The sequence below is a fragment of the Ailuropoda melanoleuca genome, chromosome 4 (assembly GCF_002007445.2).
Source record: "Ailuropoda melanoleuca isolate Jingjing chromosome 4, ASM200744v2, whole genome shotgun sequence".
In the NCBI taxonomy this organism is placed as follows: domain Eukaryota; kingdom Metazoa; phylum Chordata; class Mammalia; order Carnivora; family Ursidae; genus Ailuropoda; species Ailuropoda melanoleuca.
In genome coordinates this window covers 51,997,807-52,059,550 of record NC_048221.1, presented here as the reverse complement: position 1 = coordinate 52,059,550, position 61,744 = coordinate 51,997,807, and the positions used below count along the sequence as shown (strand labels likewise).

The following is a 61,744-nucleotide window of genomic DNA, read 5'->3' as shown; positions in this document are numbered from 1 at the left end:
GTAGTACTCCCCAGTTGATGGTACAAATTCAATGCAATTCCATCAAATTTCCCACTAGCTTCTTAGCATGAATTGAGGAATTGACCGTAACATTTATATGGAAATGCAAGGGACCCAAACAAGCTTTTGAAAAAGAAGAATAAATTTGGAGGACTCACACATCCCAATTTAAAAACTTACTAGAAAGCTACATTATTCAACACTGTGGTACAGGCGTAGAGATAGAGAGATTAATGAAATAGATTTGAGATTCCAGAAATAAATGCTCACATTGTGGTCAATTAATTTTTGTGTTTTTATCCCTGTTTTATTGATGTATAACTGACAAAAGTGTAAGGTATTTATTTTTTTTTATTTTTAAAGATTTTTATTTATTTATTTATTTGACAGAGACAGAGACAGCCAGAGAGAGAGGGAACACAAGCAGGGGGAGTGGGAGAGGAAGAAGCAGGCTCATAGTGGAGGAGCCTGATGTGGGGCTCGATCCCGTAACGCCACGATCACACCCTGAGCCGAAGGCAAACGCCCAACTGCTGTGCCACCCAGGCGCCCCAAAAGTGTAAGGTATTTAAAGTGTACATGATGGTACTTTGATATACGTATACATTGTGAAAGGATTTCCATCATCTATTTAATTAACACATCTATCACCTCACATGTTTAACTTTTCTGTGTGTGAGAACATTTTAGTTCTATTCTGTTAGGAAATATCAGGTATATAGTACACTATTATCAACTATAATCACAATGTTTTACATTACATCCCCAGACCTTATTCATCTTTTAGCTGAAAGTTTGTACCCTTTTACCAACCTCTCCCTATCTCCCCCATCCATCCTCCTCACTGCAATCACAACCATCATCTCTACTCTTTGTTTCTATGAGTTTGACTTTCTTTTTCTTTCTTTCTTCTTTCTTTTCTTTCTTTCTTTCTTTCTTTCTTTCTTTCTTTCTTTCTTTCTTTCTTTCTTTTTCTTCTTCTTTCTTTCTTGATTTCACATATAAGTGATAACACGCAGTATTTGTCTTTTTCTGTCTGGTTTATTTCACTTAGCATAATGCCTTCAAGGTCCATCCATGTTGTTACAAGTGGCAAAATGTCCTTCTTTCTCTTTCTCAGGGCTGAATAATATTCCATTGTATATCTATACACCACATCTTCTGTATCCATTTCTCTGTTGATTGACACTTAAGATGTTTTAATAACTTGGCTATAGTAAATAATGCTGCAATTAACATGGCAGTGGAGATAACACATAAAAAAATATTTTATTTATTTGAGAGAGAGCAGAGTGAGAGAGAGCGAGAACACACCAGCCGGGTGGGGGAGGGAGGGAGCAGAGGGAGAGGCAGAAGCAGGCTCCCTGCTAAGCAGAAAGCCTGATGCAAGGCTTGATCCCAGGACCCTGGGACCATGACCCAAGCCAAAGGCAGACACTTAACTGACTGAGCCACCCAGACACCCTAGAAGATAACACTTTGGGATTCTCTCCTCTCCCTCTGCCCCACACCCCACCACGCTCTCTTCCTCTAAGAATAAATAAATAAATAATTTTTAAAAACGTGGTCTATACAGGGGCGCCTGGGTGGCACAGCGGTTAAGCGTCTGCCTTCGGCTCAGGGCGTGATCGTGGCGTTGTGGGATCGAGCCCCACATCAGGCTCCTCTGCTATGAGCCTGCTTCTTCCTCTCCCACTCCCCCTGCTAGTGTTCCCTCTCTTGCTGGCTGTCTCTATCTCTGTTGAATAAATAAATAAAATCTTTAAAAAAAAATGTGGTCTATACATTACAATGCACTATTTTAAAAAAACGGATACATGCTACAACATAGATGAACTTTGAAAACTTGATGCTAAGTGAAAGAAGTCAGATACAAAAGACCACATATTGTATGATTCCATTTATATGAAATGTCCAGAGAGACAGATCCATAGACAGAAAGCAGACTAATGGTTGCCAGGAGCTGTGAGGAGCGGTGGGTAGAGAATGACTGCAAATAGGCAGAAGCTTTCTTTTTTGGGGTGATGCAAATGTTCTAAACTTAGATTGGATACAAATCACTGACCTGTAGAATTTAAATAGGTGAGTTTTGTGATGTGTATATTTAATCTCCATTTTTAGAAGTAGTGAGAAATACCAAAGCTAGGCAAAGGGATCCAAGAAATTCTTCAAGAAATTCTTCAAGAAAGCCAGAACAAAGAAAACAGAAAAAATACTCAAAATTACAATTTATGAAAAATTTCCTGAAATAAAAATGATGTGAAACTACATATTCAAAGAACATATCACAACCCTGCGTAAATCAGTGCCAAATAACCAACATCAAGACATATTGTAATAAAAGTACTGATCTTAAAAAGAAAGAAAAAATTGGGGCGCCTGGGTGGCTCAGTCAGTTAAGCAACTGCCTTCGGCTCAGGTCATGATCCCAGGGTCCTGGGATTGAGCCCTGCATCAGGCTGCCTGCTTGTCAGGAAGCCTGCTTCTCCCTCTCCCACTCCCCCTTCTTGTGTTCCCTCTCTCGCTCTCTGTCAAATAAATAAATAAAATCTTAAAAAAAAAATCTGCCTTCAGCTAGGGTCGTGATCTCAGGGTTCTGGGATGGAGCCCAGTGTCGGGCTCCCTTGCTCAGTGGGGAGTCTGCTTCTGCCTCTCCCTCTGCCGCTCCCCCAACTTGGGCCCTCTCTCTCTCAAATAAATAAAATTTAAAAAAAAAAAAAAAAGAAAAAGAAAAAAGAAAAAAGAAAAAATCATCTGGCCATACTGGCAAAAAAGAGCACATGGAGGGGTGCTTGGGTGGCTTGGTTGGTTGGGTGTCTGCTTTTGGCTCAGGTCATGGTCCTGGGGTCCTGGGATGGAGCCCCGCATCAGGGTCCCTGCTCAGCAGGGAGTCTACTTCTCTCTCTCTGTGCCCTCCCCCCTACTTGTGTGCTCTCTCTCCCTCTCTTTAAAGTAAATAAAATCTTAAAAAAAAAAAAAAGAACACATGATTTACGAGAGAAAGATTAGTTTGTCATCAGGCTTCTGGACAGCAGCAGTGCTTTATGCCAGAAGCAATGGAATGACACATTAAAGAAAATGGCAGCCAAGGATTCTATATCCAGCAAAACTGGCCAAGTATAAAGAACAGAGAGAAATTGTTATCAACATGCAAAAACTCAGGAAATGTTCTTCCTATAAGCCCTAAGGAATCTTCTAGAGGGTGAACTTCAGATAACTATAATTACTAGAGAGTGAGGAAAAAGACAAGTAGTGACCATTAAATATCAGTTTGTGTGTAGAGCTAAGCCTCAGTGAGGACTGAAGGAGATTATTATTTATAATGGCGGATGCTCTGACAATGAAGATAAAGAACAACCCTTTAAATAAAGGTGAGGAGAGTATATGCAAAAATAATGTTTAACTCTATTTAGTAATCATAATCGGAGGTGGGGTATTACTATTCTTATCCTGAGATTGTTGTATGTGTAAAGTGGGGTTAAGCAAATGACTAATTATGGAACATTCTAATTCCATACCCCCTGTATCCTTGAGAACGAAAATTTTCAGTGTGGAAGAAAAGAGATGCAAATGTAATATAGAAGAGGATAAGTAAAAACCCTGTAGTCCTGAATTTGAATTAGAAATAGCAGTCTGAACTCATGAAGTATTTTATCTTCATGTGTGCACTTGCTTTATCCCACTCTGCTCACTGAAAAGGTGGAGAAATAACCAATAAACATCCTTAGTGAGAAGACTGTACTCTTGAAATACCATTTCCCACTGAAAGAAAGGAATCAGGGCTTCTTGGAGAAGTGGCCGATTCCAAGTCTGGGTTTCGGAAAGGTCTGAGATGAACCTGGAACAGCTCAATGGACTAGATGGCTAGGAAATCATCAGTGACTAGTAGGTTCATGTGGAAAGGACTCAGGAGCCATTTGAAGAGGCCAAAATGGGACAATCTGAGCTTTGACAAGAATTAAAACCACATTGGGTTGAAATCCAGCTAATATGTTCACATCTAGGAGTTCATTAAGTGATATTAGAGTAAAACGGATATGAAACCAACTGAGCACTTTCTGAGTACGTCAGAGATGTCCTCATTATCTTGAAATGTGAATAAGGACTCAGGCACCTACCCAATCCTTCCAGTCTGCCTGTGCCGCTGTGTAAGTAAGGAACAGCTGAGGGGAAGCGTCTCCTCATGCTATTTTTCCATCTAATGTATGAAAACAACACGATGGACTTAGAATAGCATCACTGTACCACTGCTGGTGAATGAATGGATCTCTGAGCACTGAGAATAATGGGGACCAACAGAAAAAAAGAGTGAAGACCAGATGTGATGTGATGAGAGAACACATTACCACCCACAGTCTTGACAAGAGGATCAGACTTCGGTCTGATCCAGTCTCTGGAACGAGCTGGGAATTTGAAGGATCTACAGAAGGCACAGCAGTGCATTGAACTGAACCCCCGAGTACGCAGTCGGCAACAGACCGTGGGAGACGCTACAGGTCCAGTGATCTGGATGCTTCACAGATATATGATAACAAAAATCAAAGGAAGGAAGGAAAAGCAACCAAAACTTAAAATACAGAACACAAACGTTTAAATGGGTAAGACTCAACCATGGTATCTACGAACGCACACTTGGATGCTGAAACCAAAATGAAGCACAAGGAGTGATTACTATAAAAGTGGGGGTGGGGGTCACTTTTGGAGGAAGAGCGGGGATGGACACGGCAGGGGCCTCTGAGACAGCTGGAAAAGTTCTAGTTCTTGACCTGAATGGTACTTACAAGGGTTCACAGTAAAATAATTCCTTAAACTATACATTTGTTTTGTGTTTTCATCTGTATCTATGTTTTATTTTTACCAAAAGATTTTTAGAAATAGAGAAAATAAGGTAAAAAAGGATTTAAGATGCCTGTGTTTAAGAGTTTTTGAATTTAAGTAATCCCTCCACCCAACGTGGGGCTCACACTCAACCCCAAGATCAAGGGTCACATGCTCTACCGAAGGAGCCAGCCAGGTGCCCCAAGATGCCTGTGTTTTTTGAGAAAGGGAATGCTAGTATATTAAAAACCTTTATCAAGGCATGATGCCTCAGTTCCTTTTCATAAGATTAAAAATTCCTCATGAAGATGAATATATTCTCAGTTGAAAATAGGTGCACCTGGGTGGCTCAGTTGGTTAAGCATCTGCCTTTGGCTCAGGTCATGATCCCAGGGTCTTGCTCGGCAGGGAGCCTGCTTCTCCCTCTCCTCCCTGCTCATGCTCTCTCTGTTTCTCTCTCTCAGATGAATAAAAAAATCTTTAAAAAAATTTTTTTAAATTAAAAGAAAATAACTTGGGTCACTCAATCAATCAAAAAATAGCTGCATGGTTTATGTATTAATAATGAACCACCACAGACCTTGGTCACCCGAGCTGGGCATCTAGCTACAGCCTGTCTGCCCTCACTGTAACAAAAGAAGATGGTTGAAATGATTTCTAAGGTTTTTTTCTAGTTCTGTGATTCTGATGATTATTTTCATATTATTAATACTTAATATGCACTTTTCTGCATTTCAGCATACTGTAATTTATTTAAACGCATGCTATGAAACACTTTTCTGAAGCAACTATACCCATCATGATATCCACAGGTCTTCCCTTTACCATTGCTTTTCTCTGGAACTATAGGCATCAACAAGGAATTGGTTAAATAAAGTATGGTGCAGGGTGCCTGGCTGGCTCAGTCAGAAGAACACGTGACTCTTGATCTCAGGGTTGTGAGTTCAAACCCCATGTTGGGTGTAGAGATTACTTAAAAAAAAAAAAAGTGTGGTGCAACCAAACTATGGATTCCTATGCAGGAAGGATAAGCTGGACCTATAGTCTTAATACTGTAGATAAATTTCCAAGATGAGAGAAATACACACATTTCAAAACAGTACTGTTATCACAACACTAGGATTTAAACGATTATGTGGAAATATTCATTTACCTTACTATTCGTTTTCTCAGGGAACATGGTGAGTGGAAAAATGTGATGGAGGAACAGGGAACATTACCTTTTTCTTCCCTTTTTTTGCATTTTCTCAAAATTATTTTAAAATTGAAGAATCATACAGTGCGTGTAGTAAAATGTCCAGCTCGATGAATTTTTGCAAACTGAATACTTAATACAACTAACCCTTTGATAATGAATCAGAGCAGCTCCAGGCCACAGAAACTCCCTCCTGCCCTCTCCTAGCCAGTACCCGTCCCGCTCCCACCTAGGGTGACCACTATCCTTATTTCTAACTGCTGTTAATTTTTTATGAGCAAGATTACTTCTACGATATAAAACATCAAAAGAAAACAGCATCCAAGGATATCACATATTTATCCAACAGCATAATAACCTGTTCTAGAAACACAGAAATAAATGTGGGTCTCCAACTGCAAGAAGCTCATAGACTAATGACTGATGAAATATCAGAGCCCTAGTAGAAACACGATTCCATTTCTGCCGGTGCAAGGGAATGCTCAAGGAAGCAAAGGAAGGCTTCACAGAAAAGTAGGATGAGAGTAGGAGCGGTGTGTTGACAGTTGCAAACAGAAGAGAAACTTCGCAAGTGAGCGCAAATGAAAACTAGCTCTTTAAGACACCAGTTTATGGGGCGGTCTGGTTACTGGTTAATCCCACTTGGTTTGGCTTCTGAAGCCATCAATCAGAATGACATCACTGAGGTTCAGGTTACTGGGGAGGCGTACGCTTGCTAGCCAGGTAATGAGGAAAAGGAAGTCTTGGGAAACCACCCCTGGTTGCCCAGGACAGGAAAGCCATGCAGCGTCCAGAAGCTGGAAAGCCTTTAATTAAATTCAACCACTGTAAGAAATACATCTACAGTTTCAGCGTGCCCCAATGCTGCCCCCTCTGCGGCCAGGTCATGGGCTCAATGAAGCTGGAGGAAGCACCCGTTAGCATCTCCAATCCGTTTACCAACGGGCATCAAGAAAAATGTTCATTCCTCCTCAGACCAACTCAAGGGACGTTTCTTAGGTACAGTGTTTTTTGAGTGTTATATTAAGTGATTCTGTAAACTTTTCCTTCCGTGTTGTAGTCACTAAAATTTTTTCTTTAAAGATTTATTTGAGAGAGAGAGTGCGTGTGGGGGGTGGGGTGGGGGGGTGCGCAGTCCAAGGAGATCCCGTGAGCCTGAGATCATGACCTGAGCCGAAACCAAGANGGGGGGGGGGGGTGGAGGGGCAGAGGGACAAGAAAAGGAAGAGAGAATTTCCAGCAGACTCCCCATGGAACACAGAGCCTGTTGCAGGGGGCAGGTCGGGGGACAACGCAGTCCAAGGAGATCCCGTGAGCCTGAGATCATGACCTGAGCCGAAACCAAGAGTTGAACACTTAGCCAATCAAGCTATCCAGGTGCCCTAAAAACTTTTTTTTTTTTTTTTAGATTTTTTAAGAATGAGGAGCTCCTTCAACGACTGACCTCCAAGCGCGCCCCTCTGCTGGGCAGCCAGGAGTTAAGCTGACTTTATTATGCTCCAGCAGGGCTGGCCTTCCAGCACACTACCTTCAGTAATGGGGGGGGGGGCTAGAAAATCCAGGTGGGGGGCCAAGGGTGTATCTTCTACCTCGAATGTACTCTTGGCTCATCCAGTTTTGAAACAATGCTTCCAGGGTGCCTGGATGGCTCAGTCGTTAAGCGTCTGCCTTTGGCTCAGGTCGTGATCCCGGGGTCCTGGGATGGAGCCCCACATCGGACTCCCTGCTCGGTGGGAAGCCTGGTCCCACTCCCCCTGCTTGTGTTCCCTCTCTCGCTGCCTGTCAAATAAATCAATAAATTCTTAAAAAAAGAAAAGAAAAGAGAAAAAACAGTGCTACCACTCACCTGGCCACTGATGGCAAGTTCCGGCACCAGCCAAGATCACTCTCCTGCTTTAAATACCGACTCTTCGTTTCTTTCAGGGAGTACGATGGAAGGTCCGATCTTCATGTCGGAATAACCAACACAAATGGTGAGTGCATGGTCACTGCCTTTTTTTTTTTAAAGCTGCAAAACTCCCCAAAATACCTAGTTAGGGGAGAGTGGTATTTCTAGAGAAGAAGTGATGACAACATTTAACTAGGGAATTCCTCTTCTCCCTGGGTTCTCCTACTGCACTATGAGGTGTGTGACGCTACCCTCCAAGAAGAGAAATACCTGACTTCACACCAGCTTAGTACTGACAATACTAAATATTTGAAAGCTCTTTGTTGTTCTGTCAGCCAAGAGTTTCGCAAGCCTGTTTTGTTGGTTTTTTTAAGAGAGGAAGAAACAGATGCAGAGGTTGAAGTGCCCATCATTTCTTCTTGTGTTGGAAGTGGAACCTGGGCCCAGCTACTGGGTCCTCACACTCCAGGATCTCCAGGGTCCAGGAAGGGGTCTCAGGGACAAATCAGGGGATAGAGCCCCTGAGCATGTGGTGGGGCCCACTGTTGTTCACTTTAAAAGCGTGGGTACACTTAAACAAAGCAGTTCCTTTGGCCAGAGTTAGCGTTGAGGGCACAGCCTGGAAGCGCTGAAACCAGAACATCTGGTCTGCAGGCAAAGGGCCTGGCACCCCAGCCACAGGGAGGTCTGGGCCTGGGGATGGCGAGCGAGGCCAGGCAGGGGAGGCTGTGATCACAGGCCTCACAGGTGAAGTCTGAATGTAGCCTTTCTGTACCTGCTCCAGGCAGGAGAAACCGACCCGTGAACAGAAATCCAGGACTGGACTCCCGTTTACTCACATGAGCCGTCAAACTTACAACCCATTGTCTCAGTGGAAATTTAGTGCTGATTTAAGGAAACTAGATAGACCCCAATTGTACATAGAAAACTTGAACAAGATTATTTGGAGATGATTGTCTGGCTCTACTGTTGTCTCCGTGTGCTGGGGGCAACTTCCCGGAGCTGAAGAGCAGGTGGGGCAAGAACTCGGTTTCCCTGAAAGGAATGATGTGCTGAGGGCAGGAGAGGCAGGGGCTCCAACGCCCCGATCACGCCCCATCCTCCCTGACTCTAGGGCAGGCTCTAGAGTGATATTGTGATATTCCCATGATCGGTGGGCGACTGCCTCCCCAGCTTGATCCTGGAGGGGATTCCCGTGGTCTCCTGCTCTCGGACAGTCAGCAGAGAGTGCGATCTGGCTAACTTCCCGTAGTGACCGTGGTGGCTGTTGCCGTTTCCTGCTGACCTCTTCCCCCAGAGGTGCTTCCCTTTGGCCTCCGCGTGACTCCAGTTTCGGTTGCAGGAATCGTGTATAATTACACCACGTGTGGCGTGCAGCGAGATGAAGCAGGGTGGGAGCAGAGCGTGAGTATCCCGTTACTGCAGCCTGGCATGTTTGGACTGATGGATCAGTGGGACAAGTACCTGGAAGACTTCTCCGCCACGGAGGCCTGGCTGCCGGAGAGGTACGGGGTGGCGGGGACCACCGGCTGCCTGGCCCTCGTTCCCCACGCAGGCATGGCCGCAGCTCAGGGGGCTCTTGAGCTGTGCTGAGTCCATGCTGAGCCTGCACTGAGGTAGCAGTACCTGCAGCAAAGCTTCAGCAGGGGTTGAACGGCTTTGGGTTTCCTGCAGAGCTGAGCCGGCCTACGTTTACACAACAGGATCACCGGATCTTAAGAACCCGAAGGACAACTTAGTACTCCAGTTATCTGATCAGACATTTTTACACACTTAACATTTAATTTGTATAGCAAAAGCCATATTATAGCCCCTTAGAATTAAAAAAAAATGTTTAAAATGTAAAAATACCTAAAACTTTTTTTTTTGATTTAGTGATTTTTGAAATTTATTTCTCAATTTCTTGTTCCCTCAACACTTTGGATATATAGCACACTTGTGGACCTAATTGTTTTGAGGCTTCCCTTAAAATAAGTGTGGACATAGAAATGGAACTCCATTCCTAAAATGTTAGTTCCCCAAGCTGGCAGTTTTGTACAACTTAAGTCAGCACTCTGAACATCTATCTAGGTGAGTCCGCTCGTGCCTTACTTAAGTTGCAAGCAGAAATAGCCCGAGCTGCTGAACGTCCCTCAGAACTGCACTCTGGGAGCTCAGTCGTCCAGGGGGCCAGCAGACCCAGCGTGCAGGGAGCCCCATTTCAACCCTGCAAGGCCCTCAGCAGCTGCACGGCCTGTGCCTGAGCCGCTTTTAAAGCCCAGCCTTCCCCTCTCAACGTCCTTGTTTTGTAAGGTATGAAGAAGACCATCACAACTGCTACAGCTACACCCTCACATTCATTAACTGCGTTCTGACCACAGAAGGCAAGGAGCAACTGGGCAAAGGTGAGTTCACAGAGAAGTATGTGGTTCCAAGGACGAGGAAGGCCTCCAAGTACATCACGCTCTACCGGGCGATAGAGGAACGTGGCTTCTACGTGACCGACTGCCCTGATGAAGAGACGAACCCTCCTGAAGGGAGTGGTTCGTGCTGAGGGCGCTAAGAGCACACAGACGGCACCGTTAGCTGGTATGAAGGATTTCTACGTGTGTTCATCTGCGGGTATAACAATGTGTTATGGCTTTCTTTTTAGCACATTTCTACTTACTGCAGTATAAATGTTTACGAAATTAATAAAAATTGCCCTGGGTTTTAAAAATTGTATGCATTACAACGAAATTATTCTTGTAATGGTTAGGTGTTGAAACCGAGGTTCCATGTTACAGCATAAAGTCGCAGCATCTTTTATTTGTAGAACAATGAAAGTTATTCCTATAATTAAAGCTGAACAAATTCACTTCTCCATGTGAACCCAGAAAGGGGATTTGTAGAAAGGTGAGCAAGACACAATTGATGAAGTAAATTCTCCTGATTGTTTTTATTTAAAAAGCACATGGCAATCTTTTGACAGTAATAGCAAGGAAACAAGCAAGGGTTTCTGAATCTAAGTTAGGAAATAGGCTCCACTTCTCAATTAGCCTTTCTGAACCTATATGCAAAGTGGAGGGCAAATTCCTCAAGTCCTCTGTTTCCCTCTCATATTACTTGACCTGACATGAGGAGACTGGGGTGTTGCGTTGACCAAGGCAAACTACATCCCCTGTCTACTGCATTTATTTTTTAAACTTTATTTATTTAAAATAATCTCTACACCCAACATGGGGCTCGAACTCACAACCCTGAGATCAAGAGTCGCATGTGCTTCTGACTGAGCCAACTGGGTGCCCCTTCCTATCTACTTTAAATGCAGAATTCAGGAAAGAAACAATGAAAGGTCAACTTCTTTCTTTAATACCTTCAGGGGGAGGAAGGGGACAACTGGGATGAGTAATTATGAAGAAATGAGGTGATTTTTAACAATCACATCAGAATTTGTATACCCAAAAGATCACTGAGCTTTAAATAGACAAGGAGCAAAACATTTCAGCATTCCTCTCTGGAAACTGCTTCCAGACTTCACTTTGTTTTTGACCAAATGTGATATACTACCACACCTAATCTTATTCCCCAGCTAGGGCACCAAATAAATGATCCCTCATTTCCAAAAACCAAATCCATCTTCAAGGAACCAATAATTTACTCATAATAAAGATATTTAGAAAACTTGTTATAGATCCCTCCAAAAAGGCATTTGGGTAATGTTTCAGCACTTGGTAATTTCAGTGGGGAAAAAAACGCACAGCACACCATTTGCATCTATAACTTCAGGTACTTTTAAGAAAAACAAAACTTCTCACCCAGAATATGACACCACTTTAAACAGAATCATGACTACTACTCTGTGGTGTTCGGGAAGTCATAAAGACTGCACTGGGTAAAGATGGAAAAAGTGTTGAGTTTGGGAAATATTCCAATTTGTCCCTATTCTCTTAGCACACTATTTTAGGACTCTACTTCTCTGGTCTAATTGTTTACCAATTACTGATAATCAGAGCAGATGCATTTAATGAGAGCATTAAGGATTCCACACCTGCATAAACTTCTTAATCTTTCTCCCCTTTTAATTCTTAAGACCATCTTGTGAGGTAGGTCCTAACAATATGCCTATTTTACAGATGAAAAGGGAAACTGAAGAAATGACTTGCCCAAAGTCACACAGAGGGAAAACCAGAGATCAGACCTAGGTTTGCCTGCAAAGTCTGTGCACTTACCTCCCTGGGCCACCCAGCAACCTGAAGGCAACCTGGTACCTGGGATGTGCGGCAACTGGGTCACCGATTTGCCATCATTAGAGAAGATAAAGGAGAAATAAAGATTTTGCTTTCATTGACATTCAAATATGGAAAGGAAATAAACATGTCCTAAAACAATTCGGATAATGGTTAATGCTAGGGGCGCCTGGGTGGTACAGTCATTAAGCATCTGCCTTCGGCTCAGGGCGTGATCCCAGCGTTCTGGGATTGAGCCCGACATCAGACTTCTCCACTAAGAGCCTGCTTCTTCCTTTCCCACTCCCTGTGCTTGTGTTCCCTCTCTCGCTGGCTGTCTGTCAAATAAATAAATAAAATCTTAAAAAAAAAAAGAACGGTTAATGCTAGAAATACCAAGTTCATGCTTTCTCTTAGTGCTTCTCCCCTTAATTTTCAAACAAGGCTTTCATGGTCCCCAGCCCGTTCAGGGGCTGCTCTGCCACCTGGGGGTGACCACAGCAGCAGGCAGCCTATTTCTTCTTTCACTTCAGGACGCCACAATTCCCTCTCCTAAAAATCACAGTATGACCCTACAAGCTTCACCCAATAGATGGCAATGTCGCTCAGTTTTGCAGAATTAATAACTGAGACTCCTTCCATTAGGTTTCTTTTATCACACCAGCTAAACGCTAACTGAAGGACCAGGAGACTCAGCATTGGCACCAACTCCGCTTCCCAGAAGAGTTCTCCCTGGAACCCCCCACAATGCGCCTCATCTCATCCCCGACTGCTGCCCTGCCACACAGCTAGTCCTCACCAACACCTACGCAACGACCGACCGCTGGGTTCCTTCTCACAGCAAGGTCGTAAAGTTTGCCTTAGTGTCACTGATTCGAAAGTCTAAAATGATCCACCCAAAGGCATCTTCCCAAAGCCTTTAGAGACTTCATGAATTACCCCCATCACCAGGAAAACCCAATAAATATGATTTAAAACATGCGCGCGCGCATGCACGCGTACACACACACACACACACACACACACAATGGCCGTATCTGGCTCCCTTTGCACAGGAGGTGCTTACTACAACTCTCCCCATCTCCAGAACTATCTTCACTACTTTACCTCAAACTATTTTTCTGTTACTTCCTTCTCCACTGTGTCACCTACCAGGGCATAAAAATTGGCTGTGCATTTCCTAGAGAAAGCAATTATGGCACTGCTTACACTTTTGGTTTCTCTGAAAGGGAATGTGCCAGACCCTTTCATTGGTCATTTCATTTAGTTTGCAAAACACTCAGCAGGTAGTAATTATCCCCATGTCACAGGTGAGCAAACTAGGGTTCAGAGGCAAGAGTTCCAAGATCACCACCATCTCCCTAGTGTAGACTAGGAATTTGGACTCAGGTTTTTCTGATTCCACTTTTTTTACTCTATCAGAATGTGCCATTTGAAAGTTAGGAAGAAGAGGGGCATCTGACTCTTGATTTGGCTCAGGTCCTGATCTCAGGGTTGTGGGACTAAGCCCCGTGTCAGGCTCTGTGCTCAGCAGGGAGTCTGCTTGAGATTCTCTCTCAACCGCGACTTTCTCTAAAATAATCTTTATTATTTTTTTTTAAGATTTTATTTGACAGAGAGAGACAGCCAGTGAGAGAGGGAACAAAGGCAGGGGGAGTGGGAGAGGAAGAAGCAGGCTCCCAGTGGAGAAGCGTGATGTGGGACTCGATCCCAGGACTCCGGAATCACGCCCTGAGCCGAAGGCAGATGCTTAACAGCTGAGCCACCCAGGCGCCCCTCAAAAATAATCTTAAAAAAATAAAATAAAAGGAAGAATATCTACCTGTGTAATATTTCTGAAAATGTAAAGATTCTAAAAAATCTTAAATGCTTGCAAACTTTCACTTAAAAAAAAATAGTGAGGGGCGCCTGGGTGGCTCAGCCGTTAAGCGTCTGCCTTTGGCTCAGGTCATGATCCCAGCGTCCTGGGATGGAGCCCCACATCAGACTCCCTGGCTCAGCGGGAAGCTTGCTTCTCCCTCGCTCCCCTTGCTTGTGTTCCCTCTGTCACTGGCTCTCTGTCAAATAAATAAAATCTTTAAAAAAATAGTGAATTACTTTGAAATAAAAAATACTACCTTTAGTTTAAGTTTCACAGATGTGTGTTCATATTATGTATTCCTAAGGCATCCCTGCATTGCACAAAATGGCAGAAAGACGAATTTCAGCTTACATATAAAAAAGCAAAGATTTATGATAAATTGAGGGACTTATTTATATTTTTTAAAGATTTTTTTATTTTAGAGAGAGACACACACAGTGACAGCAAGAGTGAGGGGAAAGGCAGAGGCAGAGAAACTTAAGCAGACTCCCTGCTAAGCACAGAGCCCAACATGGGGCTTGACCCACCACCCATGAGATCACAACCTGAGCTGAAATCAAGAGTTGGACAATTAACCAACTGAGCCACCCAGGTACCCCAAATTGAGGGGTTTAAATATCTCTCAATTTTAGAAATGGACCTCCATTAGTTTTAAGGAAGTTAACATTCATGGTTTAATTACTGGAGTTTGTAAACAGTTTTTAAAAATTCAATTCAGTTGGTACAATCATAAATGGAAAGTGGGTGGTGGGAGAAGTCACCTTATTTCTTTTTAACCCATGTACTCCCTGACAAGGGGAAAACTAAGTTAAAAATCACATTCAGGTAAATAGTAACTTAAAAAACAACGAAAATGCTTTAACGATAAGGGGGAAAAAAAGACAAAATTTTATTCCACAAGTAACAGTGACTTTTCAGACTTGTAGACTATGTTCAAAAAGGAAGAGAAATCTAACCAACTCCTCCCTGGTAAACCTGCCTAAATCCATGCCCCATTCATGTTGGTTTAATCCCTGCCAAGCATAATGTTATGAATGAATTACTTTCTGGAACGGCATCTCCTTACAGGAGAACTTAGGACAGTAGAGGCACAGATGTCGCTATTCCCCCTCAGTTCAGGAATGAGGTCAGAAAATATCAGCCTTTAAAATGGAAGCTAAGAGAATCAACAAAAAATAATCAACTACACAGATAACTGCTTTAACAAATGGTAGGTATGGTAGTTCTTACGACAGGAGTGCTTTCGGACCCCAAAATGAATCTGAGTGGCTGGAAGGGACTGAAAGTCATGTGTGCTGTATTTCTGATTTCACATGTTTTTCTAGGCTGGTGTCACTTTAGCTGTGGAGATCTTGTAAAGGCATGAAACCCAGGACCGAGAGCTCTTGGGTCACATCCTCCACTTGCACTTTGTGGCGGTGGGGTGTGGTGCCCACCTCTCTGAGACGCGAACCTTCGTCCTAGGGAGGGTCCCACCATTTGAACTCAAAAGTCTGTTGTGGGAGAAGAACACAAGTGTCTGCCCCACCTTAACCCCCACTATCTCAATATTTGCTCTAACAATTTTGCAAAAAAATGGTATACAATATTGGCTATCAAAAAACAAAACAAAAAAACCAGTGAGTCTGCAGCAAAATCACTCAAGTCGTGTCTGGACCACACAGCATGTGCTGGTTTTAGCTGATTGCACAACGCCTGCGCTGTTTTGATGTGTGGTGTATGGTCACAACATTTCCCCCACTTCATTAAGTAAAAATGTCTCCTATGGAAGTGGAAAAGCCCACGAAGAAAGTAGGTGAGTTTTAAAGGCCTAGGAAATTCCCTTTCTTAGAAAAAAAAAAAGAGACATAACGTATAGAGAAAGGTGATCATATAAAAGATAGAATCTTGGCCAAACATGTGTTCCCCCCTTATCTGTATATGGTTTTTTGCAAAAAGCGTTGGTTCCACAAAGTTTCGTGGTGTTCTTGAATGTGGCATGCTTTCATAAAGCCAGTGAAATTCTCGTACGGAGGGTGTGCGGTCGGTCAGCGCAATGCCCGAGCACATGCTGCTACACTGGGCAGCTCAGGGCCTTGGGAGAGCTGGAAAGTGATGGAGCAGAGGAGGATTTGGTGAAGAATTCGTTTTAAAGCAAGCCTGGAAGGTTCAAGATTTGAGAACCATGTAAACACACTCTGAAGAGAGCAGCTGAAGCAACTTCTGTTCTCAGTGAGGCGGCAGCAACTCCCCCAGCGACGCCCAGCCACTCCTGAATGTGGTTTTATCACAGAGCAAATTTCCAATCTTGCCGAACCTGAGCTTTTTAAAAAAAACACATACCATCTGTTACATTTATTCAGAAAGTAAGAAAAAAGTTCCACGAATCCTGCTTTTAGCTGGTAACTGTGAGGCTTTGCTGGTACATGATTCCAGAACCCCAGGGCCCTCAGGTAATGCTGAAGAGCACACGGCCTGCTACATGACGTTCAGACTGTATGTGAAGAAAAATCGCTCCTATAAGGCTTGTCTAAAGACGATGCTTTTGGACATCCTTCCAGAGCTTTCAGTTAGAAATAATACCTGTGCAGTCTTGTGGCTTTTCTACATCTTTCCTGTAGCCGTTACAGGAAAGGAGTCCCCACAACCTTGAAGGCACATCAGCTGATGCTAAGATGTGACGTGGGGTGCTCACAGGAGGATGGTACTTTGATGAAGGATTCACAGAAGAGTTTTTACCATAAAGGCACATGAAATATCACCACCAATTTCTGCTGACTTTCAGCGTTTTGAGAAAGTGATGCTTCAAAGCCAAGTCTTTTACTTTGCTAAGCAGCCTGCAGAAAGCAAAGCCGGTAATACAAATGTTGAACTATTAGCATCACTAATGAAGAGCAAAAGGACTTACTACTAAAAGCTCTTTCAAACTGATGGTCATTACTGGTCTGAGGCAGGGGCAAAAGAGGACGAGCTTACAATGCAGACCGTGCACATAAGATGATTCTGTTGCGAGAGAGCAGGATCATGCCATGAACACAAGCACCTCGTGCACACACACAGCTACAAGCAGAATTGTGGGCTGCCGGAACTCCAGGACCACGCGTCCAAGGAATGCACAAAGATACCCGTCTTAGTCATCTCGCAGCGTCCAACTCTTACCGTCCACTTGTGGGGTATGTAGTGCCAAGGAGAAGACTGTCTGCCAGCGTCTTGAATTTGGACACTGGATCAATCTGACGTGTTTCCCTGACAGGCTTCCCCTCTGCGCATCTACCCCTCCACCCCTGCCACCCCACAAACCTTCACTGGTATGTAACCAATTTCAAAAAAGGCTCGGTTTATTGTGTTTTACACTAATTGCATTCATTATGTACCTCCATACATTATTTCACAGCATTTTTAAATTTTATAACAAGTTCACTGAAGCAAGATGCAATTTTTTCTAATACTGTACAATACTGCTGTGTACTATACACAAACATGTCCATCAGTGAGTTCACTGAGAGTTAAAGATTAGGTTTTAAAGCCTTTATGACACAGAAATCCTTGACAAATATTAAACAGATTTTTAAGCATTTGAGTAGTTGGTTCAAGTTCTTAGATAAGGTGAGACACATTATTTGTTCAATTTAACATAATGGGACATATGGGTTTACAATTCCCAAATTTCCTCTTCAGCACTCTCAGAAAGAGACTGGAGGTGAGTAACAAGAGATGCGTGCATACACAGTGTTTGGGAAACTGTACTGGGATATAAACGTAAACTACTGTCATTCTCAGGTAAAATCAGAGAGTAACAGAATTCCCGTTGCTGCAAGAGTCCTCGTGGGACTTATCTAGTCTGACCTGCTTACTGAATGGGGGAGGACACAAGCCCACAGACGAGCAGCTCAGCACCAGTTGGGAGTCAGTGACTGACCCAAGGACAGAATGTGAAGGCCAGGATGGGGCTCTTTTTTCTCCCCTCCGTAATTTTATCTTGTAAAATGCTAACCGCTTTTTGGTGCTGGGACTGTTATGCCCTTTAAAACTTCTCAATAATCGGGCGGTTATAATAAGAGGGCTCTACCTCACACTGAACTTGGCTTACTGCAGGAGACTCACGGTATGTGTTGGTAAATCAGAATTCTGAGGTTGGATTGTTAAAGTTCGTCTTGGTCACTCCTCTCTCGTGAAGAAACCCAACGGCTCAGAATCACCTCCTGTAACCAATGAAAATAAAAAGGTGACTAAAAATTTCAAAGACGGGAATGAAAGAACATGCTAGGCGTGTGAGAGCACAGCAACATTTCACAAAGAACTGCCTATATAATGATGACACCTGTTCCTATTCCTTGTCATGAAACACCTGGGGGAAAGGTGAAGGCAGCAGTGCACAACTTCCATGCAAATACTATCTACCATAATCACACCAAAATCTTAAAAGCTGAACTTGCCTTGGGAGTGGTATCCCACTAGCACATTTCGGGAACAGGGTGCCAGTATGAAAGCTAGCATTTCACATTAGAACCAGCTCCGAGGTGGCGCTGGTATATCTGGGCCAGTGCTGAGGAGGGGAAGTGGGTCTGGGCTGGCCCTCGACGAACAGCTAACCTAGCGGGCACGAGCAGGACCAACTGCACGGATGAGGCGTGGGGCCCGGGGAGGCTGCCTGGCGAGGCTGCAGGGGCCACAGTAGTGCAAACCAGGAGGAAGGGTGCAAGGTTAGAGACAAAGAAAATCAACCACGTGCTGGATGTGGGGGAGGAGTCACAGGGCAAGGGGCAGAAACAGTAACTAATATTGGGTGACAGGATGGCAGCCCTGCCAGAGAAACACCTGCCAGGACTCAGAAGCCAGAACCCCAGAAGCCAGACAAGAAGACCGAGGTGGGGGAGTGAGTCAGCAGCACCACTTTGGTTTCTGGGAATGAGATCTGGGAGAGGCCTGGCCAGGAGGTCCCAGGACGCCTGAGAGAGCAGTGTCAGCTGAGTGGTGGGGATGGAAGCCAGATGACATGGCAGATAAAGCAGCAGCAGGAATTACAGGGGAGTGAGAGTGGGCTCAGCAGGGAGAGGGCCTGACGGGGCTTCCTGTTATCAAGGCAAGATGGTTTTCATTTCTTTCCTTGGGAGCACATGTTCCAGAGGACACAATATGGTGGACAGAATCTTTGGGATGCCATGAGTTTGTCACTGAGATGACCTACCTGAACTTTAATTCGTTTCATACATTCTGGTGACTCCATCTCTTTGTCAGTCATGGTAGAGGGTTTAATCAAATAGCACAGCATCAATTCCTATTGAGAAATGAAGAAAATTTCCACATCCCACACAATAATAATATAAATGTGGGTGCAGGAAATGCAGGTAGTCTCCATTTCCTCCCACTGTGTATTCTTGGAAACTCACAAAGCACATTGGTTTCCTCCTAGGAACGTGACTGGGCCCAAGATCTAGATTAAGGACCTGCCATTTAGTCATTGTTGACATGGCAAGAAAATGCAAATAAAGCAAACATATGGATTATAAACACAGCATTTAAAATATTAAATATATGCTACAAGTTCCATAAAATGGGTATAAAAATACTAGAAACATTCCCTATTTCTAAAAGACAGAGCTACTTTTTATAGGCCACGCATAAGCAACTTAACCTGTACTCATGGCAGTTGCCACCTGGCTTCTAATGGACCCTCTGGCGCCCCCCTCCCACTGTCCCTCCAGCAGCACTGAGGCAGAGTCGGGGAGGGGTCACAATCCGTGTTCAGTTAGCAAACTGTTCAATAACAGAGAACACACAAAGCTTTCATCCTTAGTAGTCCTGGTGTAAGATGAAATTTCCCTCCTATCCTGATGGCAGAACGCAGCGAACACAAGCCAGGCAGTCAGACGACTCTGGGTTTGAACCCCAATTCTGCATATAAGCTGCATGATCTTGGGTTTGTCACTCGCCATCTCTGACTCTGATTCCTCACCCTTAGGGATGAGGATAACAACAGGGTGGTGAGAAAACATGAACACTGCTTAGCCATAAATATTAATATCCTTCCTCTCTCCTCAAGAGATCTGCTAGCTCTGAAAAGAAATTTATCCATGTTTTGACTCCCTTGTGAATGTGTGTGAATTTTGAGCATGTGCTGATGGCACCCCTGGGAAGGAAGGCAAGGCCCACCTACATCAATCACTACAGGAAACTCTGAAGCTCAGTTCTTGGAGCTCAGCACCAGTGGGTGATGGCAGGGAATGTGAGAGGACGTCAGCTTTTAGCTCCGTCTCTGAGAACCTCACTGGAAGTGTGAAGTTCCTACAGATGACTTTTATGATTCCACTACATTTAAGAAAAAAAAAAAAAACCAACTAACCATATAAGTGACACGTGAATGCCTAAGTTGATGTTACCTTGGAGACGTTAACTGAAACTCTGCTCAAGGCAGCCAGTGACCTCCAACTGAAAGGTCTGCGAAGAGAGCCCTCAAAATGGTCATCGACTAATTCGACAATGACGGAGTAACTGGAAGACACATAGAGGGCATCGTGAAAATAAAAGGCATGAAATCAACCTCCTTAAAAAGAATAATGCTTGTTCTACCAAGAACAAAGATACAGAAAATAAAACATACATCGTCTAATCCTAAATGCTCCTGAAACATTATTAGGCAAAGTATTAATGAAAAACACTTACTTTACATTACAAACTTTAGGCTCATCTCAACACTGACTAGGAGAGAACGGAAATATTTCTTCCAAAAAGAAAACCATGAATTCACTCAACTGTTTAGATACTAACACTCACTGATATTAAGATGAACAATTATTGCATAGATTAACTCAATGCGTAACACTACAACACATTTATCATAACCTATTTATTATTTTACATATAGTGCAACAATGTTAGTGTATACGGCACAGATTTAGAGCATCTATTCCTAATAGGTCGAGAGAAACATGATTGTAATAGTTTCTGTGACACTGAAAATTACACTGGAGGTCAGAAATTTCCTCCTGTCGCTTTAAGCCATAAACTTATTTAAAAATCACTCCAAACCTTGCATGGTAAAATGGAGGGCCTTTTCGATACAACACTGCAAAGAAAAAGAAAGAAAATGTATAACCACTTGAAATCATAATCTTATTACTGACATTTTCTCTTCTCCAAAGAGACATAAAAACCTAATTATCTGTATATGGGTAATCTGCAATATGCCCTGTGGTCTATTTTTAAAACCCAAATTGTTTCTTCCCCTGGAACAAAATGCCATTAGTAAAGCAAATCTGTGGCCAGGATCCTAACAATTTTATCTCACCCTCCCCCCATAAATGAAATCCAAATTCAAATACAAGTGATTTTGGTCTTGCCTCTTATCTTACACTCTTCCAGAGGGAGAGTGTGAAATTATGTCAAACATGTGAAGTACACATAATGTGGACCAACACTTTGTTATTAATTTCAAACCAAAGTAATTCAGTGTCTGAGCTACTCCAGCCAGGTATAAGCTGCCTTGAGTCTTGGTGCTGGAGATGAGTAAGGATCATCACTATTTTTAAGAAATTCAGTCGGGTGGGGAAAGCAGTCACATAACCACGCAGGCCATTTGGAGATCAGTCTGCCCTACTAATTCAATCTGTGAAGGTCAAAAGCCAGTGCCCACAAGAGCCTGGGGCAAGGGCTCTGCCGCTCGGACTCTGCAACTGCATAGGGAACCCTTCAGAGGCACAACGTCTGTGGCAGGGAGTGGCTGCTTATCAAACTCTTTCCCTTTCTTTCCAGGCACATGGCTAGATGATGTCTCTTAGTCTCCCAAGCAGACAGGCTGGCCCATAAAACCCCGCCATGTACCGAGTCTGCACTTATTCCTCTTTGAAGATGACCTTGAAAGCCATGTGGTGAAGACCAGAAAGCCACAAGGAAGAAGGCTGGGCTCCTGAAGCACCTTTGGGAGTTGATCTGCTCACCATTCAGAGATACCAGTTTTCAGATTTCACACGAAAAATTAACTTCTGTTGTTAAGCCTCTGAGATTTGGGGTTTATATGTAACTACAGCTGTAAGAATTACCTTTACTAATACACAATTACATCTGTAAGCTTGTGGCTGTCCCCAGTGCAAAATCAATGCAGAAAAGCTTTTTATCCTTTGAAGAACTGATAGAATTTTCCTTTTTGGCCATACCAGTACTGTAGCTCTAGGCTCAGCAAGCTCAGAAAAACCTGATAGCATGAGTAGTACCCTTGTAGGCCCATGGACAATAAAGCACCCCCTCACCTGGACTACATTTTCTAGGGTCATGTTTCCTTTTTATTATACTTCCTATTTAAATTATATTTAAAGGATTTGGCAAGTCAGCTCAAATTCACTGCATAAGGGCACAAATTTAAATAAATACGCCAACATACAATCCTCAACTTTTTGAGATGTGGTGTAGTGGAAGGAAACCACCTACTGGAATGAACTTGAATTCAGGAGTTTTGTTTCCTGCCCGGTTTCTGCCACTCATGGCTGTGTGACTTCAAGCAAGTTACTAACATCCCTGAGCCTCATTTTCCAAAATTACAAAATGAAGAACAAGGGGAAATTGAGATCTTTTCTAGCACTTCAATACCATTATTTATGATCAGGCAAACATCTGTGATGTGCATCTGGAACACTGGAACATTACACAGCTGGAAAGCAGCTTCCAACCACAAGTCGGGTCATTTCAGATGACTGATGATAGCGGTATAGCTCAGAAGTTAAAAGCATGAACATAGAATCAGACCCAAGTTCAAGTCAAGACCACATGAAGATGTCTTGTGTTTCAATCTCCTTATACTGAAATCTGGGGGTAGTAATTGAAGATAGAGGTGTTGGCACAGTGGATGGCATAAGGTGAGGGTCCAGAATGTTACCTAGGATAGTAATCCTAATGATGACAGTGTATTCAGAGTTAAAGATAAAATCGTTTTACAAAATGCCTCTCAAGCAGAAAGATGAAAACTTCTGAAGTCTTAAGAAATCCCAGGTATTCAAAAATAAAGTCTGAAAGAATGGGGTAAAGAAGAGAAAGCTCCTTCTTATAAATGAAAGCCAGACAATGGCATGTGGAAGGAATGACAGAATTAGAAAAGGATTAGGGCAATAATTAATTTGGGCAACTGTCATAATTATTGGAGACACAGATATGCTCAGTCTCATCCTACATATTACTTGTTAATTACAAAAGGAAATATGCAATTTTACAACAGACATCTGAAATGGTCACTTTAGCCAAGTAATCAAACTTAGTATCATCAACAGTGGGACAGCCTGACGTTAAGTACCTCCTGATGGGGCATAATACACACAACACCTATGCACACAAAAGAATGTGCACGAGGGAACAACTACACATATCTAGAATGTGGAATATCCTCTAGGACTCTTCAAAAATTCAGTATCATGAAAAACAAACAAGGTAGAGAAACTGTTACAGATAAAAAAAAGCTAAACAGGCTGTGGTGGGGTGAATGGAGCCCCCAAAAGATACATCCATGTCCCAATCCCTGGAATCATTGAGGATGGCCTCTTTTGGAAAAGGCTCTTAGCAGAGACTGGAGTGATGTAACCATAATGCAAGGGATACCCGGTGCCACTAGCAGCTGAAGAGGCAAGAGATTGATGTCCCCTACCGCCCAGCAGACTTCCGGCCTCCAGAGCTGTGAAGAGCGGTGAGAGAATGAATTTCTGTTGTTTTAAACCCTCCAGTTTGTGGTAATTTCTTATGGCAGCCCTAGCAAAATAAAAGAGAAACATACAACACCAGATAGGATACATGCATTGTGACTAGAGCCTGTATTAAAACAACAACAACAAAATCCCCATAGCTGCAGAAGACATTGTGGGGACAAGAGGGAAATTTCAATTTTCTGGTATTTTGACGATACTGAAAGTTCTGACTTCTCTCAGGTATGGCATGGTATTATAGTTATGGAGGAGAATGTCTCTATTTTTATGAGTTGCATGCAGCAATACTATGCATTGTGTGTGCAGATGTGGAAAATCTTAACAAAAATATTTAAAAAGTTTGACTAGAAAAATAAGCCAAGAGAGTGGTTTAGGAAAGAACCAAGACGTGGGAAGAAGGCACAGCTCTTTACGATGAGTACAGGGGAGCTGTTTCGATGCCTCTCCCTGGAGGCAGAACCAGTTACCAGCCTCTGAGCTGGGCGCCGTGAATAGGGAGGGCTCCTTCGGGCTCTGGGAACCCTGTACTCCGCTGGCTTCTAATGGCTCCCATCACTCCACTTGTCTTGCGACTTCTAATTCGCAGGCTGCTGTGAAATTACATGACCAAACTGAGTCAATGCAAATCCAAAACTGGAGTGTGTGGGAAGGCGGCTTAGGAGTAACTGGATCTTAGGTCACATCAACCAGTAGCAGCACATGTCAGAAAAAAATATACACCTAGAGTTGGTTTTCAGCTTTCTGGCTGGTGACAGCAGTTTGGTGTGGTGGAAGTACACAGACCTTGGACCCAGACAGAGCAAACCTCCATATTTACTTGCTGTGGGACCCTCGACAACTTCCCTGACCTTTCTAAACCATAATTTCCTCAGCGTCTTATAAAAGGAGGCGAATGCCGTATGTCTCACAGGAGTATTAAGACCAAATAAGATGAGGGAAGAAAAGCACCAAGGCAAGGCGCCAGGTCACAGTAAGAGCCAGAGGCTGGGGGAGCTTTTGGGTGGGGAATGTAAGGAAAGGCTCCCACTTGGTTTCTAATCTGGTTTTCACCAGTGGGTGATCAAGGTCAAGTAGTTCGGCAGTTGCACTCAATTTGAGATCCATATCATTGCAGTTGCACTCAATTTGAGATCCATATCATTTTTTCCGAGTACTGCTCCTGGAATGAAAAGTGATTCATAAGATTTATTCAAGGGAAGAGTTTCCCTGATAAGATGTGAATTTCATAATGGCCCTTTGTCATGGGTCATTACCTCTATAAGCAGAAACAATGGTTAAGAGGGGATGCCCTGGGCTTAACCTGTGTTGACAGTTCTAGGGTATGTGTGATTAGATCACCGACCCTCAAAATTAAAATAATATTATTGTTAAAAAGCAGCAAGCACCAAGCAGCTGTGCCCAGAGAAGAGGAAAAGTTTAGGAAGCTGATCCTCTTTTTTTTTTTTTTTTTTAAAGATTTTATTTTTAAGTAATCTCTGCACCCACCATGGGGTTTCAACTTACAACCCTGAGATCAAGAGTTGCATGCTCCACAGACTAAGCCAGCCAGGCGCCCCAGGAAGCTGTTCCTCTTATCCCAGGCTAGCACTGCTTGTGAACCCCTGCTAAAGCAGGAAATATGAAGACACCCCTCATGTTGCTGCTGGGCCAGAGACCTAATCTCACATTAATTATACAAGCAGCTAGAAGTACATGATACGACCCAGCTGTGGCAAAGACCTCCAGAGAGTTGGGAAAGAACAGTTGTTTTATTTCTTAAAAAAAACAAAACAAAACAAAACAAAACAACCTGTCTGTCCTTTCAACCATCCCTATAAGGAGGTTTATCTTAAAGAAGACTCTTCATCCACAAATGTGGCTTAGCACTGAAAATACATGAGATGAGGTATGCTTAGAAGGCACTCAACAAAGGCCCCTTTCCCCTGCAATTTTTAATTCATTTTTTGTAAAGAAGACGGTGTTATCCATGTTATATGACGAGCAAAAGGATACTCAGAGAGATGAAGTAACTTGCCTGAGGTCACCCAGCAAAGAGGTAGAGCTGGCTGGGAACCCAAAGAGCTCTCTTCACTAGCTCCACGCCACCTCTGAAAGTATCCCTGCAGCCTTGCTGACTGGAAAATTCTTTTTTTTTTTTTTTTAAAGATTTTATTTATTTATTCAACAGAGATAGAGACAGCCAATGAGAGAGGGAACACAGGCAGGGGGAGTGGGAGAGGAAGAAGCAGGCTCATAGCAGAGGAGCCTGATGTGGGGGCTCGATCCCACAACGCCGGGATCACGCCCTGAGCCGAAGGCAGACGCCCAACCGCTGTGCCACCCAGGCGCCCCTGACTGGAAAATTCTAACTCAAGTTTCACCCATACAACGAGAAAGCTGAAGACCTGCCAACCGTTTGCACCAAACGGCTATTCTTACAGGAGTATGAAAAGAAGAACAGGGTGGGAAGCCAATGAAGGAAAATGAAACAGGCACATAACTTACTTAAACATTGTGAACTGTGGCCAACACAATTATGTGGAAACCTAGCAAACTAATCTCAAGCTAATCCTGATTGTTTGTGTGCTAACCCTGAGTTAGCATACCTGTCCCTGAAATGCAGGCATGGAAAAAACAAAAGAAACCATTTATCTCAGAGGGATAGGAAATCCTTAACCTTTATTTTGGACTGCTGACACCCTTCCCATTTGAGAATTTAATGAAGGTGTGGACTCCTGACCCAGAGAAACACACCAATCTACAAACACAGTATTTTATGCTGGGGTCTCCTGAAGACTCTCCTATGATTTCAGGTTAAGCACAATCTTAGAGCAAAGATTTAAAAGATTGAATTGGCTTTGTGTATTAAAAAAAAGGCTCAAAACACATGAAACAAGCATATGACACAGTTCACAAGACCTCAAGGGCCATGACTTCTCAAATATCTTGACATTTTTGTTTGAGCCTCACAATTCTGAAAACATCCAGGAAGCACCCTCACTTAGCAGATGTGGACAATGAGTCTGAGGGACTTAGCAGTGACATGGAGTGCTGAGAGGGACCCCAGGATCTACGTCCACTCATCCGGGCCTGTGGCTTTGAGAGCTGCTTACATGACAATTCCAAATTTATATCTGAAGGCTCTCCTGTGCTCTAGAATCATCTCTCTTCATAATATCTCCACTGGACTTACTTAATATGTCCAAAATACAGGTATGCAGGTGTTATCCCTGATTCCTCTTAAATGAAATTTCAACATCCATTCTGTCTTCAGAGCTAGTTGGGCTCAGCTTTCCTAACTAAGTCTGTCTGCTTCATTTTTGTCCCTGGCCCACCCTGCAGTCTATTAGTAACAGAGCAGACAGAGGGTCCTGTTCGTTTTAAGTCACTTCTTTGTTCAAAATCTCCCAAGACTTCCAATCACCAGAACAACAAGCAGGCCCTACATGCTCTGCATCAGGCTGACTTGCAGACATCACCTCATGTCACTCTCCCCCTGGGATCTCCAAGTTCTAAACACACTATCTTAATGCTGTTCCTGAGACTTCCCTGCCTCAGAGTCTTTGTACTTGCTGTTCACTTTGTGCCTACTTTGTTCTTCACTCTTCCCTGGGATCTCTAAGTTCTAGACATCCTGTCTTTATGTTGTTCCTGAGACTGACTGAGTTCATCCCTGCCTCAGGGCCTTTGCGTTTGCTGTTCACTTTGTGCCTACCATGTTCTTCCCCAGATTCCCAAGTGACCTGTTCCCTCGCTGTGGTCACATTTTTGTTTGTGGTCACATCTTTTCAGAATCTTTTCCTAACTAACTTTCTTTACTCCCTATCCCTTTTTCCTGTTTTTTCTTAGTATTTAATAGTCCCTGAAATTACATTATATATTTACTTATTTGCTGATTCATCTCCCCAGCCAGAAACACAAGCAGCTCCATCAAGGCAGCTTTGTGTTTGTGTCATTCACCTCTGTATTCCTGGCACCTAAGATGACCTGGCCCACAGGAGTCTCTCAGTAATTCTCTGTTGAATGAAGTGCCCATCTGGTCCAGAATCCTTACTTATTAAGATAAGAACAGGCAGTTTCTAAGAGCCTGGGCTCCAGAATTCAAAGTCCAGCTCTGTTAAGTTGCTGGCTCTGGAAACTATTAGGGGCAAATGACCCATTCTCTCACAATTGCAATCTCCCCATCAGAAAAAGATTAGAATAATAAGAGTATCCATTGTATAGAATTGCTTTAGGAATTAAATGAGATAATGAATTTTAAAATGCTTGACACATAGTAAGTGCTCAACAAAGGATGGCTGGGATTATTACAATTGTATGATTATTCTCATTTGCCAGATGAGGCAATTGAGGCGTAGAGGGTAAGGGACTGCCCTATATCACACAATCACATGGCTAATGAGAGGAGGGGAGTGGGGGCTGTAAACTCTTTTCTCAGATTACAAAGGAGAGGAGAGGAAAATTTGAATACCTGGGGCTATAGGCTTCTATCTCCAGGCTTTCCCCTTAGACTTCCTTTTCACTCCTGGACAAACCCTCCACCCCAACCCAAATAATCTAAGCCAAAATGAAGACATTATCTTAGAAAAAAATCAGCAACAGCACACATTACCAATTCAGTTTTCACCCTGGGATCTGCTGCAAACGCTGGTGTGAGAACCAGCATTCTACCGAGTCAAGAATTACTTACGTAAATCTGTTCCATACTTAAGTCCCACTTTGGGCACCCAGCCCTTGCTCCGGAAGTAATGGTATGCCATGTACGTAGTCCTGAATGTGGGCTGAACTACAGTGAAAGCTTTCCAGAGCTTCATGACTGTTAAAGGCTCCTAATGTTGGTGAAAGGAAAAAAGGGCATTATTATGTATGTATTCGCTCATCATTCAGCCAGTGAACTGACATCTATACCAGGTGTGGAGCTGAAGGAGTAAACACACACAGCGCCCGTGACAGAGGGACTTAACAGAGGATCTAGGCCTGTACTGTCCAGTGTGGTAGCACCAGACATGGGCCAGAAGGGAGATGTGCCTCAAGTAGAAAATACACACTGAATTTCAAAAGACTTGATAAGAAAACAAGACTGGTATGTTAAGTTAAAGAAACTCTGTAAATAATATGACTTTTTGTCTTTTAAACCCTTTCACCTGGCTATCAGAAAATTTAAAATGATGCACGTGGCTCCTGTCTGAGGCTTATATTCACTTCTATTAGAAAGTGCTGCTCTGGGAAAGGCTGCCCTGCAACAGCAACGTCTGAGATGAGGAGGAAGTAGCCAAGTGGAAGGGAACGGTGTGGGGCGGGGGGAACCTAGGGCTGCACAAGAACATTCCGGGCACAGGAACAAGCATGTGCCGGGTGCTCGAGTGTGACAAGTCCGCCAGAGCCGGAAGGCAGCATGTTCCAAACACTTCACAGACCCAAGCGAGTAGCTACTGTGTCAGGCCACATTCAGAAAAACCAAAACATAACTTTGTGAAAGCTTAAAAAAAAGGATGCCCCATTTAGTCTTTGAAACTAGAGAATTTATCTCACGGCACAAATGAATTCTCCAACTGCTTCAAAGAGAATTTTGTTTCTAAAGGAGGATATGAAGAGATGGAGAATGGCTTGGTTCAGAGAACGTTCAATTCTCTGGTTGGTTGAGGGCTCAGTCAATGAGACTTCCTCAGTTTGTCTCAGCCTGAGATTTTAAATCCATAAATATGAGCTAGAGTTTTTTTCTTCCTTTCTTCTTCTTCTTTTTAAAAAATTGTTCCTAAGGTAGAAACTCCATACATGTGTGGCCTTTAAATCCCAAAGCAAGGAAACACTCAGCCCCCCTGTAATAAGCAACAGTTTTGTAGGGAAGGCTGAACTTCCAACATGGAGAGCTCATCATGTTCCAGAGGCTGAGGATTCTACATAGCAGTGGAATATTCTCGTGAATTTCAGCTAAGGCCCAGGAGAGGAGGCAAGGTGGGCTAAGAATGGCCACCATTTGGGAGAATGAGTCACCCATCAGCCAACAGCTATTTTCAAACCAATGGAATACTCTTGAAAAGAATTTATATAATTAGAATTCGATGAATGATAAAATTATGTACTCCCAAGAACAGAACAAAATATGCTTTCTCTGTTCTATTTATTGTTCTGCTTACCTTTCTCTTTTTAATTCATTTGAATTATTTTAAATAGGTATTATATTCACATGGTCCAAATTCACAAAGCATAAAAACGTACAGTGAAGTCTCCCTTTCTACGTGTGTGCCCAGCCCCCCAAGGCCTCTACCAGAAGGTAAGCAATGGTATCAGCTTCTCGTGGGCCTTTCTTCTAAGGGAGGCAAGCTACAGTACAGAATCACAGGCTTTGGAGAAATCTTCACATAGCTTCAAGTATTAATTCTAACCAGACTAGCCGTGTGACCTCTGGTGAGTTAACCTACTTCCTCTGAACGTGTTACCTTATCTGTAGAATTCTTACCAGGCAGAGGCAAGGATTGGAAGTACCACCTGTAAGGTACCCAACATACAGCCTTTAACGAAGTAGGCACTGAACACTGGCAGTTTTAATTTTTAGTACTGTTTGGACACCTATTTCCTGATCATTATCTAAGATATTGCTCTTCTCCTAGTCTCTGGAAATGAAATTCAATCTGAAAGAGTCAAAGCTGGCTTCTGCCTTAATAATCCCAATTCAGGGGGTGCCTGGGTTGCTGAGTTGGTGAAGCATGTCACTCTTGATTTTGGCTCAGGTCATGATCTCAGGGTGGTGAGATCAAACCCCACATCAGGCTCCACACTCAGCATGGAGTCTGCTTGGGATTCTCTCTCTCCTTTCCCTCTCCCCTACCACCCCCGCCCCCGGCTCGCGCGTGCTCTCAAATAAATAAATACATACTTACATACAATTTTACCTCCCCTCCAAAAAAAAAGTAAGAAAAAAATCCCAATTCAGGGCCCAAAGCCTAAACTTAGAGAAAAAATTCAATTCCAATTTTGTTCAGTGAAAGCAGGTGCATTTGTATTACAGCAATACGAAAATTACTACAGCCTACTTTTAACACAAGGAAAATTGTAAGTGGATTTTATTTAAATATAACATCTTACCTTCTCATAGTAAATACTCAGACATCCCAGAGCATAGGCCAGGAAAAACGCCTAAGAACAGAGCAAGCAGGAAATGTTCATTAGAAACTGTCCCACATTCTTGAGAAATTATTTTACAGATTGATTTCTCTTTGCCTTAAGTACAAATTAATGTCCTTAAATCATCTTCAAAATGGTCACATATTTTTAATATAAATGGTTCATGCAAATTTCAAGGATTAAAAAAAATCTAAGAAAATATGAGTCATAAATTGATTAAAAATTAGTAAAAAACAACCATTTGTATATTTTCCATGTATTTTTTCCTTTAAAAAAACCACATAGCTAAACTGAAAAATGATGTAAATAGCTGTAATAATAGAAACCTTTCCTCATCAGATTTTCCTCTGTAAAATTAAATAACCATATTAAACTGAGAAAAAAAAATTTACAGAAAGAAATATATAGAAATTTGTGAAAAGTGGGCAGTGTAGATTTGGCTTGCATAACAAAACATGAGTTTCTCAGTCACCCTTGCTGTAATGTGATTTCCTATTAAGTAATCCCTATCTTTCCATGAACTTCAATTGTACAGTAACATGTTTTACTTGGATGGGGAGGCAGGAGGAAAAGCAAAGAAACTCAGCTGTAGTTGAGTAAAATCACACTTACATGGAAATAAAAATAGCCTTTAAAAAAAAAAGATTTTATTTATTTATTTGACAGAGAGAGAGAGAGACAAGGTACAAGCAGGGGGAGCGGCAGGCAGAGGGAAGAGGCTCCTTAGCAGGGAGCCTGATGCAGGGCTTGATGCCAGGACCCTGGGGCCACAACCTGAGCCAAAGGCAGATGCTTAACTGATGGACCCACCCAAGAGCCCCAACAGCTTTTTTTTAAGTTTACTTATTTATTTATTTTAGTAATCTCTACACTCAACACGGGGTTCCATCTCTCAACCCCGAAAACAAGAGTCACATACTTTACACCAACTAAGCCAGCCAGGCGCCCCAATTGCTTTCTGATAAAAAGACAACGCCAAACACTGCTACCACCAAACAGGCCCTGCTTTTCACTCTACTTGTAGAGGGGGTAGGATCTACGTTTACACCTGAACAGACTTATATGCAAGATTGGTATGCCACAGTGACTAAACGGTCGCTATCAGTAAAACCGGGGTACTTTCTTTAGAAATAGGAGGACGGAAGATTATAACCAAACGAAAACCATTCTGCTGCTGCCGTCACGTGGCACAGATGAGGCCCCTCTTATGTAGTGTGGCAACAGAGATGCGGTCCCCCACCCCGAGCCTGCATATTTCCATTCAACAGCATGGTGCCGAGGACCAGCGCTTACATACCTTGCTTCCTCACTGCCCCAGCACACAGGAACAAACCAGAAGAGGATTTAAGAAAGCATAGGCTATGGAAGTGTAGGGGGTTTCAAGAAGCGACGAGGTTCGTTGCGGAAACACCTGTGATCCCCAGGAATTGCCTGAATCCACCCACTGTCATTTTCTCCTGGCTAACTGATGGCAAGTCTCTTTACAGCAGTGGTTCTCAAAAGTGTGGTCTGGGAATCCTGGAGTCCTGGAGACCCTCTCCTTTCAGGAGGTCTCCAGGTCAAAACTACTTCATGATAGTAACACATTATTTGTGTTGTTCCTGCTCATTCTCTCCAGAAGCTCCAACACATGTGGTATCACAACAGACTGAATACAGAAGCAGATGTGGGCATCCAGCTGACTTCTATAAAGCCAGACCTTAAGGTGACTGGCATAAGTGAAAAACCGCCATTCTTCTCACTGAATTTGTTCTGTTTTGAAAGAATATAGTTATTTTTCATAACGTTTTATTTATGTTAACGTATAATGGATTTATCATTATCTTAAAATGAATTAAAGAGCAAATATTTAAATTTTTGTTTTAATTTACAATTTGGTAAACAGCGACAGATATAATCCACATAAAGATGTTCTTGGGGTCTTCGAGAATTTTTAAAATAGTAAAGTGGCTTGAGAACTACCACTTTAGTTTCACTCACATCTAAACCCAGAGCTTCTCTGAAGATGCAGGTGACCCCACTTCTCTGGGTCCCAGACACCTCTCCCTGCCGGAACTTCTCAAAGGCCTTTTTGCTCCGTGCATTCTCCACAGCAGCCATCTTTTTCCCATGTGAAGCTCACGCGGCTCCCATGACTAAAACCCTCCAGATGGCTTTATGGCACTTTGCTTCCCTGCCTCCAGTCCCTGTGAGATCTGACCACACTCTTTCTGGCCATGTTGGCTCCATGTCTGTCCCTGGACACACTAAGTGCGTTCCCGCTTTCAGCTTTGTAAGTGCTACTCCAGTATCTGGCACATTCTGCCCCAGACTCAAACGTCACTTCTTGGAGAGGTCTTCCCCTCCACCCTCGTTAAGCAACCCCCATCCTGATGATCTTCAGAACACTTTTGTCTGAAAACATCTTTCTTACATGCGTCTCTCCAACTCGAATGTAAACTCTGTGAGAGCAGAAACTCTGCCTGCTGTTCCCCTGGCCTGGAATGGGGTCTAGCACATGGCGTTTGCTCAGCGCTTGTGCTGAGAATCGACCCTGAGTTTAGGACAAAGCCAAAGTCACCAAGAGCAGGTCTCTGCAGGCCTGGCTCTCCAGCTCCTTTCTCCTCACATGGATGCTATATGCCTCACGGTCCCTCTCGGCTACTGGTGACAGACTTCCCAGGTGTCCTACAATCTTACTTTGACCTTTTGTCTTCCTGTGGCACACTACTAACACAAAGCACCAGTGTTTCTCAGATGCACACAGATGGTGGCCAGAAGGTGCCATGGAGGAGATGAACTTGGGTCCTCAAAGTGCTTCCCCTTTAGACTTCTCCCAGCCGTCACTTCTTGGTTGAGAATGGGGCGACAGGAGGATGAACTCTGGGATGTGGCAGAGCTGGGCTGAAATCTTCATTAACAGCTAGGCCCTTGGAAGTGTCACTTAAGCTCTCCTACCTCATCTACAAAACAGGGATGAAAAGGCCTCATTAAAGATTTAATGAGATTAAGTCTCATAAAAAATTTAAAGGCTATGCAAAGTACCTAACTGCTCAATACATTTTAGTTTCCTCTCCTTTTAAAAAACCATTTAGATACTGTAGCCTGGAAAAGTTCAAGCAACAGACTCCTGCTTGTTGTCTCTCAGAATTTAAGTTCTTCAGAAACTTTCCATTATCAGTAAACAAATGTTTCTCTAAGAACTGATGAAACCAATGCCTCATTAATATTTACTGGCCTAAAATAAATGGCTTTTATGAATGTACACAAACTGCTCACAAGCACTTATTACAGATGGAGTGGATCTTAATTCAACCGAGCTGGCTTTACTTAGAATTAAATCATCAGAAGACTGGGGAAGTCTGGGGAGGTAGGTGATTATGTCCCTTGAGATCTCATTACTAAGTTTTTACTATAAAAGCAAAGTGGAGGGAAGAGTTTAATGACGGTTTTAATGTCATCACTAAATCTAGTTAGGTCCCAAAGCATTCTAATGGAAAAACAGTTCTCAGTAACAGATCTCTAAGAGACAGATCTTTAAGTCAGCTGTGGTATTATCATTCCCAAGCCCCAGAGAGAACGGCTCTGAGTCACCACAGAAGGGCTGCCCGTGCTCCTGACGGACATTTATGGAAACACATTATAAACTGTACAAGTGGTGTACCATACACGGGTGATTCATTCAGAGGAAATCTGCCAAAACAGCCCTGAGAGGCAGAGCTAGGTTTAATTACACACTCTCTGAAAACTGCGACACCTCTCTGGAATGTCCTCAGGAACCGAGGAGCTTCCAAGAATGCAGAGCAACCTTTACTCTTGTCTTTCTTCAGGGAGTGTCTGGGAGAGAGAAGCAGACAGCGACACCTGACACCTTTTTTTGTCGGTAAAAAGCACTCATGGAACACAACTGGTCACCTACTGAACAGTGAGGCTGACACCTAATGCTCTCTGCCTATGGCTGCCGCCTCCCAGAGCTGAGATACTGGCCGGCTCCTCCTGGCCTCAGCCCTCCAGCCCTCCAGCCCACCCTCCTACTGACGCCAGTTGCAGTACCTGCCCTTCCCTGACATAGCCGCCCGCGGTGCGCCAGTGCCGCCAGGTAGATACTTGTAGATGTGCCCTCCACGATCTAGCCCTCCTGTGTTGCCATGCAGGGCTGAGCTGCAGGAAAGAGCCTATGTTGTCCAGTGTCCAACTGGCAATCCCCTATTTATCTTTTAACATCCACAGATACAACCGACTCTGTGAAGTCTTCCCAGCTAGCTCACGTCCCTTTGGACCCCACCAGTTTCTGTGCAAATTCCACAGGTTGTATGCATCCATTTAACAAATAATTATTAAGCACCTAATAGATGTCAGACACTGGGTACAAGGATACTAGAGGTGCAACACTGGCACGATCCACAGACCACATGGAATGTAATTATTTCTGGGCTATCTAGACCAGAGCCATATTCTGTTTATTTCTGTATTGTTAGTACTTAGCCCAGTGCCTGGCACAGAGTAAGAACTCAGTGAACATTTTTGCAAAATATTGATTACAAAAGAAAAGGTTCCAACTAACTACTTAATAGCTTCTACAAGTAATTTAATAATGATGATAACAAAAAGAACAGGCACTAACACTTACTGTTTCCTATGCATCAGGCACTGTGCTGAGCCCATTACATGGGATAGTTAATTCCCAGAACATCTTATGAACAAGGTGTTGTGTAACCCTCACTATACAGAGAAGAAATTAAGGCCAGAGAGCTCAAGCACCTAGAGAAGGGGTATCTACAGTGTTGTCCAGCAGCACTTCCTATGATGACGATGGTCTACACCTGTGCTGTCCAATACGGTCACCACTATCCACCTGCGGCTGCTGAGTGTTTGAAATTTAGCTGGTACAACTGAGAAACAGAATCCTGAATTTTGCTCAATTTTAGTTAGTTTAAATTAAATAGTCACACGTGGCTACTGGCTGCTGTCTTTGACAACAGACTCAGCTATCTCATTTGTAAAACTAGGAGATGTAGTAAATAATTCCAAACATCCTTTCCTGGTCCCACAGTCTGTTCTTTGTACGTTTGGCCTCACTGCAAGGAAGGAAGTACAGACAAGGAAATCCAGAGAACACGGAGACACAACTACTACTCTGTGGACTCGCCCATGAAGTCACCAATGTGGCTGCACTCAACAGGCACTTCCTGAGACCCACACCTACACCAGGAACCGTGCTAGATACTGCAGGGGCTATCCACAACAAGCAGGAGCGTTCCTGGACAGGAGGCACACGACACTGAGGAAGGAGCGCGATTCTCCAGGGAAGAAAGGACATTTCTGTGTACAGTTGTACAGTATAAACAGAAGCAAAGAAGGAGGGACTGAAAGCATGAACACAGGATACAGGAACTCTAAATCAGAGGGAAAATTTATGATGCAGTTTTTAGAAAGTCACTTTTAGCTAACTTTTAGGAATGTAGCTATTATATTAAAAGAACATGTATTAGTAATTCTGCAGAAGGAAATACCTAGAATCCATTTATGTAATTAGCAGCCATGACATGACTTGAAGCACGCATCATAGCTTACTAAAAGCTGGTGAAACTTCACGAATGTACTAAAAACCACGAACTGTATACTTTAAATGGGTGAATAGTATGGTATATAAACTGTATCTCATGATATAGGAAGGCCCCCTGAAATCTTAGGCTTTGATGAAATGAAGGCTAAGGAGTGAAATTTAGGCAGGCCTACTTTGGAAGCTGCCTATGGTCATTTCAATACCGATTTGTAATGTTCAGTTACTGCATACTCAGTTACTGAATCACATACAGAACTGCACTTACACGTGGACCGCACTACAGGTTGCCCGGGCCCTGAGAGCAAGAGCTGAAAAGGTAACATGCAGGAAACATACCTCTTCTAGGCTAAGTTGCAAATACTCCAAGATCCTATATGGATTTCTCCTGCATACTAATCTCTTTTTTGGTGCCAACTGAAAAGAAATAAAATACATACAGGAGAAATGGAAACACTACATATTACATAGAGCAGATTGCATTTTAAAACATTTTTCTTACAAATTTCACAAATTCACATTTATTGGATTAATACTGTTAAAAATACATTTTTTTATTATTAGGTGGAAAAAGAAGTTTTAGGTTTTTACTATTAACATTTTGATTTATTTCCTTTCTATGTTCCCCATGAATTTTTCCCACAGTTGTGATCCTTTTGTGGGTTGAATTTACGTATTTCTTTCACCTCGCAAGTGTGGGCTTAGCTTCTTTATCAGGTTTCATAAACCCCATTCCAAAGGCTAGATAAGATTTCTTCAAGCAGCTGTTTCACAAACTACTTGGCCATTGGATTTGCTCATTTTTAGCTAGTACAGGTAATTCTAGGGCAACTGTCTGACGGCATCCCTCAGTGGAGCGGCTCTTGATCTTCCCAGTGCTTCTCCTGTGCGGACTGACCTCAGTACCCGGGACTGCCTGCACTACAGCGACACTCAACGCTATGTGTAATTACCACAGCACTGCTTTTTCTCCCACCCAAGGGAAAGAATATTATTACACATGCTTTAATTTACACATTTTTTTAAAGTTAAGTTATTCACAAACTTTGAGGTTTTCGTAGAAATAGCCCTCATAGCTACCAAGTCACCAGGGCTGGGACCCAGTGCCCGTTGGTTCCCCCAGAGCGTCTCAACACCTCTCAAACACCCTGGGCACTTAATACGGGCATACTACCAGTTCTCAGTAAGGGACATCCTGGTTAGCCCACATCTGCTATGGGCCAGAAACAGATGGCTTTGGAGGAAGTGAGTGATTTTCTTCTTCAGTTGATCCTTGAACAACACAGGGGTTAGGGGTGCTGACTTCTTGCCAAAGAAAATCTGTGTATAATTCTGACTCCCCCAAAACTTAACTCCTAGTAGCCTACTATTCACTGGAAGCCTTACCAACAACATAAACAGCTGATTATCGCATAGTCTATATAAGTATTAGATGCTATACTCTTACAATAACGTAAACTAGAGAAAAAATGTTATTAAGAAAATGCTATGGCAGAGAAAACACACTTACAGTATTGTACTGTATTTATCCAAAAAAAAAAAAAAAAAACCCAAACAAAAACCCCCCCCAAAAAACCTGAACACCAATCTGTGTATAAGTGGATCTGTGCAGTCTGAATCCCTGTTGTTCAAGGGTCGGCTATACTTACCTCTTCACTTGGGGCACATTCCTTCTCACTCACATCATACACATCTTCCTCCACCAGCACGTACTCATCACCAGGCCCCCTCTCTCTGGCACAGAGGAGACCCGCTTGCTGGCTCCTGGCCCCAGGCTGAGTGTCAGGCAGGGGGAGGAGAACATCTGCTTTGCCACAAGGAACTCGGGACAGGGGGCGGTGCTGGAGGGTGGCAACCTCTACCACAGGTTCATCCAAGCCGTTTGGAGGGAGTGGCTCAGGCCCAGCACCCTCCTGCAGGCGGTCTGATGGCTTGCTGGGACCCTCCGTGTCAAATGACTTTCCTGCGTCTCCATTCATCACAGAAAGTTCCTCTCTATCTGCGGCACTTTCCATTTTGGAAACCGTTTCAGAGTTCAGCTCATCATGCCATTGAACTTCTTCATTCCTTCTTACACCAGGATGCTCAAGTGGTTTTGTGTAATCCCGGAGGATTCTCTGCACTGTACCCTCCTCCTGCCCCTGTCTTCGCATGAGCTCTGCGGCCCATTCTACACTATGCTGATACCTGCAAGATGGAAATCCTGTCAGTAACACTTGAATTTCAACACTCAAAACACAACAGAGCATGCAGAAAAGATGGGGCGGTAGTATGCCAAAGGGTTTATAGCAGTTTTTCTCAGCAGTGGGCTATAGGTCAATGTTTTCTTTATACTTTGTGTTTTCTGTTCTTCAATAAGCGTGTGTTACTTTTGTCTTTATTATTAGAGCTTCATTTAATTTTCTTATTTTGAAAAAAAAACTTGACCCCAGTTTGACAAAGCATGAATATTTATGTAATTTAAAACTGGCAGACCAAATGATTGAAGTAAGTACAAAGAGAATATGGCCATCTTCTGTCAGGATTTCTTTTACATTAGTCTCAATTTTGGATATCACAACATTTTCAGAAAAATATCCTGCTTGTAGTATACACAGCCTTTGCTCTGTATTGGAATGCAAAACGAGAATTTCAATAAATATTTTTCACGGTACCTACTAAGGTCTCCACTGTATATGGCAAGAAAGGATTACGTGCTGTACATATGGCCAAGCATCCTAGCAGAAGGGCCCTTTTTCTCATAATAATTTTTGAAGTACAGTTTGATGAGGAATATCTGCTTCGTTCTTCAAATGTAAAGGCAACCCCTGAACACTTCCCAAGTTACAAAAAAGTCACAGGTAAGACAACGGGGTTCTGCCCCAGTGAGACGTCATGGCCTGATGACGCCGCTGGGATGCGTCCATGCGGGTCAGGATGCCATATGGAAATTTCATCAGCGGGAGAGCTAAAGGCAATGCAAAACTCAAGTACTTTTTGCATCTACCTACAACTGCTGGACTGGAAAGCACCTAAGATGGCACAGAGGTAATTTTACTCATCACTTTGAGTATTTTGCTGTGTGTGGATGACTGAATACGTCATAGTTTATCAACTGTAACACCTCACACGTTATCGAAAAAGAAAGCTGGCCTCTGCTATATTTAAGATTTGTGGCTGCTTAACCCTGATTCCTCAGAAGACTCTTCAAGCTGTCCACATCCCGTCTATCCTATATAGGGATGAGTACGCCTTCCTAAATATTGGGAACTGTATCTTAGATTTTTTAAAAATTTTTATTTATTTATTTTAAAGATTTTATTTATTTGAGAGAGGGAGAGAGAGATAGCGAGACAGAGAGCATGAACAGGGGGCAGAGGGAGAAGCAGGCTCCTCACTGAGCAGGGAGCCTGATATGGGGCTTGATCCCAGGACCCTGGGATCATGACCTGAGCTGAAGGCAGACGCTTAACAGACTGAGCCACCCAGGTGCCCCTGTATCTTGGATTTAAAGAGTAAAACCTGCCAAGGCTACTCTCACACCTAAGAAGCAGGGTAGACACCATGACTGTAAGCATGAACATCAGCCTGACTCTTTGACTTGTAACTACATGACAAGGACAGTTACTTAACTTCTTTGTGCCTGTTCCTCCACCCGTAAGTTGGGGTAATGGCACTACTACTGCACAAAGGGGTTATGTATTACTTTTAATAATCAGAATAAAAAATGTAGCTGCTCATACAATGGCAGGGTGTCTTCTCTGGCCACTGTTGCATACGGTTGAAAGAACTTTTGTTTGAGAGATCTAAAAAGAATCTTTGCTCTTCACACCACCTACAGCACTGGCTTTATAGGCTTCATGCTACGAATCTCCTTTATTTGAACACAAATTTTTGTGTCAATATATGTTTCTGGGGAAGGGATCCCCAACTTTCATCAAATTCTTTCACTCAAAATATGTGAAAGAACCACTGAATGAAAGGTTCAACAATTGCCCCTTTGAGCAAAAGACCTGGAACTGAGAGAGAGAAAGAGCACACACACGCCACTGCTCTGCTCTCTGCAATAGGGTGGTCAAGGCAGACAGGAATTCAAACTTTCATTCCATCGTGTTCTTGTACTAGCTACATGACCCCCATGAGGCTCAGTTCCTCATCTGTAAACCAGGAGTAACTGTACTGACATCATGGAGCTGTTGCAAGGATACAAGGAGACAAGAGGTGGACAATGCTCGGCACACAGTAAGTACTCTGTAAACATTTATTACTATAGGATTGTGGGCTTTTTAGGGGGAGACTTAGAAATAAAATCATTTTGTCTCATACATACTACATAACAAAATATAAATAACATTTTTAATGAATGGAAGTGTACACCTTAATTAACTGCTCTCTGAGAGCAAGGGCAGTCATGTGGGGACAAGCGCGGCACCAGATCTGGGTTCTGGAGTTGGCTCTTTCGTGTGACTCTGAGCTAAGCCACTTAGCATCCCTACACCTTTTTGCTCTTCTGCAAAAGGCCAGAATCACACCTGCATTCCTGCCTCATAATGACCTCAGATGTTCATTTTATGGAGCTCAAATGAGACAGTGGCCACAGAAGCATGTGGAAAAAAGCCTCTGAGCAAGACTGGTGATGAAAACAGCCAGATACACAAGTGACTAGACATATGGCATATGAGTCACAGAGCAGGTGTCCTCTCATTGGCTAACAATGCGTTAAAAAGCCAAGTCCTGCTGCGATTAACCCCAGACACTGCTGGAGAAGCAGCAGGAAGAGAAAAGTGAAAAGTAAAAGTCAGGAAACATAAGGGAGAGAGTGGCAGGGGAAAAGGTGGCAGCTATGATTAGAAGCAGCAATGAGACTGGTGAAAAGCAGACCCATCTTAGCACCACCAGACTACAGAACGGTGTAGCATCTGAATACGCCTCTGCTTCTTCTGTCTCTATGCCCTCGAACACCCCTCTCCCCACCTACTGATTAACACCTACCTATCATTGGAAGCTCACAGCAAAGCAGTTTTGAGTCAGTCTGCTTAGGTCCAAGTACTGCCCTTATGCAAGTTACGTAACCTCCTCTGGCTGTGTTTCCTCACCTGTCAGATAATAACAGGCGCCACCTCTAGGGGTGATGTGAGGGCTTTAGGATAGTCCACAAATGTGTTATCCGCACAGGACCTTGTCCATGGAATATGCCCAAGAAACGCCAGCATGTGCAACCACGTTATTGTTCTCACTATGTGTCAGTTCCTTGGAGGCTCTGGAGCTGAACTGGCTCGTCTGATATAATGAGATGGAAATGACTATGCCTACCTCAAAGGCTTCTTGAGAAGATGAACTGAGATGGTCAGGTAAAGCATCCGGACTGGTAACTGGCACTGTTGGAGCAACCAGTACCTGTTAGCTATGACGGTGATCGCAGTAACATCTCCCTATAATATTTACTACAGAAGAGTGCAATTGTTTGTTTACTTCTCTTCCTCTCCCACTAGCCTGTAAATCCCTCGAGAACAGGGACAAAATCCTGTCCCCCTGTTGTATCTGCAGCACCTACCCAACGCCTGATGCACAGACACCTGCAGGAAATGCTGGCTGAATACAGGACTACAAATGAGGGGAGAGCAGCCCCCCCTCACGGCTGGCCATTCAGGGACACAACCTATATACTTCAGTCCCCTAGGGCATCATCCAAGGGTCCGGACGCTCACATCCAGAGAGGATTACATAGAAGGTTCTCTTCACCCAAGGACAACTGTTGTTGGAAAACAGCCAATCAGAGTGAGTTCCCTTGAGAAAGGGATCAGAGTTTCAGAGGGAATAGTAAAGAAACAATTATAACAAGAACTTAAGCTGGAAAATTAATCTAAAAATATAAAAATGAGCCCATTTCTTTTATTTTTTATTATGTTAGTCACCATACAGTACATCCCTAGTTTTTGATGTAAAGTTCCATGATTCATTAGTTGTGTATAACACCCAGCACCATGCAATACATGCCCTCCTTAATACCCATCACCAGCCTATCCCATTCTCCCACCCCCTCCCCTCTGAAGCCCTCAGTTTGTTTCCCAGAGTCCATAGTCTCTCATGGTTCTTTTAATATAACAATTTAGATTGGTTTTTTTTTTTTTAAAGATTTTATTTATTTATTTTTTTAAGATTTTATCTCGACAGAGATAGAGACAGCCAGCGAGAGAGGGAACACAAGCAGGGGGAGTGGGAGAGGAAGAAGCAGGCTCATAGTAGAGGAGCCTGATGTGGGGCTCGATCCCATAACGCCGGGATCACACCCTGAGCTGAAGGCAGACACTTAACTGCTGTGCCACCCAGGCGTCCCAACAATTTAGATTATTTTAATTATCATGGCCAAATAATCAAGTACTGATGGGGGGCATAATTTTCTGACAGAACTGTCAGATGTGGTTAAGTCCTAACCCCTGGCACCTGTGAATGTGAACTTCTCTGGAAACAGGGTCTTTGCAGACGTAACCAAGTTAAGAAGAAGTCATACTGACTGGTTTCCTTATAGAAAGAGGAGGGAAATTTGGACAGAGACACAGACATACACAAGGGAGACCTCCATGTGATAATGGAGGGAGGGCCTAGAGAGGTGCATCTATAAGCCAAGGAATGCCAAAGATTGCTGGCTACCACCAGAGGCTCAGACCAGGCAATGCAAGATGGACGGATCCTCCCCCGGAGCCTTCTAAGCGAGCACAGCACTGCTGACACCTTGATTTTGGACTTCCGGTCTCCGAAGTATGAGACTAAATCTCTGCTCTTTTAAGCTACAGTAGCCTGAGGGAACTAATACAAGGATCGATAAAATGCTTGCAGTGTTATTACTGTAGAACTTACAAAGGGATAACCTCAGGCAGGTGACAATCTCCCCCATCCAGAACCTCACGTACTCAAACTGGCTTGACACCATGTCATACCCACTGCCAGCCCGATCAGGATGCAGTTCTGAGGGGCAGGCTTCTGCTCTGTTTCCGAGTCCCAGTGCTGACTGCAGCTTTACTGCAGCTACTCCTGCGATGGGGGCTCTGCCAGGTTCTCAGCAGGCCCCTCCCACAGACCAGAACCTACCCCCAAACCCAGCCTGTAGGTATAGCCGGAGCAGCCACTGAGATCTCCCTGGTGTCACTGCCCCCAGACACTCCTCTGGCCATGGGGTTACCGAGCACGTAACTGAATAGCAGCTGATTCTGCCAGTATGTGCTAGAAGCAAGATGAAAAACCATCAGGGGCTTCAATACTTTTAGAATGTGTACAGAAGAGCTGCACCTTGGGCTGCCCCTCAGGGCATCCTGCTCTCCGGGAACTAACAGTCTAACTCCAGGTGTATGATGGATGGCACAGCGAGGGGCACCAAGGCAGACCGTCTGGGAGCCCAAAGAACAACCCCAACCAAGGGAGGGTGGTGGTGATGAGAAAACCTCCAGGAGAGTGACATGTAAGCTGATCATGGGATGGGCAGTGACAGCCAGGCAGTGTGCGTGCTTGGGGGGTCAGGGAGGAAAGTTCCAGGAAATAGGAAAAGCATGAAGAAAAGCCAGAGGAAGGAACTGTGATAGTGTGAGAAGATGAGGAAGAGCCTCTGTGGAAGCCTTTCTTTCAGCCTGCAAGTGTAGAAAGAGGAAAGAGACAGGGCAGGAGGCCAGTTATAGACCTAAGTGTAAACATCTTAGCACTTAAAGACATACACATTAGAGGGTAACTGTTCACATTTTGGAAGGAATTCAAGTGGCAAAAGGTTTGACCTAGGATTATTTTAAAAAAAATAAACTTATTTGCATTGCAAATACGATTTGATCCACATTAAGTTCAGACGTAATTTTCAAGGACACATCTACTACCCTCCCCCCCGCCCAAAAAAGCATGACCTATCACATTGGAAACGGTTATCTACAAACAGATCTGATTTAAGCCACAATTCTGGCCAAGGCCACCATGACTTACTTTTTTGACGTGATTATAGGCATGTCTGTCTTCATATCTGTAACAACAAAAAAGTTCTGTTCAGACAAATTTTCCTTAAGGGAAAAAAACCACTGAAAATCCAGAAAAGACAAAGAGAATTTCAAGAATCACAAAACCACACATCTAGAAGGCTGACTAATCCTGCCCAACCAGCAATGGGGTGCTTTATATGCCGTCATTACCTGAACCCACCCCCTGAATCCATCGGAAAGCGATGCTGACGGATCACAGTGCTCTTGCTGTGCCCAGATGTGACCCTGAAATCCTTCTCAACTCAACACTGCAGCTCGGCAGCAATGGTATGCAAGAGGAAACCCATCTGCAACCTCTGAACTTTTGGATGAGAATATCGATGCTCTGAAGTTTTGCACTTTACCCCTACTTTCCCGAGCTCCATAAGGCATCTTCAGTCAAAGCGCCCCACATGTACCTACAGAAAGGGTTGCTGAAATGAATCTCGTGGTAGTGTTGGTTCTGGGTGTGGACCTGGGAGTTCTGGGCTCTAGTTCTACCCGTGGGCATCTGGCTGGTTGAGCCTTTCTACCTACAATGTTATTTATTGATCACCTGATGCTATGGGTTTTAGTCCTCATCTGCCCTCACTCTGCCTTTGGGCAAGTTATTTTTCCTTACCCAAACTCAGCCTTCTCTCCAGAGCATTAGAGGCTTGGAACAGATGATCATCAGCTTTAAAAACCCTAGGAGTTCACAGACTCCTACCTCCTTAGGAATTTGTCAAGTTTTACTGACAGCCATCCATGTGCCAAGCACTAGAGATGCATAAGTAATAAAGCAAATCCCCTCTTCTTGAGATACTCACAGTCTAATTGGGGAGAAAACCAGAAATGATTGATTGTAACCCAAGGTGATATATGATCAAATAAAGGATTATAAAAGGAGTAGCTCACTTTGCCTGAAAGGCTTAGTGAAAAACACCAAGGAGGAGGAGGAGTAACTGAGCTGGGCTCTGAAGAATGAATAAGAGTTCACCAGGCAGACCAGGGGGGAAACAGGCAGGGGAAGCCATGCAGAGGCTGAGAGAGAGAGTAAATGCACAGCAGGTTCGTGGAATGGCAAGCAGCCCAAGGTGGTTCTAGGCCAACAATTAGAAGACGGTGCATAGAGAGGCTGGAAGATGAGGCTGAAGCCAGAATTTGAAGAACCTCCTAAAATGGACATTTGAGATTTACTTCTTTAGAGCAGTCCACAAGCTTAATTTCTGTTTCCTTGGCATAAATTCCTTTCCCTCAAATTTCTATTACTGTCTAAAATCTAGTTACTACACAGATCAAGAAAAGATTCTCAATTGTTAAGATCATTATACTATTTGAAAACTTTTGTTTCTGGACAAATATCAGTAACTGCTGAAGCTGGAACGGTGGGGGTCATTATGCTATTTTTTCCCTACTTTTCCCTCTCTTTTTTTGAAACACTCATTATGAAAAAATTTTCAGACATACAAAAGAGAATAGTATAATAAATTCCCATGTTGCCACCCCTCGGCTTTAACAATTAATTCATGGCCAATCTTGCTTCATTTGTTCTTCTGTTCATTTCCCCCATCCCCAGATTATTTTGAAAAAGATCCCTCACATTCTATCATAGCATCTCTAAGTAGCTCATTATGTATTTCTATATAATGACTTAAAAAAAGGAAAACATAAAAATGACTTTTTTTTTTTTTTAAAGATTTTTATTTATTTGACAGAGATAGAGACAGCCAGCGAGAGAGGGAACACAAGCAGGGGGAGTGGGAGAGGAAGAAGCAGGCTCATAGCGGAGGAGCCTGATGTGGGGCTCGATCCCATAACGCCGGGATCACGCCCTGAGCCGAAGGCAGACGCTTAACCGCTGTGCCACCCAGGCGCCCCAAAAATGACTTGTTAAAAAAAGGTGGGGGGAGCCTGGCTGGCTCAGTTGGTAGAGCACGTGAATTCTTAACCTTGGGGCTGTGAGTTCTAGTCCCACGTTGGGCATAGAGCTTACTTAAAACCAAAAAACCAAAAAAAAAAGAAAAAATTGCAATACCATTATTACTTTTAAAAATTAATGTTAATTCCTTAGCCTCATCCAAAATCCATGGGTTGCCTCAATTTTTAAAGTTGGATTCAAAATCCACAAGGCCCATACATTACAACTGACTGAAACATCTGAAGTTGATTCTAATATATGTTACCCCACCATGATTTTCTTCCCTGTAATTCACTTACTGAGCAATGGGTCTTCTGCCCTATACAGCTTCCCCCTGGTCTGGCCTCAGATGATCACATCCCTACTGTGCTGTAAACATGGTGCTCATCAAAGGAGCATGCCAGTGCTGTCCTCGAACTGCTCGCGGATGGTCCAAGAAGGGCCTGCACCAACCTTTAAGCAACCGTCTCACTCAGCACACTGCTTAGTTCAGCTCACCTTGTTTTCACAGCCAGATTTTCACAGAAAGAGAAGCCGTAGGTAAACAGCTAAATAACATGGGATCTATTTCCATTCTGGTACAAAGGACTTATCTTGTGATACTTCAGTACTTTGAGCAGCACGGGCTTAATACATTCTTTGACCCTGTTTCCTGTAAATTGGTGGAACTAGAGGCTTGATCAGATTCAGGCTCAATATTTTGGGCAGCCTACTTCATGGGTGGTGCCGTGTGTTTCCCTTAAAAGACAAAAAATGTGTTGTCTGTTTGTACGTCATCAACACCATTGGTGATCAATGCTTTACTAGAGGATGCAAAACAGTGATATCCTAACCCTATTATTCCTTGTTTATTAGTGGGAATCTTCTATATAGAGAAACCCCTCACTACTCAGTGACCCTGAGAACCAGTTCATGTTTACTAGTTTCCAAAATGGTGAATCCTCCACAGGTGAATTTCTTCTGGCATGTATCAGTACGCACCAGCATAAATTAAAAGATTCAAGCATTTTTGGTGATATTATTACCACTGACTGAATTTTAAAACAAATTGTAGTATTAGTCTTTTTGTTTTTTTTTTTTTTTTTAGAGAGAGAGAGAGGGAGAGATCGATCTTAAGCAGGCTCCATGCTCAGCACGGAGCCTGACGTGGGGCTCCATCCCAGGACCCTGAGATCATGACCTGAACCGAAATCAAGAGTTGGATGCTTAACTGACTGAGCCACCCAGGCACCTCTAGTATTATTCTCACTGATGCTCAAATGTTTCCCTCTTTGGTCTGGGAAGCCTCTTTTGAAACAAGCCTAGCAGTTTTTGATAAGCTTCCTTGCTTTCTGGTATAGATGTTTCATGTGAAAATCCTGGCTCTCAACCAAACCAACATAATTAATCATTTGCTTTTTCACACCCTATACATACAACAGTCAGTTGTACCAATGCTATTATCTATAAAATAACAGCTGAAAGCAATGTGGAGATTATTTTGCCACTCTTCCTTTCTTTAGAGTATAGGGCAGGCTGATTGCACTGACGGCCCCAATTCTTCAGGTCTTCCACCTGCCAAACACCTTGACTCTAGACCAGTTGGAATAATAGCAAACATGCTGTGAGCAGTGGCCCAAAAAGCACTGACACACTGGGGCTTGCCCGTGACCCTCCACCATAACCACGAGAACATGTCTGGGCTAGCCCGCCAAAGGATGACACACATGGTGTCGTCCCCCGCCCCTCATCCCAATTGAGACCATCCTACAGCTGACAGCCAACCATAGACAACCAGACACTAGTGAGTCCAGCTAGATCCATTATTGGACTAGAGCCATTAGAGCAGCCAGCTGATGTCCATTAACTAACCAGATGGTTGAGTACATCTGGCCACGATCAGCACACCTACCTAGCAAACCTGCAGACTTGTGAGCAATCTGGATGCTGCTGAAAGCCACTGGTTAAACAACACTGTGCCCAGAGATAACTGACACAAAATATATCCTATTAGGATTGAACCTCAAGCCTCAAGTCACCATGTTTTACAGTCACTAGAAGAGTTTTCCTCTGTGGCTATACCACTAACTTGATATACAGGTTCCGCTTTTTTTTTAAATTACTTTTTTAAAATTTAACTTTGTTTTGTAATCACAAATACATTTACAAGGTTCTAAAGTCAAATCTATAAAGTCTCACCTCTTTCTCTATCCTGTTCCATCCTTCCCCCATAGGCATTAAAAAGACTTTATGATTTATCCTTCCATGAATTTCAAAAATATATTTATATCCCCCCACGTTCAGATAAACCACGGCACAGTACACAGACTCCCCCTTACTGTGCTATCTTCGCTTAGGAATACATCCCAGTGATCCCTCATTCTGAGCTCAGCAACATGGTACTTCATTATATGAACGCAGTACAGTGTAATCAACTAGCCCCCACCTAATGGACCTTTGGGTCGTTTCTAGTCTTTTAATATAAGAAACAATGTTGCAATGATTAGCCTTATGCTATTTCTTTTCCTATTTTTGTCAGTGTATCTTTCAGATAAATTCCTAGAAATGAAATTGCTGGGTTAAAAGTAAATGCTTATACTGGATATCCATGGGCAAAACACTGAAACTGGACCCCTACTTTATATCACACACAAAAATTAACTCAAAGTGGATCAGAGACCTAAATTTAAGAGGTGAAACTGTAAAACTCTTAGAAGAAAACACAGGGGAAAATCTGCATCAGCTTGGATTTGGCAATGGTTTCCTAAATGACACCAAAACTATAGGTAATGAAAGAAAAAAACAGGTAAACTGGACTTCATTAATATTAAAAACTTGTACCACTTCACACTCACTAACATAAAAAACAAACAAAAAACCCCCAAACCAGAAAACAGCAAGTGGAGAAATTGGAAACTCTGCGCTCTGCTGGTAGGGCTGGTGTTGTGGAAAACAGTTTGGCATTTACTAAAAAGATTAAAACAGAATTATCATTAAGATTCAGCAAGTCCACTCCTAGGTATATACCCAAGAGAAATGAAAATTTATGTCCACGCAAACACTTGCATGTGAATATTCACAGCAGCACTATTCGTAACAGCCCCAAAGTGGGAACAACCCAAATGTCCATATTTGGATGAATGGATAAACAAAACATGGTATATCCATAAAATGGGATATTATTCAGATGAAGTTTTGATACATGCTGCAATATGGATGAACCTTGAAAACGTCCTAAGCGGAAGATGCAAAAGGCTTCACAATGTATGATTCCACTTACGTGAAATATTTAGAATGGGCAACCTCACAGACACAACAAACATATTAAGGTGACCAGGGGTTAGGGGGAGAGGAGGATTGGAGGGAAAAAAGGCAAACGTATATATAATTTTATTAGACACTGCTAAGTTCCCCTCTGTGACAGCTGTACCACCGGCATTCCCACCAGCAATGCATGAAGAGTGTTTCTCTGGGCCTCCCCAAGGAGAATATTGTCAACTTTTGGATTTTTGCCAATCTGACTGCTAAATTGGTATCTTAGTGCAGGTTTAATTTGTATTTTTTCTTACAAAAAATCCTAATTATGTTTTCATCTGCTGGCATTGGTTATGTAATCACCATGAGACTTCCTTAGACAAACCCACTCAGGTAAAAGATTTTTAAGTTAAAGAAGGCAAGTTAAGCAATAAGAACTACACACATTAATGTTTTAACAAATTCATTAATGTTATGGTTACTGTTGTAAATTCTAATCCTAGAAATAAAAAGTATAAAACTCATTTTGCATACAGGTGAAGAGGTACTTACTTACTAGTACCTTCCGAGTGCATAGTACCCTGCTAGTCAATGTTTAACAACAGAAAAACATGAATAACAATTTTGATAAGTCCAGAAATTAGATGAAACATATTTTCACCAACCATCAGAATCCTTTCACCTTGATTAGAATTATTCTAGTTGCTAGTTTAAGCAGTAAAATTGCCACTGTGCATGTTATATCTTCTCCAGAGAATTTTCCTATGTAATCTGAAATGTAAGATCAAAGATGAAAGAAAATAATTTGCCAAAAGAACTGAATGATGTACAAATTTACCTTTCCACTTAACAACGAGCTTAGGATCTGAAATTGTGAAGTTTGGACGGCTTCTAGACAGGACACCTTTTCCAAAATAACCCTTCCGGGAAAAGAGAAAACAAAGTTAGTTCATGTTTAGTTACCAATTTTTTTAGCTGGGGGAAAACAACTATTTGAATTAATAAGAGATTCATTCTATTTTTCTTAGCTTTACATTTTCCCTCTGATTACCTAATGATTACTAAGGAAGATCTTAGCATTTATATCTGATTGTTTGAGGAGTTCTAGTAAGTTTACAGTACACCTCATGTGTCTATACCTAATGATTTCATTCTGGGTTTGGTAAAGCTCAAGGCAACAGAATAGGCAGAGGCAGGGCCTGGCCTAGACTCCCATCTCACCAGGATCAACGGCCACCTGCTGTATCTCACTTTGAGAAGCTGGCTACAACATATCTATTTTATATAAAATGTTTGGAAAGGCCCATTTTAGAGAGGAAGTAGATCAGCGGGTGACATGGGCTGGGAGTAGGAGCAGGGATTAAGTGCAATGGCACAAGGGAACTTTTTGTGGTGATGGGAATGCTCCATAACTGGACCGTGATGGTGGTTGCACAACTCTATGAATTTACTACGATCATGAATTGCACATTTACAATGGGTGAATTTTATGAGACTAAATTATATCTCAATAAAGCTATTTAAAAAATGCCCCCAGCTGGGGCACCTGGCTGGCTCAGTTGGTACAGCATGTGACTCTTGATCTCAGGGTTGTGAGTTCAAGCCCCACACTGGGAGCAGAGATTACTTCAAAAAAATAAAAATGCCTCCAGTAATGAACTGGCTATGGAGTAAAGTAAAGTAAAAAGTAAAGTAAAATAGAGTAAAATAAAATAAAATAAAATAGCAAGCAAGCTATCAATCTCAAGCTGAACCTATCATTGGTGGAAAACAGCAAAAACCAGAACTCGTCCTGATCTAAGAAGAGGTCCCCAAAGAGAAGAGACCACAGATAAGGAGCCAGAGTACATGCTGAAGCCTCATCTGTCCAGGAGCCAGAACAATATGCCATCCCGGGTTTACCTCTGGAGATGGAATGGCAGTGGGGAATTTTTACTTTTCACCCATTACATTTCTGTAAATTGCTTGACATTTTTATGAACATGCATGTCTTTTATAACTGAAAGACAAGAAAGGCCAATGCACGAACCCGACTTTATTGTTGAAACGGGGTTTGAGGGTGGGGGAGTCTTCCTCATTAACATATGGCCTCGGGGCACCTGATTCAAATTGTGCAGTTCCTCTCCTACACTGGACTGAATGGCAAGGAAAGAATATGGGTCAATTAAGGTTTGCTTTTGGGAGTGGATGGGGGGGGAAGCAAAAAGGATAGCTGGCTCAGGACTGTAAGTAGCCATACCAAAGCCATCAGCACTTACTTTCCCATAGAGCTGCTCCATATCTTCTGCGTTCCTCACAATTACATTGTTGTTTATCATCTCTGCTGTGAATACCTTGAAGTCTTGCTTAGGCCCACAGTCCTGACCAAAAGGGATGGGCAGTGGAGACTCATAACTCTCATACACTCTTCTTTTCCGCTTTGGGGCACGGAAAACTGCTTCTGCCATTTCTTAGGGGAGCAGTTTTTTAAAAGAGTATAATAAGGAGAAAGAAACAGTCAATCCATAACTATGTTGATCAAAAACGGGGGTGCATTTATCTTTAGGCTCAGAAAATGTCACGGTCTGTGGGAAAAATAAAACATTTAGAAGCAGTGAAGTAAGAGGGAGTAATGAGAACATTTTGTACAAGCACTACAAATCCCAATCACCTAAAATATCTCAATTCCCACAATCATGCCCAAGAAGTCAGTGGCAATATTTCTAATTATAGTGGACAAGACTGAGGCCTAGCGGCATGTCCAAAGTCATAATGCCATGCAAAAGTCTACTGATAGCAAACGCGATAGGATTCCTGTTTATTAGGATTATTCCCATTCTTTTGCTCAGACAACAGACATTTATTGAGTACCTACCAGGGCCACCTGATAATCAAAGGTGCTGGCAAAATAAAGCCAAAAGAGACACTGTCCTCAAAGAATTAAATCCAGTCAGTATTTTTTTTTTCCCCAAAGAAGGACCTTAAAATACATTCTAAATATTAGGTCAGTCATCTCTGAATTTCTCAGGTAAATCAGGAAATAATAACAACGACAGAAACAGCTCAGGGTCTGTTATGTACCACCAAACGCGAGTGGTGAAGAGCAGGAACTCCAAAGCCAGAGCGCCAGGGCTGACCTGGCTTTACTATGTCCTGTGTGATCTGGGGCAAAAGCTGCTTAATCTCTCCATGCTTTGGTTTCCTCATCTGCAAAGTAAGGATAAAAACAGACTCTATCAAGGACCTAGAAGAGTAGCTGGTCCATAACGAGCATCATGTGTGTTCTTTGCTTTATTGTTATAGGGAGAGCACTACCAACTCTGGTTTACAGCTGAGGAAAACAGGTTCAGGTCAGAGATTTTGTAAAATGCCCCTTTGGATGATCCCAGGTCTGTTGAATTCCAGAGCCTACACTCTTCTCACTAGGGTTCTGCTGCAAGCACAGGCAGCATCTGTCTCCCTTTGTCTGAAGGTCTACTATTTCTCAAGGTCAGGAGCTAAAGGGTTCCGGAAAATTACGGAATTACTTAGTGTGCACTCAGCACCCTGAGGAAGTAAAGGAAGCCAAAGTCAGTACCTCTCCCTTCCAGGCCTTAGCCTCAATCTGAGGAGACAAAACAAGCCCATAGCACACAAGAAAGCAAACTGAAGGTAACACAACAGGCTGCAATTCCATAAGGCTAAAGGAAGGAAATGAAGTTGAGTGCACTGTGTGATAAAGAAACAGAGCCACAGCAGACATCTAACTTAGGAAATCTCAACCACATGCAAGGGGGGAAAATGTAAACAGCGCCAGAGGGTGGGCCAGGCACTCCACCCTCCCAACAGACGCCCTGAATAAGAGGGGAGACATGAACCTGCTGCTCCCTTCGTCCTGGGCCCAGCTTGATTGAAGCGGAGAGCAGATCTGGTGCTTGAAATACAGTGGAGCCCTAGCACACGTTTCACCTACATGGATCCAGAGAAAGAAGTAAGACTGCTGATTAAAATGCCTCCTGCACTTCATACCAGCATCCACTGGGCAATGGATGCAACCAAGCCAGAAACAGCCAGTGACAGTGGCCAAATCTGTGGAAGGTAAGTGGTTTTATGGGTTCGTGACCATTAAAAAGAAACTGAATGCCTTGTCCAGTGTGTGATGATACCTTTATCCGCCCTCTCAAAGAAACTGAGGAATTAGAGGAGGACAAAGGAAAACTCAGACCAAGGAAGAGTTACAGAAATTGATAAATCAATTACAAAGAGAACTATGAAAAATAAGAATCGGCAAGTTGGAACCTTCATAGAACCGACCAAGTATGCTAAGCAGCAAAACACTAGAATAATGAATTTTTAAATAAGACACCTCAATGGAATTACATACTGAGCAAGACTCATGTGTATAAAATGTATATATGTATAAAATGTGTATATGTATAAATGTATATATGTATAAAATGTGTGTATAAATATATATATACACATTCCTGTAAAGCATTCATAACAAAACTTTGTATGTTGCATGTTAATGGACAATTAAGAGATTTTCTTCCAAGAGCATTTTAATTAAATTTTCACTTGCCGACTTATCCCTCAATCCAAGCCAATGAATGCATTTAGCATTCAACAGAAGAAACAGTAATTTATTCTAAAACTTAAACAATGCTGTGCCGGCTTTTTTGAGGCAGGATGTTGGAATCTAGTGAGAAACTTTCTAGGCATTTCCAGGAACAAGTCGGGCTTTTATGAGATTTTTCACTTTTATAACTTAACTTCTGGTTAGTATTTAACTTGTATATGGCTGCTACATTTGGAATTTTTTTTTTTTTTTTTAAAGATTTTATTTTATTTATTCGACAGAGATAGAGACAGCCAGCGTGAGAGGGAACACAAGCAGGGGGAGTGGGAGAGGAAGAAGCAGGCTCATAGCAGAAGAGCCTGATGTGGGGCTCGATCCCATAACGGCAGGATCACGCCCTGAGCCGAAGGCAGACGCTCAACTGCTATGCCACCCAGGCGCCCCTGGAATTTTTTAAAAAAAGAGAAAACGTTAAATGGCTAACTTTAAGAACTCCCAATTAAATTCTCTCGAACAAGTGACAATGAAACTTTATTTTAATTTGGCTGGCTTGGAATTTTCCCTCAGATTGCTGCTATACTCATTTAAAAAAAAAAAATAAAAAGCAAGAATGAGCTAGGATACTTGATGGCAAGACTCTGTATTCCAACTCAAGTGTGTGTGACAGAAAGGTTCCTGCCACAAAACAATTCCGTTTTCCACAAAACCTCAAAGTCTGTGATCTGGTGTTACCTCTGCTCATGTGGCAGAACAAGGTTCAAGAATCTGGCTCATAGGGGCGCCTGGGTGGCACAGCAGTTAAGCGTCTGCCTTCAACTCAGGGCGTGATCCCGGCGTTCTGGGATCGAGCCCCACATCAGGCTCCTCTGCTGGGAGCCTGCTTCTTCCTCTCCCATTCCCCCTGCTTGTGTTCCCTCTCTCGCTGGCTGTCTCTGTCTCTGTCAAATAAATAAATAAAATCTTTAAAAAAAAAAAAAAGAATCTGGCTCATAGGCCTCCTACTAGATATACAAACCTGCCGTTATTATCACGCGACCTTGCACAACCCACTTAAGCTCTCTGAGCTGTTTCTTCATCTTCAAATTGAACAGGACTGGGAAATAGTTTGGAAGTCACTCAAATGTTAAACACAGAATGACCATATGATCCAGCAATTCCACTCCTTGGTACAGATACAAGAAAACTAAAAACATGTTCACACAAAAATCTGTACCCAAATGTTTACAGCAGTGATTCATAATAGNTTTTAACAGGGATTAATAAAAAAAAAAAAAAAAAAAAAAAAAAAAAGTGGTAACAACCCAAATGTCCATCAACAGATGAATGGATCAACAAAATGTGGTGTATTCATATACAATGGATTATCAGCAATAAAGGAACGAAGTGCTGATACATGCTACAGTGTGTATGAAGCTTGAAAGCATTACGTTAAGTGAAAGCAGTCAAAAAAGACCACATATTGTATAAGACCATTAATATGAAATGTCCACAATAGCAAATCCATAGAGACATGAAGTGGATTAGTGATCGCCAGGTGCTGAGGGAAGGGAGAAATGGGAAGTGACTGCTAATAGGTACGGATTTATTTTGAGGGTGATGAAAATGTTTTAAAACTGGACTGCAGTGGTGGTGATGGCTACCTAACTGTGAATATACTAAAAGTCACTGAATTTTACAAGGGTGAGTTCTATGGGATCTGGTCTCTTAATAAAGCTGTTATTTAAAAAATTCAATAGAACAAATCAAATGATCTCTAGTTCCATGGTTTTGGGAAGGAGTTGTCTTGTGCTGAACTTGAAAGGCAAAGCAGGGGATAAAGGACTGAATTCACTATTCTCCATATCTGCAATAGGAATTTAAGACATGTTGCTTTAGTGCCATGATAGGAGAACGTTAATGAAAGATGTGGCATATGAATACAATTAGTAGAGGTAATCATCATCCGTAGGTAGGACACACTAGGCACAGACTGTGCCATATACTACACACATGGGTGCTACTATCCTCTTTCACAGACAAGGAAACCGAGGCTTAGAGAGGGCCAGTCATTTGCCCAAAGCCCCATGCATGAAAATACAGCATTGTAAGACTGGCCTAAAAGAGGACCCATGTCTGAAGCACACACATATGTACAGGAATGAATGGGGCAGCTGTCAAGGGGTTTGGAATGTGAAGGCTGGTTTAGACTTGGAGTCAATGCAGACGCTTAAGCAGGGAACTGAAAAGAGATTAATTAACCTGGGGTGGTATACAACAGTGGCTCTCAAGCTTGGCTGCCCTTAGAATCACCTGGGGAAGTCTTAAAGCTCCTAATGCTCAGAACTTACCTGCAATTACATCAGAAATTCTGGAGCAGGACTCAGGTGATTTCAACATGTAGTCAAAATTGCCAACTACTGTTACAGGATAGCCTATTCAAACTCACTGAATCCCAACAGCCCCCTAAGTACTATTACTATTCCCATCGTTCAGAGCAGGAAGGGACTCAGAGGGGCTGAGTGCTATGCACCTGTAACGGATTATTGCTTTTCCTTTCCCAAACCAGGGCATACTGGACTCCAGATACAAGGAGTGTTAAGCATATTTACTTTACTATCAAAAGCAGGTCTTGTTCCTTATTCTTCCCTTGAGCAGACAAGCTAACACTGTTTAGGTATTCAGTAAATGTTTATTCCAAACAAAACAAAACAAAAATGGGGGAGGTAACTCCATTTAATTTTCCAAACCCCTGGAAATGCCTTGCCAAACAAACCTAGTTAAAACTTCCCACCCAGTAAAGCTCACCTTCTCCCAATATTAAAAAATGTTTGAAGCTCCAATAGTGTACCTCCTGGGCTAAGGGAGACAAGGATGAAAGGGACAAACAACCCAGCCCTTGGGGAGCTTTCAAGTTAGAACCTGAGACTAAGTCACATAAACAAACGATAACCCTTTGAAGGCTGTCGTGAGGATTAAGTGGGTAACTGTGTGAAGGCGAAAGAGCCTCGTACTGGCCTGTCATGTGCAAAATGCTGGCCAGACGGGGACTGCAACTGCAGTAAAGACTGCACAAAGTCAGAAAGCATTAAGGGCCCACCAAATTCATAACCCCCTGTCTTAATTCATCCCCCTGCGAATTTCCTTGAGTGCCCGCCACCCCGCAAAAGCGCACTAACGGCTGAGGCTCCCCTCGGGCAGAGACTGTGTCCTATACACCTCGACGTCCCCAGCCCCCAGCACTGAACGGTTCTTCGGAAAAGAACGAAGGGAAGTGCAAAGGGCTACAGGTGCTCGGAGAACGGGAGAGGCGCTAATTCCGGCGGAACCAGGAAGCCTGGCTCCCTGGCCCGGCCCACTCAGGGGTGGCTGTGCAACCCAGGGAAAGTCTCTATGCCCTTTCCGTTCCCTCTCCCGAGAGCTTTCGGAGAAGACGACGTCTCGTCTCGCACCAGAACCCCCACCAAGAGCCGCGGCCACCACGCTCAGCGCCACGACACGCCACTAGCTGCCCGCCCCGGAGCCTTACCTTCCTCAGCCTCACGCGCTCGTCGTTACTCCGGCAACGCCAGCCGGAGGGCGGTTACCGCCGCCGTCAAGCAGTGCGGCCGCAAAGCCGGGCGAATGCGCAGCTGCAGACCCTGAGGGAGCGCCTGCCGGGTCTTTGCGGAGAGCGCCTGCGCAGAGCCTGAAGGCGCGTTTTTCGTACCTATTGCTCGCCTTTCGCCGGGTGTAAGCGAGTTCTCTTTCCTGTCCTCCTCGGGATTATACGGACAGCCTCCCGCACAGATGCCACTTTCGTTTAATCCTCACAACAGTCTCGCCAGATTCATTTTACATGAGATCCTAAATTACTTGTCCTATGTCACATAGCTGGGAGGTAGTGGAAACGAGACTCTTAGGCATGAAGACTTAGAGCCTGTCCCGAGGCGGGGGTTGGGGTGGGAGAGTTGAAGCGACCAGATTTTATTGTATGACCTCGCCCTGAAAAAAACGGGTCTGTAAGCTTAGCCCTGATGCTGACCTCAGCTTTCTCAGTGTAGATGTATATAAGCTGGAGCATGCCCAGAACCTGTAAGGAAGCGCCCTCGCGCAGACACCTGACCAAAAGCCACTGTGTGCACTGGCTGCCCTGTGCAGTGTGAAGGACCACAGCCAGGAGTCAGAGCTGCATGTGAATCCCCGCCGCCCCCCTCACTGGCTGGGTGGTCGGGAGTGACTTAACCTTTTCGACCCTCAGTGTCCTCTATGGAAAAGTGGATCGTTAGAATTATGCCAGATGAGCAAAACAAAAAAGTGTGGGGAAATGTGAAAGTTATTCCTGACCTGGTTATTTTAAAGGAGGTCTAGTAGGGAGTCCCATATATACTTTTCCAAATACGAATCCCAGGGTTCCCAGAACGCATACCACACATGCTGGGCAGGTGGGGGAAGGTGGGTGACAGGGAAGGGTGGCAAATAAAGCCAGAGAGATTCATGAGGCTAGGTGTGATGGGCTTCAAAATCTGAGCCTTTCCCAAATTTTTCTTGTATCCAGGACTTCACACACACTTGCCTTGGCCTGGAACATCCTTCTCTCTTCTGTTTGTGGCTGTAATTCCTGGTCCCCCCTTGGGCCTCAGCTCATATATCTCTTCCTCCAGGAGACTTCCTCTTGCCTCCCTAGGCCAGCTTGGGTGACTTTCCTCTGTGTTTCTACAATGGTCTGGTACACCCTGTGTTGTCCCTGTTTCCTGGTCCTTCTTAACCAGAGGGCTTCAGTGGATGGTCCACCTGCACAGGCCTTAACTGCTCAGCTTTGAGTTCAGACTTTGATTTAGATAAATCAAATTTAGAACAGCTTCCTGGTTAGAGTGTTGCAAAAAAGAGAGAACTTCAGCAAGGTTCACAGAGTAGTGGTAACAGGATGAATGGGGGCAGGGAAGAGAGAGCGGGCCCAAGGCTGTAATATCATACCAGAACATGCCAATTTAGGAAATACTGGTTTTAGAATGAGAGGGTTTTAACAATGAAGGGGAACTCAGAGGTTGTCCAATTCAATTTCCTTATCTGACAGATAAGAAAAAAGGTTCAGAGGCACTGTGCATTGCCAGAGGTAGCAGAGCAAGTCTGAAGTGGGGCCGAGATGACAGCCAGATCTCCTGAACCTCTCCGCCTGGTACTCTGCATTCAAGAGCTTGAGATTCATCCATAATGAGATCTCGGGTGGCATCACTGGGGGCCCTGTCCCCACAAAGGGTCCAGAGTGAAAGCTACCGGATAAGATATTCTTCCCCCAAGATTTCCTCCACAATCTGTTTTTTTTAAACCTTTTGTTATGGTCATTTTCAAACACAAAAGTAGAAAGAATATTCTAATAAATCATTACTTCCACGATCTTCAACCTTTGCTATCTTGTTTCTTTTATACTCTCTCTCTCTCTATATATACATCTTTATTCCACTGCTGGAATATTTTAAAGGAATCCTAGACATCGTTTAATTTCACTAATAATATTTCAGTATGTAATTTTAACAGATAAATTTTATTGCATATTATACATTTTCATGTGCATATGCATAGCTGATGTTTATATATACATGCATATGAAATGATATGTAGTTGATTCTCATTATTCACAGTAGTCCTACGGAGTCACCATGAACACTGAATCAGTGAATACTGAACCACTGCTCATGGGGTTAGGTTCCTGCCAGACTCTGCCACTATATTTTTATCAACTGATCAGTACATAACCTTATTTTCTGTTTAAAGACACTGTATTTAATATCTACTGTTGATTCATTAACATTGAACTCACGGCCAACAGCGCTGGAACTCATGCCTGAACGAAGCTTATCTAACAGGTATTTTCTCTGTAAGTCACATCACAGCCTGCTTGGCTTAGGAACACTAGGCGACACTTCAGCACTCTGCTTGGTGTACATTTTAAGTAGTGAATCAACAGAAAGCACAAAAATGAGAAAAATTGGTAATAAGGAAATTGCCAAAAGCAAACTTGTTTACAGTATGAGAGCAGGGACTTCAGCTGGGAACTTGCATACTGGGAGACTTGAATTTTTCTCCACTCTGTGCATGTGCGTGTCTACGAATGACTAAGTGCTGTGAATGTTGATTTTGGCATGACAAATAAATGTGAGCCAGTAGGTGCAATTGCAAACACAGAATCTGCCAATGTGTGCGTGTGCGTATATATATATATATATCCCCAATATCATTAGCACATCTAATAAAATGAACAATAATCCTTAACATCATTTGTGAAATGTTACACAGAATCCCCAGCTAATATTTGGGATATAAAATTGCTGATCTGAAATTCGAGTTCCATTACGTGTCCTATATGTAATTGGACCAATCTCATGATGATTTATTGGGTGTTTATATGTGCTGGCCATTTTGCATCCAGTTTTATTTAATTCTCACCGCAGCCCTGTGAGGTAGGTGCTCTCACCTCTATTTCACGGTTGAGGTTCCCTCTCTCTTTCAACTTCTCAGAGCTGGGCAACAGTGGAGGCCAGATAAGGATCCAGATCCACTCGACTGCAGGGCTTGCGGTCATTTAAATCAATCATGTTGGGTAAGGGAGGGCAGTGCATTGACAAAACACAGCTTTAAATATGGAAATACAAAAATAACTAACAGCGAGTGTTGGCGTCAGGTCAGGACGGGTTGAAGGGCCCGCAGGTCCTCCGGAAAGAAGTGGCCTTTGAGCTGAGCCTGGAAGGAGGCTTAGCTTCGGGAGAGTGGCCAGGAGGACGGAGACAGTGAGCTGGGGCACAGGGCAGGCCCGCGTACCAGGCAGGTGAGGGTTTTGAGGTTCTGGCGGGGAGGAGCTGGGCCTGGCCGGGCAGGAGGTCGCCGCCAACGATAAGGTCCGATAGGCAGGGCGGGGCCCGGTTGCGCCGGCGCGCGAATTCCAGGCTTGGCATTTGGACTTTACCCCGCAGACAATGGGGAGCCACCGGCGTTTCTGAGCAGGATAGGGCGGCCCCAGCTGTCGCCCCATTGTTTTCCCCAGACTGGGCCGAACTCTGCAGTATTTCAGCGAGCCCACTAGATGGAGATATTTTAGCAAATTTAAAGCGCCCAGCCTTTCCTGGACACCAATTTCCAGGGAGAAAAACAAACATGCGGACTCCGCAAAACCTCCGTGTATTGACTCCGCAGCATCCGCAAGGTAAAACGCAAGGGCTGTGAAACAAAAATCAAACCAGGGACGACAGTGAAGCTCTGAAGTCCTGCCAGTCCTGCCAGTGAGACGAGACCTCAGGTCATCCCACAGCTTTGAAGGAGAAAGGGTCCTGGAGGAACAGGAGAGGGCACAGTATAACTAGGGCCCTCCACTTATTATCTAGCCTTTAAGCCTCACACCATTCCTTTGAGGCAGGTGTTATGCCATTTTACAGGCAAGGAAATGAGATGCGGAGAGGTACATTTGCCCAATTACTGAGGGAGCAGACGCCAGGCCAGGCCCAGGGATAGAGTTGACAGCATATGGTAACGTGAGTTGGGCCAGCCTCTGAGGCATTACTTTGCTGGGCCTGGGATCCCCTGTGCAAAGGGTTGGGCATTGCCTTTTGATTCTTCTTCAGTTGCTAGAAAAATCTGTAACAAGGACAATGAGAGCTACCGGGATCCTACCGTTTGCACTATTCCAGCTGCTTTTTAGAGATAGTCTCACTTAATTCTCTCACAACAACCCACTGAGTTAGGGATTATCACACACCCATTTTATAGGTAAGAAAACAGATTCAGAGAGGTGAAATGACTTGTCCAAGGTCATGCAGGGAAGAAGCACCCATAGGGGGAAGTGGATCCCAGGTATGGCCACGTCTGTTCTGTTCTTAGTAGTTAAGCACATTCG

General features: G+C 43.3%; 2 protein-coding genes across 11 annotated transcripts; one reads left to right on the top strand and one right to left on the bottom strand.

Moving 5' to 3' along the window:
- The first annotated feature begins 6,730 nt into the window (after positions 1-6,730).
- On the top strand, positions 6,731-12,123 carry MKRN2OS (MKRN2 opposite strand). 3 transcript variants are annotated; one of them, XR_004624770.1, is made up of 5 exons: positions 6,731-7,012; positions 7,937-7,986; positions 9,244-9,406; positions 10,194-10,502; positions 11,996-12,123. XR_004624770.1 is itself a non-coding variant. In XM_002921273.4 (5 exons), the coding sequence occupies exons 1-4, from the start codon at positions 6,795-6,797 to the stop codon at positions 10,432-10,434; spliced, it is 672 nt and encodes a 223-aa protein (XP_002921319.1). In that variant the 5' UTR covers positions 6,731-6,794; the 3' UTR covers positions 10,435-10,469; positions 11,996-12,085. The 3 variants fall into 3 exon arrangements, 2 of the variants coding, with proteins under 2 accessions (XP_002921319.1, XP_034514689.1); XM_002921273.4 differs by having other exon boundaries at positions 10,194-10,469; positions 11,996-12,085; XM_034658798.1 differs by having other exon boundaries at positions 10,194-10,285; positions 11,996-12,059.
- Positions 12,124-14,804: 2,681 nt separating this feature from the next.
- Positions 14,805-57,509, bottom strand: TSEN2 (tRNA splicing endonuclease subunit 2). 8 transcript variants are annotated; one of them, XM_034658796.1, is made up of 13 exons: positions 57,407-57,442; positions 53,201-53,291; positions 51,623-51,928; positions 50,203-50,284; positions 44,199-44,235; positions 37,907-38,444; positions 36,597-36,674; positions 30,677-30,727; positions 28,281-28,419; positions 20,958-20,994; positions 20,309-20,420; positions 19,117-19,206; positions 17,262-18,130 (listed from the first exon to the last, which is right to left on the bottom strand). In XM_034658796.1, the coding sequence occupies exons 3-13, from the start codon at positions 51,809-51,811 to the stop codon at positions 18,071-18,073; spliced, it is 1,413 nt and encodes a 470-aa protein (XP_034514687.1). In that variant the 5' UTR covers positions 51,812-51,928; positions 53,201-53,291; positions 57,407-57,442; the 3' UTR covers positions 17,262-18,070. The 8 variants fall into 8 exon arrangements, with proteins under 8 accessions (XP_034514686.1, XP_034514685.1, XP_034514687.1 ...); XM_034658797.1 differs by having other exon boundaries at positions 51,623-51,813; positions 57,407-57,438; XM_034658795.1 differs by lacking the exons at positions 53,201-53,291; positions 57,407-57,442 and adding an exon at positions 14,805-16,250 and having other exon boundaries at positions 18,033-18,130; positions 51,623-51,813.
- Positions 57,510-61,744: the final 4,235 nt, after the last annotated feature.

Coding starts and splice junctions, on each gene's coding strand:
- TSEN2 (XM_002921265.4), bottom strand. CDS start 51,811: ATGGCAGAAGCAGTTTTCCGTGCCCCAAAGCGGAAAAGAAGAGTGTAT. Junction 28,420..30,676: donor TGAGTATTTACTATGAGAAG/GTAAGATGTTAT, acceptor CACCAACATTAG/GAGCCTTTAACAGTCATGAA. Junction 19,207..20,308: donor TTTCAGTTAACGTCTCCAAG/GTAACATCAACT, acceptor ATTTCTCAATAG/GAATTGATGCTGTGCTATTT.
- MKRN2OS (XM_002921273.4), top strand. CDS start 6,795: ATGCAGCGTCCAGAAGCTGGAAAGCCTTTAATTAAATTCAACCACTGT. Junction 7,013..7,936: donor ACTCAAGGGACGTTTCTTAG/GTACAGTGTTTT, acceptor CGTTTCTTTCAG/GGAGTACGATGGAAGGTCCG. Junction 7,987..9,243: donor CGGAATAACCAACACAAATG/GTGAGTGCATGG, acceptor TTTCGGTTGCAG/GAATCGTGTATAATTACACC.